The sequence below is a fragment of the Corylus avellana genome, chromosome 5 (assembly GCF_965113065.1).
Source record: "Corylus avellana chromosome 5, dhCorAvel1.hap1.2, whole genome shotgun sequence".
NCBI classification, from domain to species: Eukaryota; Viridiplantae; Streptophyta; class Magnoliopsida; order Fagales; family Betulaceae; genus Corylus; species Corylus avellana.
The window spans coordinates 3,564,411-3,635,746 of record NC_142494.1 but is presented as its reverse complement, the minus strand read 5'-3'; the positions used below and the strand labels follow the sequence as shown (position 1 = coordinate 3,635,746).

General features: G+C 35.7%; 6 protein-coding genes and 3 pseudogenes across 8 annotated transcripts; 2 read left to right on the top strand and 7 right to left on the bottom strand.

The window, feature by feature from the left end:
* Positions 1 to 15,090: 15,090 nt before the first annotated feature.
* On the top strand, positions 15,091 to 24,534 carry LOC148585221 (putative disease resistance protein RGA1; annotated as a pseudogene).
* A 3,278-nt stretch (positions 24,535 to 27,812) lies between these two features.
* On the bottom strand, positions 27,813 to 28,769 carry UCC1 (uclacyanin 1). The gene is made up of 2 exons (XM_059596238.2): positions 28,450 to 28,769; positions 27,813 to 28,358 (listed from the first exon to the last, which is right to left on the bottom strand). Exons 1-2 carry the CDS (start codon positions 28,619 to 28,621, stop codon positions 27,829 to 27,831), a joined length of 702 nt encoding a protein of 233 aa, XP_059452221.2. The 5' UTR covers positions 28,622 to 28,769; the 3' UTR covers positions 27,813 to 27,828.
* Positions 28,770 to 31,659: 2,890 nt separating this feature from the next.
* On the bottom strand, positions 31,660 to 32,393 carry LOC132181592 (antimicrobial ginkbilobin-2-like protein pseudogene; annotated as a pseudogene).
* A 500-nt stretch (positions 32,394 to 32,893) lies between these two features.
* On the bottom strand, positions 32,894 to 34,020 carry LOC148585220 (uncharacterized). Its single transcript, XM_088516665.1, has 2 exons — positions 33,981 to 34,020; positions 32,894 to 33,675 (listed from the first exon to the last, which is right to left on the bottom strand). The coding sequence occupies exons 1-2, from the start codon at positions 34,018 to 34,020 to the stop codon at positions 32,894 to 32,896; spliced, it is 822 nt and encodes a 273-aa protein (XP_088372791.1).
* Positions 34,021 to 42,070: 8,050 nt separating this feature from the next.
* On the bottom strand, positions 42,071 to 45,450 carry LOC132181591 (cysteine-rich receptor-like protein kinase 15). Its single transcript, XM_059594840.2, has 7 exons — positions 44,634 to 45,450; positions 44,367 to 44,483; positions 43,814 to 43,944; positions 43,518 to 43,728; positions 42,992 to 43,229; positions 42,505 to 42,646; positions 42,071 to 42,418 (listed from the first exon to the last, which is right to left on the bottom strand). Exons 1-7 carry the CDS (start codon positions 45,448 to 45,450, stop codon positions 42,071 to 42,073), a joined length of 2,004 nt encoding a protein of 667 aa, XP_059450823.2.
* Positions 45,451 to 48,960: 3,510 nt separating this feature from the next.
* Positions 48,961 to 53,087, bottom strand: LOC132181590 (cysteine-rich receptor-like protein kinase 8; annotated as a pseudogene).
* Positions 53,088 to 54,539: 1,452 nt separating this feature from the next.
* LOC132181327 (ERV-F (C)1 provirus ancestral Env polyprotein, putative (DUF604)) lies at positions 54,540 to 57,380 on the bottom strand. The gene is made up of 3 exons (XM_059594501.2): positions 55,988 to 57,380; positions 55,213 to 55,743; positions 54,540 to 54,956 (listed from the first exon to the last, which is right to left on the bottom strand). Exons 1-3 carry the CDS (start codon positions 56,753 to 56,755, stop codon positions 54,843 to 54,845), a joined length of 1,413 nt encoding a protein of 470 aa, XP_059450484.2. The 5' UTR covers positions 56,756 to 57,380; the 3' UTR covers positions 54,540 to 54,842.
* Positions 57,381 to 57,405: 25 nt separating this feature from the next.
* LOC132181326 (glycosyltransferase (DUF604)) lies at positions 57,406 to 64,946 on the bottom strand. Of its 3 annotated transcripts, none has more exons than XR_015912127.1 (4): positions 64,070 to 64,946; positions 59,477 to 60,010; positions 59,140 to 59,352; positions 57,406 to 58,122 (listed from the first exon to the last, which is right to left on the bottom strand). XR_015912127.1 is itself a non-coding variant. In XM_088516633.1 (3 exons), the coding sequence occupies exons 1-3, from the start codon at positions 64,919 to 64,921 to the stop codon at positions 59,242 to 59,244; spliced, it is 1,497 nt and encodes a 498-aa protein (XP_088372759.1). In that variant the 5' UTR covers positions 64,922 to 64,946; the 3' UTR covers positions 59,015 to 59,241. The 3 variants fall into 3 exon arrangements, 1 of the variants encoding a protein (XP_088372759.1); XR_015912128.1 differs by lacking the exon at positions 64,070 to 64,946 and adding an exon at positions 61,014 to 61,969; XM_088516633.1 differs by lacking the exon at positions 57,406 to 58,122 and having other exon boundaries at positions 59,015 to 59,352.
* Positions 64,947 to 70,663: 5,717 nt separating this feature from the next.
* Positions 70,664 to 71,095, top strand: BBX31 (B-box type zinc finger family protein). The gene is made up of 2 exons (XM_059594837.1): positions 70,664 to 70,969; positions 71,090 to 71,095. The coding sequence occupies exons 1-2, from the start codon at positions 70,664 to 70,666 to the stop codon at positions 71,093 to 71,095; spliced, it is 312 nt and encodes a 103-aa protein (XP_059450820.1).
* The last annotated feature ends 241 nt before the right edge of the window (positions 71,096 to 71,336 follow it).

The window sequence follows — 71,336 nt, the reverse complement described above, 5'->3', positions numbered from 1 at the left end:
GCTTTGTTGATCTTTCCAAAGGTATATCGATATTGTGGTTGGAAAATCAAATTTGATGCCTTGATGGAGCTAGATGAGGCTATAGCTCAGTTTAAGTAGTCTACCGGATTTTAGTTTGATAGAAATTAATTGCGTCTTCTTTGGCTGTTCTCTTAACTTGGACGTGAAGAAACAAAAAATATTTGAATACCTTTGGATGTTACCAAGGCCTCTGCTGCTATCCATGACCAAAACAGAGTTTACTCAAATCAAAAGGTGAAAAGGGTACCTGTTTTTGCTTAGAAACTGTGTCAAGCAAGCCCAAAAATCCAGGATCATGGTCAACCTCTTACTTTCTTTATAAAGAGTATTTAACTTAATTGATGTGAATAAATTATATAAATTAATTTTCAAAAAAATATATATACCTTTATTTCTACAAGTAATTAAACATAGTAAAACTAATTTTATTCTTTTCATAATTCCTCCTTCTCCTCTTTTCCTTCACAACTCCTACTCTTTATAATCTATTGATCTCTCATCTCACTCTTTGCTCTACTACCACTCTATTACGTTTTCTTTCTATACCTACTCTTAAAGTATTAATTAAATGATTATTAGTTTAAGTTTTTTATATCACAAAAAAATTAAATGCATCATCATATTATTTGTTAGAGATGATATATAAGCAAAAGTTGAATACGTAAATTTGTTTAATTAGTAAGGGTTTTGTCAAAATCTTATAAAAAATGCTTATTTCATATAAAAAAAAAAAAAAAAAAAAAAAAAAAAACACTAAATCTTGATTTAGAATAAGTTTGGTAGTTTATAATATTATGAAAATTTTACTGTCTTATTTCAACGAGGTGACCAAGTCCCATGAATTCAGTAGATATTTGAAAATTATTGGTTAGAGTTTTTTTTTTTGAGCAAAAAATGTCTGACACGGCCTCATCAAGATATGTGTGAGATTCATTGTGGTTTACACTAATTTGACATAAAAATTCTTATTGTGAAAGTCGAACACATATGCTCTAGCATGTACTAGCTAGGAATGGTACAAAAATGGTTAGATGATGATAAGATTTAAGAAGTAAAATATGAGAGAAACGCGCATGGCCATGTTGCATGGTGGGAAACTGACCGAAGTGGCTAGATCTAGTTTTTCTCAAAACTATATTTAAAAACCCAACCAGTTTTGAGGAGGCGAGCAGCGCTGCACAGTGGTGAGCGGACGGCGACGGAATGGAGGCTGATCAGAGAGGATGAAGGAGGCCTGAGCTCCTGGTCTGGTCGGACTGCACAACAGCAAAAACAACAGGAAAAAACAACAAAACTAAGAAATATAAACAGAGAAGAGGGAGGAGAATGGAGAAAAACTCCATATCTCCTCCCTGGAAAAACCTCACAAAGGAGGCGGCTGCTCTCTCAACAGGGAGATGGAGGAAGAAAAAACCTAGGTTATTAAAATGTATATACTTTTTTTTATTAAGTTTTCCTCCCTAATCATTAATTGATGACATTAGTTTTTATGTTTTCAGAATTTTATGTAGTGCAAATTTGTTGGAGCCAACTGAAAGAATTGAGTCCAAAATCATCCTTTTTTTTTTTTTTTTTTTTTTTTTTTTTTTAAGTTGTGCAGCTGTCTACTGTGAGTCCATTTTGTGGTAGGTGACCTAGACTTTACCCATGTGATCGATATGATATTGGTTCTCTGCTCTCCTTTGCCTGTTACCTTGTTACTGACTTGTTTGAAATATGAACAACAAGAAGAAGAAGATGGCACAAAGATGGGCCTCCCTTTTGGTATTCCAGAATGTACTGTGAAATGAGTGAAGCTATCATAAGTGTGGGTTATGCGGATCCTATGATATTAGTCTACTTAAGGTTGATTCCTGTTCCTACGTACTAAATAACCATTTCTTAAGAAAAGATAGCATGGATCCTATGACAGAAGAAACCCAAATATTCTCCTAAAGTTTCTTGATGATACAAGTAAAACTAATTCAATTCAGCAACAATTAAGTAAAATAGCATTACTTCATTTAGTATTTACTCGTAATTTAATATTGAACACTTTTGTCATGAACTTGTCTACCAAATGCATCAGGTAAAATAAAAACTTGGTCACAGAAATCACTCAACAGCATTCCTCACGAAGAATTTATCTAATGATTGTTATGCCTGAAGCATCATCATTACGAAGCTGAAACCCATTAGGATGCTGACAAGAGAACTGCCTTTGTGAGCTGATGAGGATGGCGGTTCAGTTGAAGATTCAGTCAAAGAGGTTCGAGTGGATTCGGTTGAAGGAATAATAGAGATGATGCAGGACCATCCAAAGGCGAGTCAGATGGTGACAGAGGGAGCATTGTATTTGAAGTTGTGGATTCTGGCGCTTATGTTTGGTGAGGAATCAGAAGCACTTTCTGGCGCTGCTGATGACGCAAGAGTGTCTATCTCGACCTTCATTCCTTGGCGCTTTTGTTCCACGGATGAAGGAGATGGCTGTGGTGCCGCCATTGTAGGACTGAATTGCGTTACTCGCCTTGGAAACCTCAAGCACTGTTAGAGGCAGCACACACAGCAGCCAACAGCAGCCGAACTCCCATGATTCAATCTACTTCCATGATTTGTCCCTCACTTCACTCCAGCATTCAAGGAACGGCTGCAGACCCACACAGCCGTATATATGTCCTCTCTTTTCCATTTTTTGCTTACTTGTATCTGTAAGAAATTCCATTTAAAGTATGTCCCTTATGTCATATATATTATTGTAATGATAAAATATATATAATTACGATGTTCAGTTATTTATTCCAATTAAAGCTTATTGTTTGAAATCAAATATTCAGAATTAAATTGTTAATTTAATTCTTGGGGAACAAGTATTTGATTCCAATCAAATATTCTGAATTAAATTGCTGATTTAATTCTTGGGGAACAAGTATTTGATTCCAATCAAATATTCTGAATTAAATTGCTGATTTAATTCTTGTGGAACAAGTATTTGATTTCATTACTGATTTTATTTGATGGAATCAATTAGCTGTATTTATTTAATTTTTATTCCTTGATGGTAGGAATAATTAAGGTAACCGCTCTAATTGAGGGTTCCTGACCTACCTATAAATAAGGCATGTATATTCCATCAATTGGCACTCACTGGTAAGCATAGGTCAGAAGAACCTCTCAATATTTTTTGTTTTCCAGATTTGTTTCTGTGAAGTTATTCTTCAATTGGCTTGAACAAAGCATGGTAAGAGGTATTTATATAATTATTCATTCCGCTGCTAATTTTATTGTCAATTAGCATTTAATTATATATTGAATTCTTACATGTGGTATCATAGCCAACTCTGTGCCATATTTGCTCAGCATTAAGTTGTGTTATTATGCTCGATTTGTGAATATCGTTTAGTTTTATTGTTGATAATCTGATTGGAACAAAACATGCAATTTTAACACTGTGAGTGTTTTATTTTTGAATTGGTATTGCACGTATTGTTCTATTTTGGATTAGAACTAACAATTTTTGGGTGTCTTTGGAGAGGCTTTGACCATATTGCCCTTCTTGTCCCTGTACGAGAACCCTTACCAAAATCTGGTTCTAGCCTCACCCACTGCCACTGCTTGGCCACCGTAACCCACTGCCCTGGCCTCCACAAGCGGCGTTTCGCCGCATAAAGGAAGCAGCCGCTGGTGTAGAAAAGTTGGAGGTCAACGATGGGGTTTCATGGGCCCAACCCTTGCTAGGCTGCAGCTTACTAGAGCAGCGGCCATCACGGCCTCCTGTGAGGACAGCAGCAGAGTTGGCCGTATAAGGTGAGATGCTGACGGTGGAAGCCCCATACGGGGCTGCCTGTGATGGATAGAAACGGCACCCACACGGGCTGCCGATTTCTGGCCAGAACGGCGGCCATTTCACCGGGGCTAACCAAAAAAAGAAAACAAAAAAAACAAAACGGCCGGCAGCCCCACACGGGGTGCCTGTCGTTTTGGCCGCTTGCGCATCAAGGAGGCGGCTCAGCCTGGCCGACGCATTAAGAAAGCGGCGCCGGTGGCCAGCGCATGAAGAAGGCGGCGGCAGCGGGGCATGAGGAAGAAGAAGAAAGGGGCGGCGGCTAGGTTTGGGGTATTTCCGGGTTGGGGAATTAAGGATCTGGGTAGGGTTTTTTAACCCATAAGGAAACCGGGTCAGTATGCGGGCCATTGGCCCAGTCCAAAAAAAAAAAAAAAAAAAAAAGGGCTTGGAAATTAAGTATGACCCGTAACCCAATAAAGTGACCCAACCCGATAAAGAAAGACCCAATATAATAGTCCATTCAGATTTTTTTAAAAAAAGGGGAAAACGGTTTGGGCCATATATAGTGGGTTTAGAACTTGGGTTCTTGAGGGATAAAGGTCCTAAGGTCACTTAAAGACCATTAGGTTATTCAATTTATGATGCTTTAATGTTACATTTTTATTTATGTTATGATTTAAATTGTTCAGTATTAAATTATTGTTTCTTTAATACATGAAGTCAAGGATATATTTATTATTTTAATTGTTTAAATATAAATTGTTTGATGCCTGGACTTGAGAATAATTAACTAAGCCTCATGTGTTGGTGAATGTTTATGGTACTATCCAAAATTGCAATCGAAAAGCTCTGGCAAGGCAAGTCTTGGGACTTAAGTGTGCCGTTGTGCGCCCCCTCACTTACCTGAGACATTATCCGGTTGTACATTGGAAAAATACTGTTTACCCACTGACATGTTGGTTTTGTCTTTTATTCTTGGAAACTTTAGTTTTGGCATCTATACAGTTATTAGATGTTAATGGAGTCGTGATTATGATAATAATTTTGGGAGAGTCACAGCATCCCGATTTTATAATGATAATTGCATCAAGATCATATATGTGAACTTCATAAAGAAAATTAACATCCTGTTGTAATTAATTCATAAATTTAATTACTAATCCCCACAGGGACGTTATTATTTTTATGACTTAATTAGAGTAAGATAATAAATTTAACTTTAAAAATAAAATTTCTCTTAAGCCCACAGGTACAGAGAATTTTATTCATTAATGTTAAATTTATTAGTCCTATTACAGAGTAAATTTCATGCGTGATGCAACCTTTTGCCCATAGGTAGGATGAAATTTACTATTAAATTAGCATTGGTTAATTTAAATAAATTTGATGTTAATGAAGTCGTAATTGTCATAATAATTTTTGGGAGAGCCACAGCATCCCGATTTTATAATGAAAATTGCATCAAGATTATATATATGAACTTCATAAAGAAAATTAACATCGTGTTGTAATTAATTCATAAATTTAATTTGCCAATCCCCACAGGGACGTTTTTATTTTTATGAGTTAATTAGAATAAGATAGTAAATTTAACATTGAAAATAAAATTTCTCTTAGGCCCACAGGTATGGAAAATTTTATTTATTAATGCTAAACTTATTAGTCTTATTAATAAAGAGTAAATTTCATGCGTGATGCACCTTTGCCCACAGGTAGGTTGAAATTTACTATTAAATTAACATTGGTTAATTTAAATAAGGTTATTTCATAGCATTAAAGTATATAATTTTTCTTGATTACTGGATGTATTCCTACTGCTTTAATTATTAGTATTTTATGTTCCAATAATTCCTAGTGGTAATTTTTCCTGACTGAAAAGAAAAATGTGCTTTTCACTTTGGGGTGTTTGGAGACTGAATTGGCGTTTCGTGTGGACGAATCACCTTCTCCCACGAAATCAAGTACGCCATATGAGATTATTAAACATGAACGATTGTAGTGATTTAAATCGCTTAACTTTCAACGTTCATGAAATCTCATATCAAGGAAAGCATTAGGGTTTTATTCCTTAATGTTTTAAGGCCAAAGAAAGGTCATTGAGGAACATTTAGTGAGTTCCAATAAGGCTTTGGCCTGCACCCTAATAGAAAAGCTTTAAAGTAAAACTTTTTACAGTTTCAAAATGTGCTTGAGCACATTATGCAAATGAATGACATAACAGCTCATTATAAAGTCCCTAAATGTTGAGTTTTTTGAGTCATTATGGTCAATTTTATTTTAAATTCTCTCATCTAAATATGATATTTTTTCAAATATCTTGTGGCACACATAAGGATAACTGATCAATTAAGGAACTTCTGATCATGTGTGTTCAAGAAGATGAGAGATTAAGACATGAGAATCCAGAAAGTTACTCATGTTAAGGGAAAGATCTTTATAGGCAATCATGTCCAATAGTTGATGAATGAGAACAAGGTGCCAACAAAGTGTTATGGAAATTAAGATACTTGTTTCTCTTACACTAAGGAAAATTATGGGCATATAAAGAATAATTGCATAAAGTATCGTAAATGACTTGAAATAAAGGTAATCTCATACATCTAGTGTGTCATGAATCTCTTTTATTGACTCTCCTAAGGATTATGTGGATTGAATTTGGTTTAGCGGTCCACGTTGTCAACATAATGCAGGGTTTTCTAAATAATACTTGTTTACAATTGGAGGTTGTTGGGATTTATAGATTAATTTTTTTTTTAAATTTAGTTACATTATTTTAACCTTAATAATGTTTTTATATATTCCACAATTCTTTTAGAAATTTAATTTCTATTTTAGTTTGTTAAAATCAAGTTTGAATATTGTTAAAATTTTTGGGTGGAATATTAAATTAATGGTCTATTTAAAATTGGTCTAGATCCCAATTTTTGGAAAATTAATCCCTGCATATAAATGTTGACATAAAGCAGAGTCTTATGAATGAGAAAATCTTCTATGGCATTGAAGATTGGAATATATCTCTATAAAGAATAAAAGGTCGATAAATGATAGAGTTTTTATGACTCTTGAAATTTACTATTTTTGGTATTTATGTGGACTGCATTAAGGAAAAGTAAACCAACTATACCACTAAAGGTGCCAACAAAAGGATTTTTGAAATTCTTGAGATCATGTACAAGTGTAACATTTTCCATACTTCTTGCCTAAATGGTTAGAGATATCATATCTCTTTCGGTAATAACCATATAAGGTTTATGTATCTCTATCTTCTAAATCATAAAGTTTGGGCATTAAATGCTTTCAATACCTATAAGGTAGAAGTAGAAAAACAAAACAAAACAAAGTCAAGATCATAAGATCTGATAGAGGCAGATAGTATTATGGTAGGTACATGAAAAGGGGACATTAAAAGTTATTACTAATATTCTATCTCCTAATGGAGTGAAGCCTTGAAAACCGCTGTGTATACATTTAACTCGATTCCATTCAGGGTTGTCCATAAGACACCTAAATTAAGGAATGAATCGAACCAAGTTCAAATTGTTTACACATATGGGGTTGTCTTGCTATAGTAAGGATTTATAATCCACACCTAAGGTAATTAGCTTCAAGGACAACTAGCTGAATTTTATAGGTTATACAGTAAACTCCAAGGGGTTTAGGCTTTACTGTTCTTCATTCCTAGAATTGTTGAGTCTAATATTCAAAATTTCTAGAGGACGCTGAACTTAGTGGGAGTGCTTATCCTCAAGGGATTGAATTAGAGGAAGCACAAGAGTTGACTGAAACCCCTTCACATGAAGGGTGTTTGATTGTGCTTAAGAAAAATCAAATTGATTATCTTCAAGCACAATCGGTTTCAGAACAGTCAACTCATAAGGAATAAGTTCAGAATGAACCTACTCAGACTTTGTCAAAAGTAAATGAAGTAGGATTAAGAAGATTCTCTAGAATAAGGCGACCAACAATTTCTAGTGATTATGTTGTATACTTCCAGGAATATGATTTTTATGTCGGACCTAAGGACGATCCAAAAATTGTTTTCACATCTTTTTGGGTGGAGATAACTTCACATTGTGTTTCAATGCCATGAAGGAGGAGATGAAATCTTTGGCTAAAATTCAAGTCTACAATCTTGTTGACTTACCAAAGGGAGTTGTAGCCATAGGCTGCAAATGGGTTTATAAAACCTAAAAGGATGCTTCCGGGTAATGTTGAACAATATAAAGTTAGACTTGTAGCCAACGATCTTAATCAAAAGGAAGACATTGATTATCATGGTATGAGTAGCTCATTTTGTTTTAGAGCTATATCAAAAGGATGTGAAAAACAATTTTCCTGAATAAAGATCTTAAGAAGGAGGTGTACATAAGACAACTTAAGGGGTTTTATTAATAACAGTCAGAAAGCTTGCAAATTAAGGATATTTATTAATGGACTAAGATATGCCTCTCACTAGTGGTATATAATACAAGGTTGTTACCTCACATAGGTTTATTGAGAACCTTGTTAATCATTGAATATACCTTAAGGTCAGTGGGAGTAAAGTTACATTTCTTTTAGTCCTGTATATAGATAATATTTTGCTTGCAAGCATTAATTTAGGTTTGCTACATAAAGTTCCTCTCACTAAAATTTTGGGAGAGATTCAGAATGAAGAACTATGAATCTTCAGTAGCACCTATTATTAAAGGGGATAATGTCCCAAAATGTATTGGAACAAAGGCAGAAGAAAAATATTCCATATGTATGCACAGGTCTACATTAGACCTGACATTGAAATAGCAGTTGGACTATTGGGTCAATATAGTATTATGGAATATGCAATGAACTAAGAACTACAGTTTAACCTAAAGATACACTTACCATTTTGTGGTGTTTATTCAGGTTTGATTTTTGCTAAATGTGTAGATAGTAAAGAATCAACTTCAGTATATATGTACTGAAGATGCAGTAAGCATAATACAGTTGCTACTTCTACCATGAAAGCAAAATTCATTACATGCTGTGAATTAATTATATAGGCATTATGGTTGAGACATTTTTGTTAAAGGTCTCAAGATTGTCGATTTTATAGTTAGACCCATAAAGATCTTTTAAGTTAATTCTACTACAGTTATTTTTTCTAAGAATAAACTGAGTAGAAGCAGAAGTATGTATATCGACATAAAATATCACTATGAAAGAGAACATTAAGTGACAATAAGTGTCTATTGAGCATATAAGTATTGAATTAATGATTGCGGATCCCACGACTAAAGGTTTACCGATAAAGAAAGTATAAAGTCATGTGGAATATATGAGATTCATTAATTCATTTGTGCTTAGTTTCTTTTTAATTGGTCTATAGACATAAAGGTAATGTTATAAAAAATTTTGTGCGCATATATATTATTCTTATCCGTAGGGATAAATTTAAAGTTGGACCCAAATGACTTATAGGAAGTTCATTCATAAAGTACACTATCCATAAAGTACTCATTTAGGGAGGTATTACACATCGTGATACATGGAAGGGACGGCTTATCATATCAAAGCTTTACAGCCATGATTCGTGTGTAGTATTCCTTGAGTGAGTGAGAGGATTCCATGAATGATTGGAATAAATAAAGTATTGGCCATATCATAGAACTGAACACCATAAGAAATTTATGTATCATAAGGGCCAAGTGAAAGAATGTAAGAAATTTCATTTAAAGTATGTCCCTTATGTCACGTATATTCTTGTAATTATAAAATATATATAATTAAGGTGTTCAGTAATTTATTCCAATTAAAGCTTATTGTGTGAAATTAAATATTCAGAATTAAATTGCTGATTTAATTCTTGGGGAACAAGTATTTGATTTCAATCAAATATTCTTAATTAAATTGCTGATTTAATTCTTGTGGAACAAGTATTTGATTTCATTACTGATTTTATTTCGTGGAATCAATTAGCTGTATTTATTTAATTTTTATTCCTTGATGGGAGGAATAATTAAGGTAACAACTCTAATTGAGGGTCCCTGGCCTACCTATAAATAAGGCATGTGTATTCCATCAATTGGCACTCACTGGTAGGCATAGGTCAGAAAAACCTCCCAATATTTTTTGTTTTCCAGATTTGTTTCTGTGAAGCTATTCTTCAATTGACTTGAGCAAAGCATGATTAGAGGTATTTATATAATTATTCATTCCGCTGCTAATTTTATTGTCAATTAGCATTTAATTATAGATTGAATTCTTACAGTGTCTTCCACTTATTAGCCTACTTAAAGAGCTCTAACCTTCTTTGGTTATAAATATAAGAACAACTTATTGTTGTGGTTAATGAAACCAAAACAGAGTTTCCAGTATGCACCAACTTATTATTGTTGGTGCATACTGGAAAACTGTGAATTTAATTCAAATCATAACAAGCAGAATCATGTTTATATAGAAATAAAGTGATTGTTGGCATATAAAAGTGAGTCTGGTGGTTGTACTTGTATCCCACCCACCGTTTGGGCCTCCAACTATATATTTGTAATTTGCCGCCATGGCTAATTTGATTAGCGTGGCTGAAGTAGCCAAGCTCATCATTGTTTTTAGCATTAATGTCAATTTGGGCTAAAAAGTAATAAAATTGAATACAAAAAGAAGAAGGTTAATCACAGAGAAATGATTTGATGGGTTTTCAGTTTGAGCTAATCACAGGAATCATGTATATATACAGGTAGAGTAGAGGGAAAAGGAGAGAACCCTTTGAGAATGAAGATAAGCTGTTTAGTTGTGTTTGGTCTTTGGAGTTGGTTCAAGTATCATGAAGATATGGCAATGACAGATCAACTAACCCTCACTCTCTCTCTCTCCTTTGTCTGCTACCATTTACCAGAAGGAACCCAACCTCAATACCCATCTCAGATTCAGAGTTTCCCAAGCTCAAATCTTTGGGAAAAAAAGAAAGAAGAAATGTGTTATGTGGGTAAAGCTACAAAGATCTTCTTCATCTTCATTGTCACGGTGTTGGTGGTTCTTGGCCTTGTTATAGGATTTGGGCTTCTCCGCCACAGCCTCCAAAAGGCCCACCAATGCTCAGGCGACTCTTGCCACTCTTCTTCATCTTCTCTTCCGGTGGCCGTCCCCAACCCCAGCTTTACCCCACCAAGCCCACCTAACCCATATCCATGCCCTGACCCAAACATCTCCAACCAGCCCAATCCACCTAACCCAAGCCCAAGCTCACCTCCTCCGCCGGCAGTGCCAATTAATCAGCCGAGTCCGGTGATGGTGACACCTGGACCTGTGCATGGTTAGCTACATTTTGCAAGGGGTGTAAATATTTGTTATGGCATTGTTTTGCAGTACATAATTTTGTTTAATTTTTATTCTTATTAATGTTATCCCTGCAATTTTCAACAATTTTTTGACCTTTTTATTGTTAGGGACTTCAGTTATCATTGCTTGCTGCATTTTATTTTCTTACTTGCCTTAATTATGGTCCCGTTTGGAATAAAAGAGCCCAATGACACAATTACTCTTAAAAATAAAAAATAAAAAATCAATGGTTAGTTGAAATTGCTACATTAATCTTATTAATCAGATGAAAGTTAGATAGAATTAGTCTCACATTTCTCATCAATTTAATAGACTAAATTGTAATAATTTCATTGAATTCAATTTAAAACAAAATTTTGTGATGTGGCCCTCCTCATTCAGTAGTTGGGACACTTAAAATTCCTCATATGAGATTACTGTGAAAAGGGGGAAACAACAAAACAATTATCTCATATAATAGTTTCCTTTACAAGTTTGTGATTGGTTTGTTGTGCATAGTTTGATCTAAGGTTAAGACGACATGATGCAACAACTAACAAGGAAGTGTATTTGGAGGTTTTCCCACTAATATTATTTCTTGCACCCGACTACATTTTGTGTAAAGTCTCATGTTAGGAATTATGGAGACAGTTAGTGGCGTGACTTACAATGGGATTCAGTGCAAAATTGTTTAAAAGTTTTTGGGTTGGTTGGTTGATCGATGAACTAAGCATTAGGTCCACGGCCCAATAGTAAGGTTGGACCATAATAGAAATATAATGCCATCAAATACTTCAATATAACATTGTAGTTGGTTGGTTAAAAGTCTCAGAGAGATTCCATGTAGCAAATGTTAAGAGACGTGCCTTCTCATCTAAGCGAACAATTAGTTATGATGTAAATGAAATTTTTTGATGAATCTTATTAACTATTTTGTTTTTGAGAAACTTCAGAAAGCCTCCCTGAATTTCCAGTCGTTTTGACGTATCCCCTGAATTTTCAAAACTATCACTTAAGCCCATTGAACTTTAGTTTTCTCTTACTTTGGACCATTTTAACGTTAAACTACGTCGTTTTGGACGTTTTATACCCGTTTTACCCTCAATCAAAACTACGTCGTTTTGGACTCCAAAACTACACTGTTTTGGGCTTCAAAATTACATCACCACCCAACCCAAAACGACGTCGTTTTGAGCATAATATTAATAAAAAAAAAAAAAAAAAAAAAAAAGCAAAATATTAATAAAAAAAAAAAAAAAAATGAAATCGAGAGCCACCCCCTGGCCGGTCTGGGGGTGGCCGGACCACCCCCTTGGCCATGGATTTGTTTAGGTAGTCCGGCCACTCCTAAAAGCCCCCCAAAAAAAAAGGGGGGGGGAGGGGGGGAGGGGGGATCGGGTGCATTTGGGGGTGGTCCGGCCACCCCCAAAAGCGCCCGATCCCCTTTTTTTTTTTTTTTGGCCAAAGGGGTGGCCGGAGCACCCCCTTGGCCATGGGGGACCACCCCATTTTTGGCCAAGGGGGTGGCTTCAGATTTCTTTTTTTTTTTTCTTTTTTTTTTTTTTATATATATATAGTTTGCTTTTCTTTTTAAAAAAAAAAAAAAAAAAAAATTAATGCCTAAAACGACGTCGTTTTGGGCTAGGTAGGTGTTGTAGTTTTAAGACACAAAATGACATAGTTTTAGGGGAGTGTAAAATGGGTATAAAAAGTCAAATTGTTTGGTTTTAACGTTAAAATGGTCCAAAGTGAGAGCAAACCAAAGTTCAGAGGCCTAAATGAGAGTTTTGAAAATTCAAGGAGTATGTCAAAACGGCTGGAAATTTAGGGGGGCTTTCTGAAGTTTCTCCAATTTTTTTTTATTTAAGGAGAAAATAATTAGGTGAATGGATATATCTAATCTATGGTAAAAACTAAAAAGGACTAGGTGGTAAAAAGCCTTACCAGCAATGCTACTTCCTACTAGAATTGGGCAAATGTAAACGACTGGATTGGGGATAAGAAGTGTGCTATACACATTCTCGTAAGTATTGAGTCTCTAACCCCAATGAAAATTACCATTAAATAAAATAACAAATTAAAGTACAAGGTCGGAAAGGTTGAGAATCCAAGACAGTTTATGCCTACTTTCAGACGATCAAAGTTATCCTGCGAGGGGATGTCATGTTGCTTTCTCCTTGTCAAATCATCTGTAATTTTCTTGTCTCTGGATAGTGAGAATCGGAGAAAAATAGAGAAAGTCCTTTGCCCAAGGAAAAGATAAATGGAGAAAGTTCTCCATTGTAGGGGATCTTGCTCGGTAAAGACTATAATAAAAGACCTTATCATATTTTATTTAGAAAAGAAAAGAAAAAGAAAAATTACTTATTCATCTTCAAGCCTTTAAGAGTGTAGTCGTAATAAACAAACAAATCCTTAGATATCTTCAAGATTTAAGGGATGAGCTATCTGTTTAAAATTATATTTATCATTAATTTAACAAGTCAGATACAAACCCGAATTGACTTCATATCCAATCGGCAATTGACATGTGGTATAACTAATGACTTAGGTTTGGTGCCCTTATGAAATTGTAGTTTTATCCCTCAAATAAAAAATAAAAAACTAAGATTTAAAAACTAAGAATAATAAAAACAAAAAAAAAGTCACCCCTCACTGATCTCTTGGATACGAAAAGTATCATGAAGATTTATGAGATGACTATTCATTCAAAATGGTCCTTGTTATCCAACCATTTGACGAAAACTGTTTAATGCAAACTTAAATTCATATAACAACCACTTTGGTTTTCTTAATGTGCCGGGTCAATCTATTGACTAATTTCCGTTGGTTACTCGGTTCTTTAGTTGTCGGACCCTTTTTTTGGTTGTATCGATATACTCTATCCTCCCAAAGTTTCACCCTATTTTTTATTTGACCTTTAATGTTTTAAAATTTACAATGTATCTCAACAAAGTTTCAAATTTTATCAATGTAGCCCATTTGTTAATCACCACCGTCTTCTCTGACGGAAATTTAACCACGTGCAGTGCACATGCTGTTTTTTCCGTGAAATTTCCCAAGATGACCTTGATGCAGAAGGCAGACAGTTTGTGAATAACAACCTCCAAAACCCCTCTCTCCCTCCTCTCTCTCTTGCGCCCATCTCTCTCTCGGATTTTCTGTTACTTTCTCGCTCAAGAAGACAACTTTAAACACCCACGATCACTTGTAATATTGATCCTGTACGTAAGGAGTAATAACGTGTGGGGTTGGTGGCATTTTGGGAAGTTTTGCAGTAAAAACAGCACGTGCATGGCACATGATTGAATTTTTGTCAGAGTAAACGGTGGTGACTAACGGACGGGCCACATTGACAAAATTTGAAATTTTGTTAGAGTACATTATAAATTTTTAAACATTGAATGTCAAATTGAAAATGTGATGAAACTTGGGGAGATCAGTAAAGTATAATTTTTCCCAAAAAAAAAAAAAAATTCTAGAATACTAGAAAACTACTGCAGCAAGAAAACGGATGCGCGAAAGCGGCTAGGCTAATGCACATCCGTTTTTGTCCTTGTCAGTTAAGTGATTTGGAAAGGGATGCCACAAGCATTAGATTCCTACACCACCGGAGGTAAGGATCATAAGAGGCATTGGATGCCACAGAGATTAGTAAGAACCAGAAGAGGTATTGGATGCCAGACACCACCAGAAAAAAAAAATGCAAGTGATCGAAAGCAAACCTTTTAATCTGTCGTTTGCTTAAAACGTTAAGATTTGAGAACAAGAATATGAGACAAACGCAAATGGGCGCATCAAATCTGATGGAAAAGCTATATATGCTGTGATCCCATACTTGAAGAACTATTGAAGGTTCTCAAATATAAGAGGAATGTAAATAAATGGCCACGTTAGATCTGATGGACTTGTTTCGAATTTAATTTCAAGCAACCATGCAAAAAGCGGCGCCCCTATAAATAAAAGGCCATTGGCCATGCATGTCCATACGCTTCACACCAAACACCTCTTCCTTGATTCTAAGCTCCAACACCTCTCGCTGAATCATCAACAGCTGCTTTGAGCATCACTCCACTAACCAACAAGAAATGGCCGCAGGAGTTCTCTTCAACACTGCTGAGGGTATCATTCAGAGTTTGGGCTCTCTTGCTCTCCAAGAGATTGGACTGCTTTGGGGTTTCAAAGATGAGGTTCAAAAGCTCATGAACACGGTTTCCACTATCCAAGCTGTGCTTTTGGATGCAGAGGAGCAGCAGGCCAACAACCGTGTGGTCGAAGATTGGCTTAAAAAGCTGAAAGATGCCATGTACGATGCCGATGACTTGCTGGATGACTATAACACTGAACTTCTGCGGCGACAAGTGATGACACAAGATAAGAAGGCAAAACAGGTAACAACCCAATTCCTAAATGTGCACCATAACATCTATCTGTTCATATATATAGCATACAAATATTTATATATCTACAACCATATTCACGTACAATCATTTTGACATAGATTATTATATAAATCCACCACGTATATTTATATACATTAATGTTGATGTATTATGAATCTATTACTGTAACACCCCGGGTCCCCGGGACCGAGAGGACCCAATTTTTTAACTCCAAAATCTCAGAGATGCAAATGTTACCTATTAGCTAGTAACCTAAAACATTTGTTAACCACTATAATGCATGTCCTAAGAAAATTAATAATTTGCAAAAGCATAAGGTATTAACCTAACATAACCTATGAAAAGTAAAATGATCGAGTAAATGCAACGATTTCCCATAAATGCCTAACCACCTACGTACGTACAACATCCGTCTCAAAACACGTGAAGGGGAAGAAAGTAACGGATGAGCGAAAGGCTCGATAAATAATATTTTTAGCAGAGTTAAAATAGTGGGGGCTAGAACCATATATTTGAAATGAAGTAAAATTAAAATAGAACCTGAGACGTAAGCATACAACATAAAGCAAGATACACACTCAACATAAAATAGAAGTTGAGAGTTAAGCGCCCTAGCCGGCTAACTTGTTAAATTCTAGGTGCACTTAATATGGCAAACTTAATGATAGTCACACCTTCATGTAATCTTAATTTTAGTACGATACACTCCTTATAAACTCAGTACTAATTTTTCCTTAATACTTTACTTGTAATTTAGGTTAACTATAGGGACCTATAAATTATTTTTTATATCCCCTCAAATTATCACTTAATTGACAATGTTCCTCCAAATTTTCAACAATGTGACCTGGTCTCAAACTACCAAAATATTGTCAATGTCCCTAAAGCTAGTAAAAAGATAAAAAAATAAATAAAAATAAAAAATAAAAAAAGCCCATATAGATTTCAATAAGACAAAAATACCGCTATAAATTCGAAAAAAAAAATTAAAAATTAAAAATTAATTTTAAAAAAAAATTATTTTTTATTTTTTTAAAAGAAAATTTTTCATTTTTTATAAAGAGGAAATTTTATTAAAAAAATTAGAAATAAATAAATAAAAAAAAAGATGAAATTTTCAAGTTTTATTAAAAAAAAATAGAAATTTTTTATTTTTTATTTTTTTATTTTTTTATTTGGCCATCCCTTGAATTTGTTTTGTTTTTGTTTTTTTTTTATTTTTTTATGTTTTTTCTAGCAATTTTAGTAATTTTTTTTTTTCTAAGAGTAGTTTCTTCATTGGGGGGATATGTACAATATTTTGGTAGTTTATGAGGGACATTATCACAATTGAAAGTTTGGAGAGGACATTGTCAATTGAGTGGTACTTTGAGGGGGTATGTGGACTTTATCTATATTTTTTACACCATAGTGAGTGATTTTTTAATTTAGCTCAACCTCAATGACTAATTTTGCATTTATCCCTATTATTTATTTCTGTCCATTTTTTAAAATGTTACTTTTTATTATTTTTTTTCTACTTTTTTCTCTCTCTCTCTCCCGCTCACCACCAATAGCATCACAAACTTTCTAGTGGTGATGCTCTTCTTGGTGAAGCGTTTGCAGCTCTTCTTGCTGCTAGGTTAGCTGTCTCTTCCGGTTGTAGTAATTTCTTACTTGAATTAAGGAGATGCGCTAGCTTCTGACCCTTTTAGCCATTAATAATCCGGATTTGTTTTCTTCTTGGATTTTTGCTAGTATTATTTCTGATATTAGTTTTGAACTCTCTTCCTTTCATAGCCGGTCTGCTATGAAAGTTTATCGATGTGCCAATTTCAAAGTACATTTTTTAGCAAAGTGGGTCACTTCTAATCTTGTTTTTGAAAGTTTTCTCATAAGATCTCCCATTCTTCCTTCCATCTAAATCCAGAGTGGAAAAGATCCTCCCTTGTAGCTCTTTTCATGCATTTAATTAAAAAACATAAAAATAAAAAATAAACAAGCTCCCCATCTCCTCTTGTATCTTCCCTGTAAAAAACTGATATCTTCATCCCAAATATTTAAATTTTTCTTCAACGCTCCAATATCGACAACCTTAAGGCCCAAAACAAAAAGACCCTTCCTTTGTTTTCTTTTTCTCTTTTTCTTCAAGGATCAACATTACAAAGAAGAAGAAGGAAGAAACTCATGAACCATACCTGATTGCATCTAATTGAAATTCTAGAACAATCAAAATTGGACGGATTGTAGAAAGAGCGTTTCGCTTTCGCTCATTTGAATTGAAAGACTGTTTTCTATAGGACTAAAACAGGAGCTGTTAGATTTGTATCTGAAAATATAAACAAGACTCCAAAATACACCTAGTGGGGTGAATAGGTGTTTAACAAAAATTAATGCGGGATCAAAAATAGGAAGCTAGCATGCAATAATCAATCACCAAAATATGGAAAGCAATAAATCACAAAGACATATTTTGGTAATGAAGAAGAAACCTTTTAGAAAATTCTTTAAAAATAAAATTTCTCTGGGACTACCAAACTCAATAAATCATTAAAAGAAAATTCAGATTACAAAACACAATGACACTTACAACCCTTTGCAACTCCTACCTAGGCTCTGCAAGATTAACAAGCTTCATACTTGTCTTCCTTACTCGACAATCTTTTTGAAGTGATTCTCCTTTATTGGATCCTCCGATAGATTTCTTATCGTTGATGAACAAATTGGCTTTTCAAATATAGCAACACTCTAAGGAGAAAATATCTCTGAAGCTATGAATACTGATAATCTGCTCTTAGCACAATATGAAATTTTGCCCATTAGTTGCTTGAAAAAATCATGCTCTATAGAGTCCTATATATAGGCAACTAAGAATTAGGTTTCTTTACTGAAGTAAAAAATCTTATTAAGGAAAATCCGCAGCAACGTTCGGGCAGTTGACGGCCACATTCGAACGGACCTAGGGTTTTTATAGAAGCCCAAGCTGAATTTGAAAAACCCTGATGCAACAACTGCATACTTCCGTTCGGACAAAATTGACCTTCGTTCGGATGGGCTTGCGAACATGCATCGAATAAAGCTCTCGAGTTTTACTATGTAACTCATCACGTTTGAGCGATCCAGCAAGTGGAGCTCTCGGGTTTCACTATGTAATGCAGTTGTTCAGACCCCAGCGAACACTCTTGTAAACGAAGCTTCAACCGAGAAGAAATTATATTTTGAACACCTAAGTTGCCAACCTAAAAACTAACAGTCTCCGTACTCCACGAATAGAGGAAGTCCGGTCCAAAAGCAAAAATGAACTTTTGTACTGGTTTTTTTTTTTAAAAAAAAAAAAACGAATATTTCGATACCTTTCCTAATTTTCAGAAACCTTCTTTCATAAATGAGCATTTGTACTTGGGTAAAAAATAAAATGAACATTTGTACTCACGTTTGAGTGACAACTTAGTTGTAACTTATAAAACATTTCGATACCTTGAGCTTTTAAATCACATGGTAACATTTAAAACATGAAGTATTGACATCATGTAATTAACGCAATACAAGTATATAACATTAAAACATTTTAAGGTGGAACATAATATCATAATCATTAAAAATTAAAAAAATTCATAAGAGATACATGTTACTTACTCATTCAATTATAAAACTAAACTTTGCAAGATAATTAAACTCTCATGATAGTTTCATCATAAAGTCCATATATATATACTATAAAAGCATTAATGACTTAAGTTGAAATGCAATGCATTTAGAAGTAGCAAAGAGTACAACCTACCTCGACGACAACTATTAGAACTTGAACAATAAGTTTCAACTAAATTAGCCCTATGCTAAGCACGTATATCTTGATTAGAAGTCGTTTCTAATTTACATGACCTTTCCGGCCTTTTCCTATTATTAGAGATGTTTTTGTCTTAGAAATAAGTAAGGGCTTAACTCAAAAGTTTCTTTTCTTTTAAAATTTTATTTTTTAATTTTTTAAAAAATGTTTCTTAATTTTTATTTATTTTTTGAACCTTGGTTCGAATATAAAGTTTTATTTTTCCTTAAAATGTATCATATTCTAGTCTAACTCATTCTATTAATATTTTCATAACTTTTGAATAAATAAATCAAAGTAGGGTTAATCTTGGAATTTCACATAAAATGTGGTTTAGTTTTCTTCCAAAAATCTCAAAATTGTTTTTATGGGGGCTTGGGTCAGAAATGGCCCATTTCAATCTCGTCCTAACTTGGTTAACCAAATAAGGCCCACAACTCACTATAAATGGACCTAAGGTCCTAAACTATAGCACTGCACTTGGCCCATTGGCCCAAAACACATCTAAGGTTTTTCACTTAATGAAATTTGGATCAAATACCCATCTAAACATGCCATGGACTGAAAGTTTCCAGATTTAACCCAAAGCTCTTCTCGATGCCATATATGAGCAATTACTTATTTTGTTGATATAATTTTAACACCACTTTAAGGGTTAATGTTTAGAAGTGTCTTACCACTCAAAGGAGCCATTTAAATTAGATTTTTGGCTATAAAAGTTTCTGATTTAGCCCAAAATCCATGCTCATGACTCATTTTAAAAGCCACTATTCACACCAATAATCACTATGGGGCTTAGGAATTAGATCGTATGTCTTTTTCATGAAGGAACATCATTATAAACGTCATTTATAAAGGACAATCTTTTGTTCCAACGAGATCAACACATCTTGTACACATAGACATAAATAAGTTTTTGGTTAAAAACTATCATCTTACAAAATTATGAATGAAACATTAAATTATGCCCATCATTAGGGATATCACCATGCCATGGATTAGACCATTAGGTTAAGAAAATTAATTATTTATTTATTTATTTATTTTACATGTCCGCACAAGAGGAGGGAGGAGGATTCGAACTAGTGACCTTCACATCATTAGGCGTGGTCCCAGTTGATTGAGCTACCTCTTAGGGATGATTAAGAAATTAATTAGGGTAATGTCCACATACCACCTGAAACTACCATTCAATTGACAATGTCCCCCACAAACTTTCAATTGTGACAATGTCTCCCCAAAATACCAAAAATTGTCAATGTCCCCCAAGGCTACCAAAAAGATAAAAATGCCCCTATATATTACTTAATAAAACAAAAATACCCTATAAATTCAATAAATAAATAAATAAATAATTTTTTTAACGAAAAATTCAATTTAAAAAGAACGATTTTTTTTTTTAAAACGAAATTTTTTAGTTTTATTTTAAAAAATGAATATATTTTTTTAAAACGGAAATTTTTTAATTTAGTTTTAAAAAAATGAATATATATTTTTTAAAACGGAAATTTTTATTTGAAAAAAAAAATTAAAAAAAAAAATTTTGTTTTAGAAAACGAAAAAATTTTATTTCTTAAACGAAAATTGTTAATTTTTTTAAAACAGAAATTTTTATTTAAAAAAGTTATAAAACAAAAACAAACAAAAAGTTTCAATTTTTAAAACAAAAAAAAAAAAAAAAAAAAAAAAAAAAAAAGATTTTTTTTTTTAATTTTTTTCTTAGAAAATGGATTTTTTTTTTTTTTTTTCAATTTCAAATTTGACACCCTTTGGCTTAAATTTATCGTTTTAGGTTTTTTCGTCATTGGGGAGAACATTGACAATTTTTGGTAGTTTGAAGGAGACATTGTCAATTGGATCGTAGTTTGAGAGAGGTAAGAGTACTAACCATATGCTGCTACAAAAAAAAAAAAAAAAAAAAAAAACATACGCTAAAATGTACATTTAATTAAGTTGCGACATCTTTCCCAGGAGCAAATTGGTTTTGAAAAAGTCACATAAATTACCCGCCCCCATTACAATGTTAAACCCAACTATTCAACGGTAGAAGAATTCTTAAACTATCACAATGAACAGATTCGAATGGGTAGTTGTAAAAAAAAAAAAAAAAAAAAAAAAAAAAAAAAAAACCTTAACTTAACTTAAAGTAACAACAATTACAAACATGACGTTCATATTTTCCTTAATACACAGTCCAAAAAATGTTTTAACTTTCGGAATGGACCATACTAAATATTTGGGGGTATTACAGGTACGAATCTTCTTTTCCAATTCGAACCAGCTTATATATGGCCTTAAAATGGGTTATAGGATCAAGGCACTTAGGGTGAGATTGGATGGCATTGCATCTGATAGGATTAAATTTAGCTTCACTAACCGCCAACTTGAGCATAAGAGGAGAGAAGATACACACTCTTTCATACCTGACAAAGAAGTTATTGGGAGAGAGGGTGACAAAAAGGCTATTAAAGATCAATTGTTATTGGATTTTGATGTGGAAAGGAATGTTTCCATCATTCCCATAGTTGGGATTGGCGGACTAGGCAAGACCACGCTTGCTCAACATGTGTTCAATGACGACGAGGTCAAAAGACATTTTGATCTTAAGTTGTGGGTGTGTCTCTGATCCTTTTGATATTAAAACTATTGTTCAAAAGATCATAGAATGTGCAACTGGAAAGAGACCCAAAAGCCTTGAGATGAATTTGTTGCAATGCCAGCTTCGAGAAAAAATTGATGGGAAGCGATATTTACTTGTTTTAGACGATGTATGGAATGAAGATCGTGATACATGGTTGAGATTGGAAACACTGTTAATGGGTGGTTTGAGAGGAAGCAAAGTTTTGATTACTACACGTAGCAAAAAAGTTGCAGATATTACATGCACAGTTTTACCGTATCTTTTGACAGGTCTATCTGAAAGTGATTCTTGGAATTTATTTAAGAGAATGGCATTTAAAGATGAGGAAGTGCTAAAGAATCCAAAGCTAGTAGAGATCGGAAAGGAGATCGTACAAAAGTGTGCACAAGTTCCTCTTGCTATAAGGAGCATAGCAAGTCTATTATACTTCAACAACTCAGAAGCTTATTGGTTGTCTTTTAAAAACAAAGAACTTTACAAAATAACTCAACAAGAGAAAGGTATTTTCTCAATACTTCAGTTAAGTTATGATCATCTCCCGCCACAGTTGAAGCAATGTTTTGCCTTTTGTTCATTATTTCCAAAAGATTCTAGGATTGAAGTGGATGTGCTGATTCAGCTATGGATAGCTCAAGGCTTTATTCATTGGTCAGATAAAACCAGATGTCTTGAAGATGTTGGTCACGAGTATTTTATGGATTTGCTTTGGAGGTCATTTTTCCAAGAGATAGAAAGAGATCAATGTGGTGATATAGTAGTATGCAAAATGCATGACCTTATTCATGACCTTGCACAATCGGTTGTGGGGGAAGAGTGCATAAATTCAAATACAGATGCAGAAAAAGTAGTTGAAAAAACTCGCCATGTGACATTTGGTTCTTTAAATTCATTAAGGGATATTCTAGCTCCCTTGCTAAAGGCAAAAAGAATTAGATCGCTTTTGCTGCGACTTCCAACAAATTATGCATCTTTTGGATCAGTACTTTTGGGGAATAAACAAGTCTTTAATACACTTATTTCAAGTTTTAAATACTTGCGCGCCTTGAATTTAAGTAGCTCGAATATTCAAAAAGTGCCGAATTTCATTGGAAAGTTAGAGCATCTAAGATTTCTTGATCTTTCCCAGAATGAGCATATAGAACTACTCCCCACTTCTATGACTAAATTACAGAATTTGCAAACACTAAGACTTGAGTTTTGTGAAGGGCTTAAAGAATTACCCGAAGACACTAGAAACTTGATCAATCTTAGGATTCTTACACTTCATGGGTGTCACAGCTTGACCCATATGCCGCATGGACTGGGAAAGTTGACTGCTCTCCATACATTGACGTTGTACAGTTTAGGGAAGAAGGAAATTTCTGTTCCAAAGCAAAAGGGTGGGCTACACGAGCTAGGTGGTTTAGATGAGTTGCGAAGTGGGTTATGTATAAATGGTTTAGAGCACTTGAGATCTTCTCCATTAGAAGCCGAGGCTGCAAACTTGGAGAGGAAGAAACACCTTCGACAATTGTTATTAGTGTGGAACCCAGAAGCTGGTGATGACGATGATAAGGCAATTGCAAACGATGAACAGCTGTTGGAAAACCTTCGGCCACACCAAAATTTGAAAGACTTAGAAATAAATGGGTATGCAGGTGTGAGGTTATGTAGCTGGGTGTCCTCCCTCTCGAATTTGGTTTCTATTACCATAAGCAATTGTAAATGGTGTCAACACATCCCACCATTGGACCGATTCCCTTCTCTCGTGATACTTGAGCTTGAGAACTTGATTGCGATGGAGTACATAATCAATGATAGTAGTGACGTGTCCTCTTTTCCCCTCACATATCTCAGTCTTAAGAATTTGCCAAAGTTGAAGGGATGGTGGAGGATGAGGGAAACAGTTACAGCAGAGCATGAACGACATCATCGTCTTCCATTAGTCCCATCATTTCCTTGCCTTTCTCGTTTATTTATCGAGAAATGCCCTATGATGTCTCTAATACCAGTCGTAACACCAGGGAGCCAAACAACACCCTCCACTTCCTCTCTCTTTCCCGATCTGTCCAAATTGAAGTTTCTTCGGCTTGAGGATTTAGAGGAACTTGAATATCTTCCAGAGGAGTGGCTGCAAAACCTCACTTCTCTTCAGACAAGGCATATTTGGAGCTGTGGTAAACAGCGAGTAAAACTGTCTCCACTCTTTCAACATCTCACTGCGCTTGAAGAACTGTGGATTGAAGACTGCATGGAACTTATCAGCAATGAGGATGACGAGGGTGCACATTGCCTTGAACCCACAGCACTTCGTGAACTATGTATACCAAATGTTAGAAGCTTGGTGTCTCTCCCATCGGAGCTTAGACATGTTACCACTTTGCAATCTCTTACCATTAGGGACTGCCCTAGTTTGGTGTCTTTACCGGAGTGGATAGGTGATCTCAATTCACTTCAGAGCCTTTGGATCACCAAATGTCCCAATTTAATATCACTGCCTGAGGGTATGCGCCGCCTCACCTCTTTACGTCAATTGAGAATTGTGGAGTGTCCTCACTTGGAGAAAAGATGTGAACAAGGAACAGGAGAGGATTGGCCAAAGATTGTTCACGTCCCACACCTTTCGGTTCACTACCCAGACTTTTGAGTCACCATTTAGACGGTAATTTTCTTCTTCTTGTTGTTCATCTTCGTTTTACTCTGTTAGTGTTTTGATATATATTATTTGATTTCATATGTGGAACCAACTGTAGCATGGAACCCAAAAAAAAAAAGGATTTAAGAATAGACACATTTTCAGACCTTGCCGACAATCAGATTTGCGCAAAGCTCTCAAATTTTCAGTATTGTTTCCCATCTTTCACTTCAATGGCATTCCTACTTGCCTAATATCTTGTTTCTTTTTTTTGTTTTTAAAATGTTTCTTGCATTTCCATTTGAAATTTATATTCTACAAATGGTAGCATCACATATTGGGTAAAACACTCATGATAGACAAGGAAAGTCTTTCCCGTCCCAAATTTTCATATAAACTCCATAAAATTTTTGCATAACTCTGGGTTTTCTCATAATCAAATGCAGATTTAGACAGATGCTTTTTATTATTATTGTTACTGGAGTCTAACTGCAACTCTCTCTGTTCATGGATTGATTTTACCTTTTTACTGTTTTCATTGGAAATTTTTGAATTTTTGTTGAGTTTATTATTTGGTTTTTTGATGGTCAGCAGAGACAAGCATTAAAAAAGCATCAATTCATGAAATGGGTGTGAGATTATATGGGGGGATTTATGCAATTTGCTCAGATATGTCAGCCAACTTGTAGACAATATACATAGGACTTCCATGCCGAGGAAGATCGGGTGAATAATTTTGCAAGAATGAGAATGAGACGAGCCTGTGGAAAGGGGACATTCAATTAACCATATTTTGCATTTTTAATTAGTATTCTACCTACATTTTGTTGAACACTTTTTATCAGCATTCAGAACTTGAAAGACATGATCAAGAGTCCTAGCTGTCCTTAAAAGCCATCTAACAAGTATTTTGCATTTGCAGGTTCTTCCACTTGCTTGCTCGTCTTTAAGTGAAATTGGTTGTTGTGCTCCAAGGGTACTGACTGGAATTGAAGATTATGTTTGCCAACCGCTCTGTTTATGTGTCTTTTGTTAGTGCAGTGCTTTTTTTAGTGCTGCCTTTGCATATATTCTTTGCAATTTATATTCATGGTTCTGTTATATCTAAATAGACTTTTATAAAATTTAGTGTGTTGAGGATTCAAATTGTTATTATTAATTTTTTATGTGTAACAAATTAAAAATATTAGACAGTGATGCCTATGAAAGTCTGGATCATAATGATCTCGCTTTCAAGGCTGGATGGAATGATATACTTGAATGTTGCAGCAACAACTGGTGAAATTTCAAATTATGAAGATTTACTTGAATGTTCTCCATTATTTTATGGTTCAGTGAAACAAGTATTTGGGGGTAAGCATTAAGAAAGAAATTGCAAACTCTGCTGATTGCTGTGGCAAGTTATTTACATGCAGATTCTGCCATGATAAAGTCAGTGACTTTTAATGGATATGTAAGTTTGCTCTTATATTGTTTGCTTGATTGTCAGTGGACTTCCATAGATAATGTTCTTAGTATTAATATTTATTTGCAGGAAAGCTACGGCTGAAATATTGTATATGCAGTGCTTGAAAATTCATCCTGTTGGACCAGTTTGCTCAATTCCTTCCTGTGGTGGACTATCGATAGCAGAGCACTATTGCAGTATTTGCAGATTTTAAATGATAAAAGGTACATACTTTTTTTTAATTATTAATTTTTGCCTCCCTAATCATTTATTGATGACATTAGTTTTTACGTTTTCAGAGTTTAATCGAGTGCAAATTATCATATCTATAATTCGTTGGAGCCAACTGAAAGATTTGAGTCCAAAATCATCTTTTATTTTTTTAATTTTTTTTTTACTGTGAGTCCATTTTGTGGTAGGTGACCTGGACTTTACCCATGTGATCGATATGATATTGGTTCTCTGCTCTCCTTTGCCCGTTGCCTTGTTACTGACTTGTTTGAAATAGGAACAACACAAGAAGAAGAAGAAGATGGCAGAAAGATGGGCCTCCCTTTTGGTATTCCAGAATGTACTGTGAAATGAGTGAAGCTGTCATAAGTGTGGGTTATGCGGATCCTATGATATCAGTCTACTTAAGGTTGATTCCTGTTCCTACATAGTAAATAACTATTTCTTAAAAAAAAAAATAGCATGGATCCTATGATAGAAGAAACCCAAATATTCTTCTAAAGTTTCTTGATGATACATGTAAACTAATTCAATTGAGCAACAAGTAACTAAAATAGCATTACTTCATTTAGAAACTGCTGCTTCATCTGCATTTCATCTCATAATCCCTGGCCGAAGAACCACCATATTTGTATTGGTAACTGGATGTGAAGGTGTAATATTAGTTTTCCCTTTTCTTTTGCAGGCTGAGAAGAATGAGCTTGGTGATGAGAAGCTGAGGCTCAAGGGGGACAAAGAGAAGTTGGAGCCCAGTTGCTTAAAATTGAACACACCCAGGGTTTCGTTCATGTTACTTGTAAGGCAAGGGTGTTTCTTTTATTATGTTTTTTATGTGATTGTTTTCAATTGCTTCTGTGTTTGTATCTTAGGGTCCGAGAGGTAAATAGGTGCAACATCTATGTATAGACAGTATAGCGACTAGAAATAAGCAAATGCTTTGAAATTTAGGTTGTTGAACGGAAGTGGGTTCATGTCTATAACAAATGCCTTTGTTCATCATCTGTGAATTAGCAACAAACTTTGCTGTGGTTGATCTTTTTGAGCGTCAGGTGATTAGTCAATCGGTGGTTGTGTAGTAGTTTTTTAGCGTTTCGGTTGGGGTTTGGTGTAGGGCTGGTATCCAAATGTAGGAGGTAGAGCAAGAGATAGAGGCAAATCTTCTCTCCATTGTGGTTAGAATTATGATGGCTGCTATAGTATATGCTTTATGACTTCAAGAACTGCTACATTGTTTCAAGAAATAGGAATTCCAGATACATTGATTCAGAAATCATACTTTGGGTTAGATATAAAGTCCTCCTTTAGCTTTTAGGCCGTTTTGTTTTTGAGCAGTTGCTTATGAATATTTGCAGAGGACCTCACGGAAAGTAGATTTGTTGGATTTTTTTTTTTTTTTTTTCCCTTTTCTTTCTGATAAACAAAAAGGAAAGTACAACTTTAAAATGGGTAGACTGGGCTTATGCTTTTTTGGAGGTCGTTCGTTCTATTTTGAATTTGAAATTTACTCTGTAATTTAATATTGAACACTTTTGTCATGAACTTGTCTCCCACATGCATCAGGTGAAATAAAAACTTGGTCACAGAAATCACTGGACAGCATTCCTCACGAAGAATTTATCTGATGATTGTTATGCCTTAAGCATCATCACTATGAAGCTGAAACCCATTAGGATGCTGACAAGAGAACTGCCTTTGTGAGCTGATGAAGATGGTGGTTCAGTTGAAGATCCAGTCGAAGAGGTTCGAGTGGATTCAGTTGAAGGAATAATAGAGGATGATGCAGGACTGTCCAAAGGCGAGTCAGATGGCGAAGGAGGGAGCATTGTAGGATTGGATTCTGGCGCCTGTGTTGGTGACGAAGCAGAAGTACTTTCTGGAGCTGGAGTAGGAACCAGAGGTGTCACCAAAGAAGCTGGTGGTTCGGCTGAAGGAGATGATGCCGGCGGAGCTGCTGATGATGCAAGAGTGTCTATCTCAACCTTCATTCCTTGGCTGCAGTGCCCCATTTTTCCACAGATGAAGTATCTATTGCCTGGAGAAGAGAGTGGGATGGTTGTGGTGCCACCATTGTAGGACTGTATTGCGTTACTCGCCTGGCAGGAGTCATAGTCTGCCTTGGAAACCTCAAGCACATCATGGTTTGGTGCATACTGGAAAACTGTGAATTCAATTCAAATCATAACAAGCAGAATTATGCATAAATAGAAATAAAGTGATTGTTGTTCAAAAGATGCATATATGTTGCTTACTCAGGTTATCTCCAACTGAAAATGATTGAGATGATGCCCATGTCTGCAGGCTGGTGGTTGTATCCCACCCACCGTTTGGGCCTCCAACTATGTAACTTGCCGCCATGGCTAAGTTGATGAGCGTGGCTGAAATAGCCAAGCTCATCAATGTTCTTAGCATTAACATTGTCATTTTGGGCTAAAAAGTAGTCAAATGGAAAGGAAAGATTGAATGCAAGACCAAGAAAGTTAATCACAGAGAAATGATCTTTGATGGGTTTTCAGTTTGAGCTAGGAATCATGTATATATACAGGTAGAGGGGAAAGGAGAGAACCCTTTCAGATTGAAGATAATGTTGTTTTAATTGTTTGGTCTATGGAGTTGATTTTAGTATCATGAAGACATGGCAATGACAGGTTGTTAATTTTCTCAGGGATTTCAATAATATTGCGCCCATTTGTATCATTTGGCTTGGAATTATTATAATTTGACCACGAAGTTGAGTTAAAATCTAATTAATAATACTAACACTTACTCCTATGACTAGGCTTGAACTCAAGATTTTTACTCTAATATCATATTAATTCACTATTTATTCTAAAAACTTAACATGATAGAAAATGATTAATTTAATTATTTAATTAATATTTCTAATGAAGTTGAACTTGGTAAACGGATAAAAAATTATTGCAATCTTCTCAACACATGTCAGGTACGTATGTATACAACGAAAAAGGGGGGGAAAGCTGTTCATGGCCTCCATGTGAAGGACATGAAGAGTTTTTCTATAGGGGTGTACCTAATCCATGTGTTCATCCAACCCACGATTGCAGGAAATGTATAAAGAAGAAATTTATGAAGCTATTATGAAAATGTAGGCACCATTGGCACTAGCTCCATCAAGCATCAACTATACATATATAGTTGGTTGGTTGAAGCTATTATGACCAACTTCATGAGCAGCACATGAAGCAAAATCGAATCTTCAATTTTGGCCAACAATTTGGGACAACTATAGGATTTGGAATATGGAAACTTTGGGTTAAGATAATTCCAAAGGCTAGGCTTCGCAAGTGGTTGCGGGTTTTCACGAGACCGAATGAAAGTAACCTCTCCTATCTTGACATTCTTCTCTAAATAAAATTTTGGTGAAATTTCACTTTACTCTCCGAATTGTCATCACTTTTGCAATGTTCTCCCTAAAGTTCAATTTCTCTCAATTTAGTGTATCTATCGTTCAATTGTTTGCCATCTAATCCCTTCGTTAACTTTTTCCAAAATACCCTCACTTGTTTTAGGGGAAAAAAAAAGGAGAAATTTGCAAAGATTAAAGCGTTGGTCTGAATTTAACGGTATTTGCAAAAATACACATGCCTCAATCTATGCAAAAAATAAATAAATAAATATTTTTTCTAAGGAAAAAGGGGGGGTATTTTGGGAATTTTTTTGGAATTTAACAGAAAATCGTAACAGATAAAGGATATTGAAAAAAAAATTAAAAGTTTGATACACTACATTAATAAGTTTTGAACTTTATTGGGACTTTGCAAAATGGGTGACAATCTGGAGGGGTAAGTGAAGTTTCTTTTAAAATTTTTCTTCAAACTGAGTTTCAAAAATTTTCTTCAACTCAGTCTATTGGTCTAATATGTATTCAAAATACATGTGATTTTTACATACATTTTTAGTAGAGTATGTGACATGAGAATTATATACATTTTGAACACATTAGCTTAATAAACTGTATTCAACAAAACTCTATCAACCTAATTTAAAGGAATGTTTTGTTCACCTTCCCTTACCATCTCCGATTGTCTGATTCTAAGATGTCAAACCTAATGAATCTTTTTTGTTTGTCTTAACTAATTGGTTTACAAATAGGTAACACCATATGGACTTGTGGCATGGAACCCCACTAATGGCTTGAACATACTAAAAATTTTCTACAACAATCAAATTAATAAGAAAAAGGAATATTTATTCAACGAGACCTATATATATATATATGAAAATGTTAGGTGTTCTCATGGTTTTCTTCTTGTGTCCTCTTGATCCTAAGTAAATATTATTTTTTAAAAACTAAGTGAAAGAAAAAAATGCCACTTTCTTGTTTGCTTTTTTAGAAAATAATATATACTTAGAACCAGAAATATACTAGAATAACAGTATAAAAGCTCCTAATATTCCCCATATATATAGAAGGATGAGTCGCAATGCAACACTTAATCTATAATTACTTTGTTAACTTTTTTACTATTTGTTGACATATGTCAATATATGATTGGAGCCACATTAACCTTTAAGAACTAAAATTTAATATACTTTAATCACATGTTGACACGCGTGATCAACAAGTTGTACACGAATAATATGTGTAACATTTTTCATATATGGATATTGAAAACATGGAAGACACATCCTTTTCTTTGTTAATTTAGGAGGTGCCTAGCCTATATAAAGGCATCTAGTCTTTGTTGTTTTTTGAATTCAATTTATACTATCAATTAAATTTAAGTCTTTCAGAGTTATTTTTTTGTTTGCTTATTTGGGGCACTTAAGAACTTTCTCTTCCCTATTGTTATTCTCTCTCTTCCTAAATTTCCTTTTCAATCTTCGATTCTTAGTTTATACTGCTATTATGCGCTGTCAGAACAATCTTAGTTCTACCCGGCGTCATCAAACCTAATAGAATATATAGGGGTGGCTACACAACCACCCATTTCACAATAGATAGGGTGGCCGTGCGGCAAGCCACCCGTCCCTCACTTTTTTGTTTCTACATGAAATTTAGTGATTTTATAGGCATTTTGAATGATGCAGCATTTTATGACGTGGCAATTGTGGTATGCATAAGACTTGGTGAAGTTGATTGTGCAATGTATACATGTCGTTGATTTATTGGATATGACGTGAGAAAAGTTAGCGAAACCGGTAGACCAAGTAAATTGATAACAAATTAAATAATGAATTTTCTTTTTTGTTTGTTTTGGCTTATTCCAATGTAGCACCAAATATATTGACGTGGGGCGTTCCACTATTGGCTTAAACACCATAAATATTCCTGCAAAAATTATATTACAAAAAAAAAAAAAAAAGACTTTTACTCAACAACAACACCCATATAAGGAAAAAAATAAATAAATAAATAATAATAATAATAATAATAATAAATAAATAAATAAAAAGGCACCCATATAAGGATAGGTTCTCAAAACATATATCCCCCCACATTAAGCATTGAAAAACTGGGAAACATCATATCTGATGTTGCAACTCCCACTCACAACCCATCCTCCTTGTTTCCCATCACAGCAATCTGGCTGTCGCCTCACTTCATCATCAAGACACTGCTTACAGTCACTTCCAGAAAGGTCTCTGCTGCACTGAGCCAATCCATAGATTGTCCTCCCTTCTCCGATCCTCAGCCTCCCACTCTTGTACATCTTCGGGCTCTCAGAAGCTTGCTTCGCCAATTCTCTAAGCAACTTTCTTGCCTTGGCATTAAACGACGACAGGTCACTCGCATTTTGATTCGACCAAGCATAAAACATATTCTGATTGTCATTCTTCCCAAAGAAAATCGTGTTTGAGTACTTCACAAGACAATAATCGTACCATATAATTCCAGCTTTATTATCAGAGCAGTAGTCTCGAACCCTCCGACTTGCCTCAATGACACACGTGGCACAATCGACTTCTGACACGTCACCACGGCAGAGGGCAAGCCCATGTGCTTGATATTGGCTCTCACCCATTGAAGTATAATTGAAACATGTGGGAGGGGTTTTGTAGGAAAGATAACTCGTGAGCTTCGTCAAATTTGTATCGTAGGGATCGTTTTTTGTGAAGTTATCAGAGGTTGAACAAAATGGAAGATGGAATCGGCTCCATAAACTGTTTGGAGGAGGAGGAGGAGGAGGAGGGGGAGTAGATTGAGAGACAATGTGAAATTTGATGAAGGCATTGTTGAATGTGTATGAGCTAGCGGATTAGCTTAAGTTTTAAATGTTGCAGCATCTATTTATAGTGTAGGGAGAGTTCGAATCAAATATTCTATATATAGAGTGTAGGGAGAGTTTTTTTTGATGAATAAGGAATTTCATTCAAAAACAACCAATCCAAACTACAAAGATATTCCAATTACAAGCCTTCTCAAAAGGCCAAAAACTTAGCCACGTAGGGCTTCACACTTACTCCAAGCAAGCCAAATGCATGCAATATACAATTTGGCAAAACCAGCACTACCAAAAGAAAACCAAATCAGGGCTGCTCTACAAAGAAACAACAAACAGAAACCAAACTTGCAGAAAAATAACCACACAGGGTCTAAAACCAAAAAACAAAACAACTGCAGAGACACTACTCAACACCATTAGCAACACTAAAAAAAACCTCTCCAAAAAAGAGACCAGCCTTCAATAAGAAGAGCAAGGCAGAAAATACAACATCAAGCCTGCACAGAAACTATAACAGCAAGTCAGCAGGCAAATTCCACAAAGAAGCTAAACCCAGGTTCTCTCTAGTCCTTGGAAACTTTCCTTTCCCATCAATTCTTGACCTCACCTCCCAAATTATCTTCTTCAAAAGCTGCTCCTCAATGCTAGGTTGACCAGAATGTATTAGCTCATTCCTAGTCCACCATAAATTGTAGATAACAGAACCTAGAACCAATCTGCAAAGAAAACCTTTAAGAGACTTATTCATCCAATCTCGAATTCCTATCTGCAGAAACTCATCCCAAATAACTAGAGTATTGTCCACTCCACATCGAGCCATACAGAATTTCCAAATTCTATAGCTAAAACTATATTCAAAGAACAAATGCCCCCTACTTTCAACTTGATTATGACAAAACAGACACTTAATATCACCTTGAAACCCCCATTTAAGCAACCTCTCACCTGTTACAAGTCTATCTTGTATAGCAAGCCACAAAATGAAAGCATGCTTGGGAATGGCATATGAGAACCAAACCAATTTCCACCAGGCAATCTTCTCTTTCTTCTCTCTCAGCAGCTCCCAAGTTTCTAAACTAACATATATTCCCTTCCTAGATGCAGTCCACAAAGGCTTATCATAAGGAGCAAACCTAATCTCAGGAAGCCTAGCTTGGATTTCAACCAGAGCATCAGATCTGGTTGGTCTCCAATGCCATTCTCCATTAAGAATTACAGAAGAGAGTTTGGCCTCCACATTGCTTCTGGCATCATAAACAGCCCTATGCCCATAAACCTCATACAGAATACCTGAAGGATGCCATGAATCCAACCAAAGGTGAATATTCTCCCCATTTCTAACTTCAAACTTCAAAATCCTTTTAGCTATACTCCTCAACTTCAAAATCTTTCTCCAACTCCAAGAACAGGTTTAAGGAAAGCCAACACTCCAAAAACTCCTCCCTTTCAACAAATTTTCTCTCACCCAGGCTACCCAAATAGAACCTGATCTAGCAAAAAGACTCCATACATGTTTGAGCATAGCAGATTGGTTCCAAATCTCCAACTGTTTCAAGCCCAAACCTCCTTCCTTCTTAGGGTAACACAGCTCTTACCAAGAAACCTTAGCCTTTGCAGCCCCTTCACTCTTCCCATTCCACAAAAACCTATTAAATTTCTATTCAATAGCCTCGATGACCTTCTTAGGCAAAATAAAGATAGTAGTCCAATAAACTTGCAAACTGTAAAGCACAGAAGATAATAATTGGAGCCTCCCTGCATAGGATAAGTGCTTAGAAAGCCATGAGTCAATGCGCCTAGCAATCCTATCCAACAAAGCCCCACAATCAGCTGCAAAAAGTCTAGTAGAAATGAGAGGTACCCCAAGGTACCTAACAGGAAGATGGCCCTCATTCATTCCCAACTCTCCTAACAACACATGCTTCACTCTATCTAAAATCCCAGAGCAAAAGAAAGAACTTTTAGAGGGATTTGCTTTCAAACCAGAGAGTTCTTCAAATTCAAGTAAAGCAGCTTTAACAATAGTAATAGCATTCAAATTTGCTGCAGAAAAAATAAGAAGATCATCTGCAAAACTTAAGTGAGGAAGTTTCAACTTCACACACTTGGGATGAAACTGAAAACCTGATCCAACACCAGTGTGCTCAGCCATAATCCTTGAAAACACCTCCATGGCTAAAACAAACAAGTAAGGAGACAAAGGATCCCCCTGCCTAAGCCCCTTCTTGCCTTTAAAATAGCCAACCAATGTGCCATTCAAACAAATGGAAAACCTAGGAGAGGTGATACACTCCTTAATCCAACTTAAAAACTTCAAAGGAAACCCAAAGCAATGAAGACAATGTAACATGAAGTTCCAATTGACAGAATCATATGCCTTCATAAGATCAATTTTCAAAGTACAACGAGGATCCCATTTACCCTTGTGATAATTTTTCACAATCTTTTGAGCCAATAAGACATTTTCTGAAATGCTTCTTGAAGGAATGAAAGCTGATTGATTCAGGCTAACCAAATCACTCAACAAAGGGAGCATCCTATTAGAAATGATTTTAGTGATGCACTTATAAATCACATTACAACAAGCTATAGGTCTGAAATCCCCCATAGTAGATGGATTCACCTTCTTAGGTACCAAAGTTAAAATGGTAGCATTTACCTCCTTAAGCAACCTACCACAAGCAAAAAACCCCTTAATAGCTGCCACCACCCCTTCTCCAACAATAGACCAAGAAGCCTTAAAGAATTCTGCAGAGAACCCATCCTGACCAGGGGCCTTGTTGGCTGGCCTGTGAAATAAAGTTTTCCTTATCTCTTCTGCAGTAACCTCCTTCTCCAAAATAGCAGCCGTATCACTAGGAATGGCAGTAGGAATAAGCTGTCTAATCCTAGCTGCTTTCTCATCAGTGAATTGCAACTGATTTGACCCTAACAACTTCTCATAAAACTGGATAGCCACCTGCTTAATCTGCTCCACATCCTCCACTCTATTACCTTGCTCATCCCACAAATGAGTGACAGTGTTCTTAGCATTCTGAACCCTAAGGGACCGATGAAAGAAACTGTTATTCTGATCTCCTAGCTTCAGCCACTTATTTCTAGCTTTTTGCTTTAACAAAGACTCCTCAGCTTTTGTGAGAGAAACATAAGCATGAAGACATTCTCTCTCTTTAAGCAAGCAACCAGCTTTCCCAAAATTAGCAATGACAGCCTTTTGAGCTATATCTAAGTTCTCACGAGCCTCCATAACTTTCTGTTTCAGATTCCCAAAGCAAGACAAATTCTGAACTTTTAGCACAGCTTTCACAGATTTGAGCTTAGTATACAGTTTATACATAGAAACCCATCCACCTAAAAATTCCAACCCTCCATAACTGATGTGGTATTTTTGTAACCAAAAATATCAATAATAAAATTACCACTCGCAATAGAACGAATCCCGTAGGATAGGGCTATATTGAGGGTGTCGAACCTCAAGGACTGCAGGGGTTTAATTATTAAAATTAAAAGATCAAAATTAACTTAATTAAAAGAGAGTGAATTGGTTGTGAGAATTTAAAGTGCATAAGATAAACGGAAATAAAATGAGTAAATTTATGAGAGAAAGAGTAGGGTATTGACTTCACCACGATCCGCACATCAATGGTTAACCATAATTAACTCTAGTAATTCATTCTATGCATGTTATAATTTTAACAATAAAATAATCTCATACAATCAATGGAATAGCATAATCCATCTTCGGTTGGCACGAACCGTCTACCTAAATTACACTAAACTAAGGTGTAGTACGATCCGTCTTCCCTAGGTATGGTCTATCTAACCCTATTGATTGCATGCCAATTAAATACCATGGTATAACCATTATTCTTATGATCATAGAAAATAATAATGATTTGAGTTCAATAATAGTAAAATAATTTCTAAGACAAGATAAGAATTTTACTAATATTGATTTGGAATTTAAAGAACAACTGCATTTAATATGAAGAACAGAAATCAACTGTAGCAATCCTCAGGGTTATACAATCAACATGCATAAATTGAAAGACTAAAAATTAAATACAATCAAACCATTGTGCTTGGAAAGGGCTACATCAATACCCCACAATTTGGGTTTAGCTGCTCATGATTTCCTAAGCTCCATAGACTATTTTACTGAATTTTGCTCTAGAAGCGGTGTGTCTGTTTACAATGTTTAGAGCCCTATTTATAGGGATTAGGAGAACCCTAAAAACCCTAAAATCCCTGAGAAAACCGGAGAGCAGTCTCCCAGTCCAATTGGGAGACAGAAATCCAAGTCCACGCTAGAGAGGAGTTCTTGCCGTGCATTGTACGCTCGAGTGCGCTCGATCCAAGACTTGGTGCGCTCGAGCGCAGTGCGCTCGATCCCATGAATGCTGCGCTCGATCCTAGTTCCAGAATGTTCAACTTTTGGATCTTTTAACCCCAATTTCCAATGGTTTGTCAAATAAGACCTGAAACATAAAAACAAAACAAAATCAAACAAATAACAATGCTAAGGAATTAACATATGTAAATTAAGGGGCTTGAATGTGCAACACTCGGCGCTTATCACACCCCCCAACTTACATATTGCTAGTCCGTTAGCAATATAAAACAGAAAATAAACTGAAAAACAAAAAGATAAATCCAGCTTTCGTGGGATATACGGTTGCATTTAGCATATGCAACAAGCCTTTTAAACCCCTAGGAATTCCCTAGAGGACGAGTGAAGTCTCGTGAAGGTTTTCCAGGAATGATACCCAAATCCTCCCCAAAAAATGCTGATCATAGTTATACACATAATCCCAATCAGGAACAATGCATGATCGAACTTTATCAGCTTTATGAAACTTAACCCTAGTTTCAATCAAACACATAAGGCTAATCTTATGAACCTTAATCAATCTCCTCACCTCTAGCTGTTTAGAGGGATGATTTAAACCCCTCACATTCCATACAAGGAAATTCATGCAGTAGGGGAAAAACCCCTCATTAACACCTCCCCCTCCTCCCCCATTTTGCCTTTCCCCTTGTCAACCAAGAGATTGGCACTCTCCTCATTTAAGGCATATTCAATCACTTTTTGCAAAGTATTTGAAACAGCTCCTGCACCTTTCACCTCATCAGCATCACCTCTGCCATCAGCTCTTGCCAGCAAGTGAAAAGAATTAGTCCAATGAAGATTATCCCTAGCAGCAGGCTTAGAGATAGGAGTTCTTTTAGCAGATCTAACTTCAGTCCATTGGTCTTTTGCAGCAACCTTAGGAGCTAACACAATCTGCACCCCAATGGTTTTACCAGACCCAACACCAACCTGCTTTTGCAATTCTTGCTGGACAGGTTCAGTCCTTTTAGGAATCCAAACTTGTTTCTCCACTTTGGTACAAGCATGTGCTAAATGACCAAAAGATTTACACTTCTTACATTTAACAGGCAACCATGGGTACTCAATTCCTACTGCAACCCTCCCCCCATCAGCACCTACAACTTCAACCTCTCTTGGAAAATCAGAATCAATATCCACTTCAACCAATACCCTAGCAAATCCAAGCCTAAGCTGATCTTCAGTAACAAAATCAGCACAAAGAGGCTTACCAGCTCCACTAGCTACATAACTCAAGCATGTAGAGTTCCAAAATTCAATTGGGAGATTATGCAGCTTAATGCAAACAGGTACAGTGGATAAAGATATTTTAAGTAACTGCATACCTGGAGTCCATTTACGTAGGATCAAAGGTTTGTTTGCTATATGCCATAGCTTAGCTTCCATGACCTCATCCCTGGTCCTTTCATCAGCAAATCGAAACAAATAGAGACCATTCTCCAGCAAGAAAACCTCCACTTTCTCATATTGAGCCCACATAGTATCCACAGTACGCTTAACAATATAGAAAGGAAGAGGTTTATCTAAAAACTGACCTACCAGTGATGGAGACCACTTCAGAATACCTGCATCAATCGCTTCCTTAGGAGGTTTGACAACAACTTTTCCCTCCTCTCTAGTAGGTGCAAAAAACTGCAAAGCACCTAGAGACTTCTCCATTCTGAACAATTGTCTCCAATCATGAGTTACATTCTTATTGTTCTTAGCCTCAAAACCTCCAGCTTCACTCAGATCCACCTCCTTATCCTTAACAGGAACAACCTCTACACCATTTCCAACCAATTCAACAACAGAGTCTCCTTCGACAACAGAAGTACTCTCAACTGGTAACCTCAAATCATCCAATTCTGGAATCACATCTGCACACTCCAAAATCTTACAATTATCCTCGTCCTCCTCACTCAACTCAACATCTCACTCTTCAGATCGCGAAGCATCTTCCATAGCCACCTTCTCTTCCTGCAAATTCACTTTGGAATTCTTTTTCCCGCCACGACCTCTATTGGCTCTTCTAGCCATCATTCACCAATTGATCTCCACCACCTCTGAATTGCAATCACCAATGTATTTCCGGCACACCTCCACCAGAAACATGGTCGTCGGAATAGTCACGCGCCCTCACTAGTGTAGGGAGAGTTCAAAGAAGCATATATATATATATATATATATATATATATGCTTCTTTGGATTCTGACGTACATCTCGCCTACATTTTCGCTGAGCTGGCATGTTTCGTGGATTGGTGTCAATATTTTGCCAATATTTCTCTCACGTCATCTTACAAATCAACTATTAGATTTGTGAACTTATATGGACCTCACATAAGTCAATGTTGGATCCCACAAACCTAATGATTGATCTATTGAATTTGTATGAGAATATGAAAAAAAATATGAGCAAATTATTGACACTAATCATTTCTCAATACATACATAAGAGAATTGTTAAATCACCACTTTCCACTGAGCTGGCATGTTTCGTTGGAGCATGCCAATTCAATAGATATACACGAGATGGATGTCAAAATGCAAAGAAGCATATATCTATATCTATATATATATATATATGAGAATTGTTAAATCACAATTTTTTCTTAAAAGCTTAAACTAATAGGAAGAGGTAAATTTAATCATTTAATGAATACTTTAACACTCCCCTCATATGTGAACTCAAATTTCCTTTTATTAGGTCCAACACGTGAAATATTTAATTGAAACAAAGTGAATTGATAGAATCAGAGTTCTGATCCCATGTTAAATCACCACTTTTCCTAAAAGCTTAAGTTGATATGAAAAGATAAATTTAATCATTTGATGAATACTTTAAAGAATTGAGTATATTTTCATCAGATTCTTACTCGCTAATCGCTATATCATAGAAAAGCTTTAAGCCAAAAGCAGTATTTTGATTTTTTGAAAACTAATTAAGCATCTTCGTAAAACTGAAGAAGAAGGCTTTTGAACAAAAAATTCTTTTTGGCTGTCTCAGCAATATGCCACGTAGCATTTCCCAAACCGTTCGATATAAAGAACCGCATAAATTCTGTAATTTTCTGACCATACACGTGTGCGCGTGTGTGTGGCTCTTGAAGGTGACTTTGGATATATAGATATATATAATTTCACAAAGGTTAATTATGCCTCATCGCTATTTGTAAGGTTACAAAATTATATTAGGAAATAAAGAAATACTTTTTATGTCAAGTTCAACAGGTAGATTTGATCCTTGGATGCATGAGAGAGAAGCTTGAGAGATTCCAGCCGACAACCCTTGAAGCAGGTGTTCTGTTTTCTTACTCTGTATTCTTACCTGTCACCTGTGTGGTGAAGATAACTTCATTTCATTTGCTAGCCGATTGGGAGGGACTACCAAACAAGATAAAAAAGAGCTAGCTTCGTGAAGTCGGTTTTTTACTGTAATTTAAAACTAAATTTATCTAATAACAAGCCTGAAACGTCGGTTTTTTACTATAATTTAGTTTTAAAATTTCTTTTGCGAAAAAGTCTTAGAAAAGAATAAGAAAGAATATAAATAATAGCATGAAAAAGAAAAAGAAAAAAGAAAATAAAGATTATAGAGGAATTTATTATATTCGTTGATTTCTATCTTATGGTGATGATTGGGTAGATCGATTTTTTTTTTTTTTTTAACATAAATTTGACAATTTTATTGATTAAAGATCATGAGTATAAAGCTCTTACATAGTAGAGTAAAATGCTCTTACAGCATAAAGCTCTACAAAATCATAGCCACATACTATGAGGTTACAAAGTCATAAATACAAACAAAAATTCTTACAATCAAGTGTTATCTTTGACTTCAATCTTTCGCTAACCTATGTATTTGAATCTTCCGCTAACCTATGTACAAATACAGTTAAAGATCAGATTTACTCTGAGCATACTAGATCTAAGACATGGATAGCTAAATTTTCTAACAAAATTTATTTAAACCAGCCGTGAGAGATAACCCTTGACACCGAACTATCCAGGCTGTGAGAAATAATACCCCACACCTAATTATTCTTCCTCGTTCATGAGGGTAGATCTGAAGAGTAGAAACCTCTTATTCAAAATAAAAAAACACAAACAAACAACTAGCAAGCAGTAGCAGCCGCCACAGAGGAGATGAACAGTACAACACGGTGGAAGGTAGACGAACGCATAGTAGAAAGGCGAATTAAACTAACATTAAACAACAAAAAATAGTCATAAATGTTAGCATACAAAACAAATATTATGCTAAAATACGCAGCGAAAAAAGATTCAAAATTACCTTCAGCAATATTTGTTCAAGAGAATTTAAGAACCTCAGCAATAAAAATTCTAAATAATATTTTAGTAGGGAGGTATCTTCTAAGTTCCAACCTATATGGTTAATTGTGTCTTCATGCCCATATTGATGAATAACATGAATCATGATCTTATTTATAGCTTAGGTCAGAGACCCTTTATCATAATTTTATTTTCTTTATTCCTTTTATCAAGGAATAAGAGATCAAAAATAAAATAAATTATGTTTTTATTCTATAAATAAATTCCTTATTTGGAATCAATTTTTATTTTTTATAATTAATTAAGCGAGCAGGCCACCGTTGGGGGTGGGCAGCGGTGGGGTGCCTTCTTGGAGAATCTTTTTTCCTATTCCTTTCTTTTGAAAGTTTTTTAATTTATTTACAATTTTAAAATTTTATTTAATATTAATAAGCCATACGAGAGAGGTGTTGTGTTTTAAAGGGCTTTGACTGCGATCATCGTTAAAATTATAAATGAAACATGCAGGAAAGGACCATCCCTATTTTTAGGGTGAAGATAAGTATCATTTACGATATTTTTTAAGATCTAGGTAGTAATTTGATAATGAGCCTTACCACATATATCAAAAAAGTACTTAACCTATATTCTAAAAAAGTTTAGGATTCAAGTCATCATGTGAGATATTTGTGATAATTTGGAATCTTATATTGATTATCCAAGAAAACTAAAGCATCAGTAAATTGTAGTGCAACACTCATTTTTTATAGAGTTGGAGAAAGACTAGGCCAGCTCCAACAATTTCAATCATATATAGCAACAGTACAAAAGTCTCTAACAGTGGTTCCTTACATTTCAATCGTTAACAATTAGGGCGGAACTACTCTTGGCCTTGGGGATAGTAGTCCCCCCAGAATTTTTAAAATTGTATGTTCTTTTATGAATTCGTCCCCTTAAAATTAACTTTTTACCCTAAAAGATCTTTTTTTTTTTTTTTTTTTTTTTTTGTCCCCCCTCAACTCAAATCCTGGTTTCGACCCTACTAGCGAGGATCCAAATCAGTAATTGTAACCCCATTCAGAGACTGTTGTAATGAATCTGGTTTAGATTCAGCATATTGAGATGATGCTCCAGGATTTTCTGTCATCAATCCTGCTTCAGGATTTTCCATAGTCACAAAAAATGCTGGTGGTGATGGTGCTGGGGAAGTTGCAGTATAACTACTAAGCATCACGACAATCTCTGACATTGTAGGTCTCTCAGCAGCAGATTCTTGAACACATAGTAACCCAATGTGGATGCATTTCAAAACTTCATTTCTTGGCCACTGATCTCCCAAGATTGGATCCATCAGCTTCAAAGCTTTTCCATTAGCCCAGTTTTGCCATGCCTGTGACAAGTTGAATCATACAATTCAATCTTGAGTAGCTTATTATAAATTTGATGCAGAAGAGAATTCTATGACAACATACTTACATAACTTTGTAGATTCATTGGATTGCGAAAACTAGAGCTTTTTCGACCTGCCACAATTTCTAAAACCAAGACACCAAAGCTATAGACGTCAGATTTATCTGAATAGTGCCCATTCCTCACATACTCAGGTGCCATGTATCCCCTTCATTGCCATCAACAAACAATAAATGATTTGTAAGTCTTCTACAAAGGCAAGAACCTACTAAAATTACATAACACAAACATCACACATACACTAGCATTCATACAAGAACTCATCAAGATGAGAATCTCCTTTTAAAATTCAGGCAGCGTAACATAGAAAGCTGTGGAGGATATCTATCCGGGACAGCCTAGGACTCGGGACCTATCTGCTTAGGGTAAATGAGCCCCATAACCCCTTCTCTTAGGCTACTTGAATTTAACAGGGATCAAAATCCAATGTACCTAGGACTAATTCAGACTTACTATGAATGAGAACTGTCCAGATTGAAATTTTTAGACTTACTGAGTACCAGCGATCCTATTTGTATTGCCTTGAGTTTGGCGTCCACAGAATAGTCTAGCCAAACCAAAATCAGAAATTTTGGGATTCATGTACTCATCCAACAGTATGTTACTGGCTTTCAAATCCCTATGAATAATCATCAACTGAGAATCTTCATGTAGGTAAAAAAGTCCTCGAGCAATTCCAATAATTATTTTGTGCCGTCTTTCCCATTCCAACCAGAACCGTCTATTATGATCTGCATCATCCAAGCTTCATATCAGTAGATTATTATTTTCAATGCTAAAAATAAAGTACCAAGGTTAAAGAAATCAAGGACCTTAAGACATGAACTATTAATTGCAAAAAGAAAACCAATTGATAAGGAGAACTTCCTTGGGCTAGAAATTTCCTCTGCAAAATATTAAGCAATGCTTATGACAGCCCAGTTCCTTCTGTACTAATTTTGTGAGGCCATTATATATATATTTTTAAGTTTGTCATAGAATAGAGCAAGATAACAAGAAATATATGAGATGACTCATACCAAACAAAATTTTGTCCAAGCTCCCGTTAGGTAGGTATTCATAGACAAGAAGTTTCTCTTCATCTTCTAAGCAGAAGCCCAAAAGCCTTATCAGGTTCCGATGCAACAACTTTGCAACCAACCCTACTTCTGTTTTAAGTTCTTCTAAACCTTGCCCTGAGCTCCTTGATAGCCTTTTAACAGCTATTTCTCGTCCATCAAAGAATTTACCCTGAGGTTTATAGAGATAGTGCAGTCAAGATACAACACAGGAATGGGAAAAAAAATAGCATGCATCATAGATAACTAAGGAGTACCTTGTAAACTGAACCAAAACCACCTTGTCCAAGTTTACATGCCTCAGAGAAATTTCTTGTTGCATCCCTAAGCATACTTAGACTCATCGAAAGCGATTCCCTTCTCTTATCTCCATCTTCATGAACACCCTCTATTTGACAGTATAATAAAAATATGAAATTCAGCTAGCAGAAAGTTTTTTTATGAACACATAGCACTCACGAAAGTTTTCCAACACAAATCAGAGTCAATCACTGGCTTTTCACCAGGGGGTGTGGCCCCAAGGGGGAGTTTGCACCCAGAGGGTTTCAAACCTAAGACCATGAGGAGCTCTCAGAGTCCCAGTCTCTACTCCTTTAAACCACTGAGCCAAACCCTTGAGATTTAGCATAAAGTTATTTGAGGCTTGAGAAAGCTTAATTTAGAAACTAGTCTCTCTAAGGCATACAAGAAATGTATGGTCATTGGGCAGGAATTTTTATTACATCCCTCTAGGTTGTTGATAAGATGAGAACAGAGAAATCCAAATACAACAACTTGATTGAATGCTATAAGAGATATAATATGATTTACCAACTCTTTTACTTCTGGTGCTTCTCCATATGAAGCAACCGCAGATTATAGTTATGACAACCAACAAAATAGCTACTGGTATGACCACTAAAACAACAATTTCTGAGTTCTTCTCTCCTGCACACATAAGCATGAAATAGTTAGTTATTCATCATTTGTCCAACGAAAAACTTAAATCAATATAATTATTAACACAATTATTAACTTATGGTTTTCTCTCAATCATGAAGATAATCGAATAGGAAATCTCCAGGAGATATTAATTACCAGCATGATTAGATGTCTTAGCAGTTCCATCTGTAGTTTCATTCTGCTCTGGCAATGATGGAGATGGTGGAGGAGGTGGTAATGGAGGGAGAAAGAATAAATATGTCTCATAACGGAGATTGCAACTCAGAGAGAGTATACGACCTCCTACTTTTTTATCACAGCACGTAGGAATATAACTGATAAGCCCTTGCAGGCAAGTCAAGCAACTGTTTTCTGCTAATTCCCTAGAGCACTGCACCCTAGCATATATATCGACAAAATCTGTGTAGCCAGTGATCCCAACAGCAAATTTCGAAGGACTGGCTGCAGCATCAGATGAGATATTTTTCACCAAGTTTCCCAACTGACGATTGAAAAGGACCGTGTCAGCTGCATCATCCGTATTATTAAAACTAAATCTTACAGCACCATTGACAGTCGTGAAGAAACTCCAGTCTGAGTACTGTAAGGAGCAATTATTAGTAAGTATGGAAGCTTCCTTCTGGGTAAAACAGCGGCGCCTGATCTCTGTTGCTGCAGTATTTGCACAAGTTTGGCAATCCTTGTTAGAGAGCTCTGGTATGCACTGTATGAGGCCATAAACCACATCAGGATTCTGGCCCACGCTGGTGATATAGAAGCCACTTAGAGAAGAATTGGCAACAAGAGATGTAAGAGTATTATTAAGATTCTGGTCATAGACACTCCCAGAAGTATAATTGCTGGCAGCATTACAGTTGACGTCTACGTAAACCTGAGCTGCACTGCTGGAGAATAAATAAAGAAAACATGAAGATAAAAGCAAATGAACAGCATCTACTGCAAAATACTGCATTGTTTAAATTTGGAAGAACAGAGGTAACAGAGGAAGAAGAATGAGTGATATTGATGATTGTTAACAGTTTGACATGAATAAAACGGTGCCTCCCTATCAGATTTTGAAGCCAAAAAGATTATTGAACTTCTCTTAAAAGTTTATGATCCATCATGAATAAAGTTAGAACGATATTTCTCAAAAATACAAAGATGAGGCTAGGACTTATAGTATCTACTTCTCTGGCAAGTTCCAACCCAAATGACCCGTCATTCAACCGTAGACAATACTCTTACAACAAATTATAATATAATGTTACTAGAAATATTTAAGTTCATTCGGGTAAAACAAGCAACCAGTTTAATATTTAAAGCAAAGACTAGGAATCAGTCCCCTCTGCTAGAGACAGCCTTAAAATCACTGTTGGGTCGGCCTTGTTTGTTATAAATATGTAAAGCTTAATGGCTATTCTAAAAGAAAACACCATGGTCAAAATACCAGAATCTGCCTTCCAAGAAGTGCTATAGTTTGAATGTAAATCAATATCAAAATTGTATGAGAATAAGACTCTGACTTTACAGAGTTATTGACCAAAATTGAAATGCCTTTCTGGAAACATATTATGTACAGCAATACGGCATATAGATCTTGTTTGAGATGCCTTTCTGCCCAGAGCATTTACCAGCTCTACAAAAGCTTCAAGGGCAATATAATTTCATCAGTTTCAAGGAAATAGAAATTTTTGCTTTCCACCTTTCTGGCATTTAATCGAGCAGGTTACGTACGTTTATGGTCAACTAACCTACAAGAAAGCTTGATGAGTAAACGAACCCACATGATCAACAAGCTAATAAGGTTCCTAAAACTCATTCTTATTGGATCATACAAGGGTAAGAATGAGTGGCTAATTCTCACATCGAATAATAATTACAATAATCATTGATTAATATAACACCCTTGAACGCAAAATTAAATAATTCACATCATCACAACAATTGAAATTAGTGGCTCATATTAAAATACCAGATGGCAAAGTAGTTATACTCATCATTGTTGTGTACAGTAACAACAATACCATAACTTATAACTAATACATGGTCAAAAGCCTGGGACTCATTAATGAATCAACTATATGCTTATGATCATATGAGTATTACAAATAAAAAGTACAATTGAAAATAATAATTCATATAGATCGTTGTCATTGAATACAATTCTTAATATTAAGAATCGATGACTCTTTTATTTTTTTATTTTTTTTTTCTTAAGGAGAACTCTCAATGCAAAAGTGATGTAGTGTTCATTTGATTTGTGGTTTCAAAACGTGCAATTTAAAAAATAGTGATTTTGAAACACGTGATTTGAAAACACAGTTAAGCGTTTAATAAAATCATAATTTGACCTTTAAAATCATTCATTTTTTAAAAACGCATTCCTTATGTGTAATTTGAAAACACAAATTTTTCTACACTTTCAAACTGCAATTTTTAAAAGTACACTTTCAAACCATATACTTTTCAAATTTTATTTAAAATTGAACTTTTAATCTAGAAAATCACATACCAAAAAGACTCCAAGTCTTTTATTTTGCCGTAGGATAAAAACGTCAAGTCATGGATCGATACTGATTCAACGGTCATTGATATATTAATTAATTAATTTCCACCATTTTGGGTAAGTTGAAAGGTCAATATATATATATATATATATATATATATATAAGAAAGGTATAAGCGTATAAGGGTACGTAAGCATGTGAGGCCAAACACAACTTTGGACAAGTTTGAGAGTTTGTTTGGAATTGCGATTTTGCAAGAATAATTTGTATTTTTAAAATATATCGCAAAACGTAAGGCATTTGGTATTGCGATTTAAAAAACACTTAATTTAAAAATAGAAAGAAAAAAATATATATATGCGATTTTTATAAGCAGACTAAGGGTGCTTATTTGAAAGTGTGTGAATTTAAACCAAAATCACGATTTCGCATAACAAATATTTGATAAAAAAATACTTTTTAATTACCAAACGCATTTACAATTTTAAAAAGTAGCGATTTCAAAAATACAATTTTTAAAATTGCACTTACTGAAACCGCAATCCAAAACGGACCCTCAAACATGCACGAGAGCCACACGCGAGGTGAAGGGGATGGAGAGAGTAATTCTAGAAGCCTCTCTTGTGTCCTTTCAAAAATGAGATCGTTTTTAAAATTATTATTTGATCAAAATCCAATAGTGATCAATTACAAGTCCAATGGTAATTTTAATAACCATATCATTCTTGAATTGACACAAGAATGACTTCTAGCATTACTCGAATGGAGGATGCTTATCTAAGTTAACATGCCAATATAATTAGTTAAGATAATATGTATACAACAATTATATATTATGCAACAAAATAATTTGTCTGTGAATGTAAATATAGCTTTAGTATAAAAGCATATATACATTATGGTCTAAAGGTCGAGCAAAAGCATTGTTCCAAACGTTTTGAATGATAATATTATTATACACTAAAAGAATAATTTCTATAATGACTTGACACAAACCAAGTCTTTTGTATCCTACAATTAGGACTGGACACATCAGCATATCACACCAAATCAAATAAACACACAAACACATGATTGAATCTTCTCCTCAAGGTATCACAAAACCCAACAGGTTCAATCATAGCAATATATAGTGAAAAACGCTTAACCGACTCCAAAAACTTGTTTATCACAATTTATGCGGAATTAATATTATGATGCAATAAACAATTCAATCACCCAAAATATATAAAGCAATAAATAGGCAGACACAGATATTTTGGTTACGAAGAGGAAACCTTTTAGAAACCGATCTAAAAGTAAAACCTCTCCGGGGCAGCCAAACCCAGGAAATCACTATCAAAAGATTATCTAGAGATTACAGACACTAAGAACACTTACAACCCTTTGCAAGACTTTGGCTCTATAAGATCGACAAGCTTACAACTCGTTTCCTTGCTCACAATCTTCTTCAACGTGATTCTCCTTTACCGGACCCTTTCGATAGACTTCTCAACCGTAGATTTATCAAAGGAATAACTAAAACTCTAAGAGATTCAATTTAACGCTCACCACATATGATCTCTCTTAGCACAGCCTCCGACGAACTCTCTGGGGGTGAAAATTCGTACTTCTCTCTTCTATAATAATGTATATATACCCCCAACAAAACCCTAGACCTAACCCACTTAAAATCACGTTTTTTTACCTAAAACTTAAAGGGTGTCCGGACATGTTACTGGGCGGTCCGGACACGGCTTTGCGGAGCAAGATTTTAGTTTCTGGAAATTAGGTCCGGACCCCGGGAATTGCGGTCCGGACCCGGCCTATCCAGTCTTAATCAACAACTCAGAACGATGGGCGTTTGTGGTCCGATTGAGCTGAAATTTTGCATGGACGTTCATAACACATGAATCTACATTATAAACGGTGGAGATTGGATTCTGAACATTCTATATTAGTGTTTGAGTCCGTAAACAGTAGCATCTGCATTTTGGAACTGAATTAAGCCAACACAAGAACTAACATATAGTACACCAGTCTTAAACAATAGTTCCTCACATTTGACAACCAATGAGGATCCAAATCAGAGATTTTGGTAATGATCCGAAACTCCTATCATCAATCCTGATTCAGTATTTTCTGCAGTGACAAAAAATGCCGGTCGTGATGGTGCTCGGGAGGGTATGGTTTGACAATTTAGCATCATTACAACCTCTGACATTGTAGGTCTATCGGCAGTGGTTTTTTGGACACATAGTAAACCAATGTGGATGCACCTCAAAACTTCACTTCTTGGCCACTAATCACCTAAGTATGGATCGATCAGCTCCAAAGTTGTTCCATTGGCCCATTGTTGCCATGACTGCGATAAGTTGAATCATAAAATTTGAATCAATATTGAGCTTCTAATCATATAAATTATACAAAGAAGAGAATACTCTGAAAACATGCTTACATAGCTTTGCAGATTCATTATATTGCAGAAACTAAAGTTTTTTCGACCTGCCACAATTTCTAAAAGTAAGATACCAAAACTATAGACATCAGATTTTGCCGAGAACTGCCCATGGGAAGCGTACTCTGGTGCCATATATCCGCTTCGTGACATCAACAAACAAGAAAACATTTGTAAGTCTTCAACAAAAGCACGAACCTATAACAATCACATAACTAGGGGTGACAATTCGTGCTAGTGTGTCGGTTAATTTGAGTCATGTCAAGACATGAGTATAAGACTATATAGGTTAACCTTAACCTAACCTATTTAATTAAACATGCCAGATCCTTCAACTCTAACTCGCTATTTTATGTTGGGTTCGTGTCAAGTTCATGGGTCATGTCAAAATTTGTCAATCCTAAATGTTGCATGTCGAATACGGATCATGTCAAGACATATGTATAAGACTACATAGGTCAAACCTAATTCGATCTATTTAATTAAACCGGTCAGACTCTTCAATCCTAACCCACTAATTTCTTGTTGGATTTGTGGCAGATTCACATATCGTGTAAGAAATTGTCAGCACCAACACATACACGAGCATTCGCACTAGACTAATCCTTTATCTTATATTACCAGATGTTTCCTTATATTAAGAATGAAAACTGTTGACTTTGAAAGTTCTAGACTTACTGAGTACCAGCAATTCGATTTGTGTTGGCATGAGTGTGGCTTCCCCCGATTAGTCTAGCCAAACCAAAATTAGAAATTTTGGGATTCATGCACTCATCTAACAAGATGTTACTGGCTTTCAAATCCCTATGAATAATCTTGAGTTGAGAGTCTTCATGCAAATAAAGTAGTCCTCGAGCGATTCCAACAATTATTTTGGACCTCCTTTCCCATTCCAAATAAAATCTTTGGCTCTGATCTGCATCATCCATGCTTGATATCAATAGACTATTATGAATGTAAAAATGGAAATTAAGTTCACCAAAAGACAAACAAACCAATTAAGGCCGGAAGACACGAACTACTAAGCATGAGGAGAATTTCCTTCGAATAAAAGTTTCCTCCACAAAATAGTAACCAATACTTATGACAGCCCAGTTCTGTCAGACTAATATTGTGTAACTAAATCATTTTATTGTTGTGGAAACAATTTGATGATCAGATATCCGCAGAGTATTAAGTTAGTCAAAATAACAAGAAATATACATATATGAAATCATTCATACCAAACAAAAATTTGTCCAAGCTCCCGTTAGGTAGGTATTCATAGACAAGTAGCTTCTCTTCTTCTTCTAAGCAGAAGCCCAAAAGCCTTATCGGGTTACGATGCAACAATTTTGCAACCAACAGTACTTCTGTTCTAAGTTCTTCTAGACCTTGCGCTGAGCTCCTTGATAGCCTTTTGACAGCTATTTCTCGTCCATCAAGTAGTTTACCCTAGAGGTTTACACAGACAGTGAATCGAAGGGGGAGAATAACATACATCAGAGATAATAATCTAGTGAGTACCTTGTAAACTGGACCAAAACCACCTTCTCCAAGTTTATGTGCATCAGAGAAATTGTCTGTTGCAACCTTAAGTATACTTAGATCCATTGAAAGAGATTCGATGCCCTAATCTCCATCTACATGAAGACCTTCTATTTGAAAATACAACAAGCATATAGCAGGCAATTTTATTACATCTATATGGGTGTTGATAAGATGAGAACAAAAACATTTGAAATTTTACTGGTTAGCAACTTGATTGAACACAATAAGACAAAATCGGATTTACCAACTCTTTTTCTTCTGATGCTTCCCCATAAGAAGCAACTGAAGATTATTAGTATCACAACCAACACAACAGCTACAGTGATGACTGCGAAAACAACTACTTCCAAGTTTTTCTTCTTTTCTGCACACATAAGCATGAAATATTTATTCATTATTCATGCATTCTGCACAGGCAATGAATACAGTTAAATTGATATATTGTTCTCTCTAGCTCGATCCAGGAGATTGCTACCCAAGATATTACTACTACATTTAATAATTGAATGTTGGATGGTCTTGAGCCTCTTTCAACCCAAAAAACTAGCTCAAGAGTTGAGGCTCTTCCTCACACTTATAAACTGCCCACCTGCTTTTTCAACAACCGATATAGGATAACCCAACAATCTCCCATCACACATCGAGCTCTAGATCAGTGCAGAGACAACCCGTTTCTCCCGTAAACTGTTAGGCCGAGACTTATTGGTTGAACCTGGGCTCTGATATCAATATTGGGTTGGTCTTTGGCATTTTTCAACCCCAAAAGCTAGCTTAAGATGTGAGATTTTCTCTCACACATAACCCCAGCATTGAAATCAAAGACGGAGGGAGGGGGGAACCGGGGTAGGCCATGGTTCCCCCAAAAAAATTAAAAAAAAAAATTATAAGTAAAAAAAAAAAAAAAAAAAAAAGTACAGTAAAGTTTTGAATTTAGTCATTTGGGCCCTCAAAAAAAAAATGGCCCTATTTTTATATTTTTTGGCCATATCCAATAAAAACTTTTGACTCTATTCTTAATTTTTTTGGGCCATACCCATTAAATTTTTTTATTTTGGTCCTTATTTTCAAATATCCATTTTTTGGCCCATACTTCCAAATGCTCACTTTTTTTTGCGCTTACAGTAATCTTTATTTCATAAAAAAACAACGAAAATAATTTTTTTTTTTAATAAAAAAATTCTAAAGAACCCAAAAAAAAAAAAAAAAAAAAAATGGCTTGCCCCTCCCAAAAAATTTCTTGGCTCCGTCCTTGATTGAAATGATGCTTTAGTTAGCTTAAAAAGAGCACCAAACATTACCTGAGGAGGTAAGTGCCTGACTAGTTCCAGTGGTGGTCGCATGCTGCTCAAGCAATGAAGGAGATGGAGAAGACGATACTTCAGGTTGACGAGGTGGTAATTGTGAGAAAAACGGATATATTTCATAGCGGAGGTTGCAACTTAAAGAGAATAGATGACCTCCTTCTTTTCTATCACAACACTTATTAATGAAAGAGAAAAGCCCTTGCAGGCAATTCAAGCAGCCGTCTTCTACCAAGTCCCTGGTGCACTGCACCGTAGCATATATGTTCAAAAACCCTGTGTAGTCAGTGAACCCAACAGCAAATTTTGAAGGACTGGCTGCAGCTTGAGATGAAATATTTTCAACCAAGTCTTGCAACTGACGATTAAAAAGTGGCACATCAGTTGCATCCTTGGGATTAGGAATACAAACTCTTACAAAACCATCGCCAGTAGAGGAAAATTTCCAGTTCGAGTACCGAAACCAACACTCATCAATAAGGAAGGAAGCTTCCTTCTGGTTAACACAATGGTGCCTGATAGATGTTGCAGCAGTATTTGCACAAGTTTGGCAATCAATGCTTGAGAGATCACCTTTGCACTGTATGAGGCCATAAACCACATCAGGATTCTGGCCCACGCTGGTGATATAGAAGCCACTCAGAGAAGAATTGGCAACAAGAGATGTAAGAGTACTATTAAGATTTTGCTCATAGACACTCCCAGAAGTATAATTACTGGCAGCATTACAGTTGACGTGATCTATGTAAACCTGAGCTGCAGTGCTGGAGAATAAATAAAGAAAACATGAAGATAAAAGCAAATGAACAGCACCTACTGCAAAATACTGCATTGTTTAAATTTGGAAGAACAGAGGTAACAGAGGAAGAAGAATGAGTGATATTGATGATTGTTAACAGTTCGACATGAATAAAACTGTGCCTCCCTTTCAGATTTTGAAGCTAAAAAGATTATTGAAATTTTCTTAAAATTTTATTATCCATCATGAATAAACTTTGAACGATATTTCTCAAACAAGACAAAGATGAGGCTGGGACTTATAGACGTCAACTGTAATGCTGAATCATTATCAAATCAAAGAATTTTCTCTCAAATATTCTGCGGAGTTTTATCTTTCTGTTAGCTTGCGGACTTGTTTTTATCTTTTGGGTAGAAGACGAAGACGCTTCTCCCTACATAATCAAAGACGCTGTTATTTGGTTAGTTACCTTAGTCTTTCACTACGTCACCATCTCCATTATACCAACCCTTGAACTAATTTATATTCATTTTTCCCTTTGAAAGTTCATCCAAATCCACTTCAAGATCCAAATGAGTCAAATCAATTTAATTCTCTAACTATTAAATTGATTGCTTGTTTACCCGAAAGAACTTAAATCTTGCTTGTAACATTATTATTATAATTTTGTAGTAAGAGTAAGTCAACAAGGTGGATGGCCTTACAATAACTGCTAGGCCAGCCTAATAAAATAGACAATTAATATATACTATTAAATTGATTGCTTGTTTACCCGAAAGAACTTAAATCTTGCTTGTAACATTATTATTATAATTTTGTAGTAAGAGTAAGTCAACAAGGTGGATGGCCTTACAATAACTGCTAGGCCAGCCTAATAAAATAGACAATTAATATATACTATCAATCAGGTACTGGTTATATAGTTCATGACAATTCTAAATGAGAAGAGCAGAGATGGTCAAATTACCAGAGTCTGCCAGGCTAGAAGTGTTGTACTTTGAATGATATAAACCTCCCTCCAAAGGCTTACAGAATCATTGACTAAAATGTATGCATAATAACAGCATATACATGATGCATATGTCCAAAACATCAGATCATTTCCTTTTCAACATTTTAGTGCAACATAATATCATCAGATCACTGCCTTTTAACAATATGCTGCGGCCATACCTCCATTAATTACAACATTTGCATTTGCTTACATTTGCATTTGCATTTGTTTATCATTTACATTCACAACATTTGCGTTTTTTTTTTTTAAGATAAAATTGAACGCATTGGGAGTGATTTGAACCAACTCTAAACTATAGTCTATAGGGGCTAATTTTATAATTTTTCGTAGACAAAATAAACTTTAGCATATGAAGTGAATAGGGGACATTGTAAACATGATGCACATCATCACAAAAGCCTCGGACTGATAGAATGTGCTAAATATAGAGGTGGGGGGGACTAAAAAGAATATTTTTTGGAGGGTAAACATGAGAAAATCTTCAAATTTTAAGGGGAAAAAAAATGTTAGTCGATATTTGGATGATTATTTCCAAAAATTGGAATATAGAAGTAGAATTTCCTTTGATGAGTTTCTTTACAATACTTGAAATGTTAACAAAACCAAGTATTCTTCTCAGAGTAACCAAAGTTGGGATATTTCCAATGCAATTCTCAAATTTATCCTTTGATCTCTCATAATCAGAAATATTTGGGTTTTGCTCTGCTGGGGGATCCTCTGATAATCTTAAATCCCAGTAAGGCAACAACAATGAAGAATTCTCAATGACAGAAGTGCTCTAAAGCCTAAACCGATTGTGCAACTACCAAGCTCTCTATAAAAACCAGACACTGTCATGCATGGATGTGAATTAATTCCTCTTCTTTGCATTCTCTAATTGCAATTTCCATCACTTCACCAACAGCAGAAGGCAAAACATCACAGCAGTGCCTTCTTGGAGCCTGCAACTGAATGAATACAAAGAGAATATGGATCAGAAATTGGTAATAACAATAATTTCATGCCATTCATTCTAAGTGCTCGTAAGATTCCTAGCAATCCGGACAACAAATGTGAGAGAGCGTTTATAGGGCCACCTGCCCAACAAGTTTCGGACAGTCCACCCACTTATTAGGTTAGATGGACCCCATCTCACATTTTCTGCTCGGATTGTTAGCAATTCAAATAAAGAATTGCTGCCAAGTAATTGAAGATTGGCAATACCTGCTTAATATCAAGGTCTAACTTATGTGAGAGTACTCTGATCTCCTGCAGTTTCCTTGGTGAAGCCTTGTCATGTGAGCAATTTGCAAAAGACTGCTTGTAATTGCTCCTGATTCCATCCCAATTGGAATATATACTATCTAGAAAGAAAATGGTAGGCCTTCGACAAGGGTCAGGGTGGAGTTCTCTTGTGTTAAGCATATAGACTCCTGACAAAGCATTTCCCTTTTTCCACTGCCTGAATGTCTCTTGCACATTGAGAGCATCTGGAAAATATATATGGTTTGGGAATATTTGAACAGCATAACCCCATGACACAGAAATGGTCCATGAAAACCATCTGTCATAGCAGATTGTTTGTTGTAGAATCCTCTGGGAATCAACATTTGCAGCTTCAAATAGATGTTCTATAGCTTTAGTAGTTGTCATGTTTGGGAAGATTGGGCTTATGTGATCCAAGTGATGCAGGGATACCAAGGGTCTCACTGGATGTGCAGCTAACAGACCAAACACATCACCCCGAATATCCACCTTCAATTTTCAAACCAGAATGAAAACATAATTAGAAAGGAAAAATGCGGAAAGAGTATTGAATGTTAAATTATAATAATGGTTGAGCGCCACAAGCCTGTGGCACTAAAACTTTTACTACAACTCCTTTATAAACTTAAGTGACAGTCTACGTGAGTATCAAGTGTCCACGTCAGTTTGTAAAAAACTTCTAATAAAAATTGTAGTATCCCTCAAAAATAACAACACTCGAACAAATTCATACCTGATGGAAACCGGGCTCATGTGTCAAACCTACTCCAAGCTCCGCCAAGCAAGAGTAGACCCTTGAATCACTTCCATAGAGATGTGGATACCGTTCTATACAAGAGTCAAAAACCTTTGCTAAAACTTTTGCCAGAGGGTAACTTATAGCAAAACCTGCACCACCAAAAGCCATTCCAAAACCAAAAACCCTGTTGTGCTCTAAAATCTCCGACTGGGTCCCAATGTAGTACCAAAGCCCATGATCATACTTTGAAAGTGTCTTCACCAAATTCTCCGGAAAGAAAACCGTGTCATCGTCCCCGAAGACATACCAACGCACACCAGAATGGTTGAGCGCCACAAGCTCAGAAACAACATGCGCCACACGAATTGCCGACCTTGGACCGTTCCGGTAAGTGTAACGAAATCTTGAAGTGTCCTCAGAGATGCACACCGGAGGAAGCAAGCCGTCGTCTTTCGCTTGTTCATTGGGCGGAAGCTGGCTTTCGAGGAACACGCAGCCTCTCATTTGAAGAGGTTTCCACCAAAGCCGAACATGCTCTTTCCTCCTAGGCCAAGAGTTCTTGCTAGAAGCAATTCCAAACACAATATGCTCAAGAGAGGTTGGTGCATAAACACCTTCAGATGAAGGATATGTATGCAAGAGCTTTGAAGATGAGAAGAATAGTGACACAAGTAGATAAACTATACATACAGCAGACAAGACAATAACGAGGTTTATCAGCCGAGAGGGTTGGTTTTTGGAGGGTGATCGAACAAGCAACATGTTTAGGAGAAGAGGTGAAGGAAATGATTATGGATGGTCTTTCAAACTGTGTTTAAAATACAAACGACCGCTACTCACGGCGAAAGCAAGACATAAATGTTGACGTCCTAAATAAGTTAGTTATCTCTCCATGTGTGGAAAGAGAACATTTATATGGGGTAGGTGTTGACAAGCAAGAGATCAGCCCATCCTTTCGCCAATCAGAGCCGTCCAAATGGTGGGCTGATCAGAATCAAGACAAGTCAACCACTTTGACGAAGTTGGTAGCAAAGAAAAAGATAGAGAGAACCAGAGAGGGAGGCTACTTGTGTTTACGCGTTAGATAGATGCTAAGAGTATTGGTCAATGGATTATAGTGGAGTAATAACGAAACCATTTGCTTAATATTGCTGAATGCAAAGGGCAGCAAAGTTCATAGGTTGCAAACCCCGAGGCCATCCACCCATGTGCAAGACTACAAGGTCCGAGCCCCTTAGATTTTGAAGATGAGTAAAAAATAACCAAACCCACATGGACATGGGCCCAAGGAACCCCGGCTTAGAAGGGTTGAGATCCCTCTTATTACCCCAATCCCAGGTTATTGAGCAAGAGTTCCTTCTCATAGCCCCTACAATTCTTCTTGCCCCTCCTCATGGGGTAGGACTGTAGGAGACTATAGGGGATTCAACTGACATAACCAGCCAACAATGCAGCTTAGATGGATTGGAATCCCGTACAATTGAAGATCCCTCTTATTACCTCGATCCCAGGTCATTGTGCACGAGCTCCTTCTCATAGCCCCTACAATTTTCCCTGCCCTCCTCTTTAGGCAGGAGATTAAAGGGGAACCGAGTAACATAACCTCCCAACGAAACGTCTAGGTGAAGTTCCCAAGCCTTTCCTAGCAATCCACAGAATTCAAGGCACAAGAAAGCAATAAATTGAAGAGCAAAAATCTTTCCAATGCTTGTCTTAACTTATTAAAGTCTCATCAATGAGTCATTACTCTTCTATAGAAGAAAACTAATAAATAATTTCACAAGCTCTGTCAACATCAGTTGTTTCTAAAAGTAAATAATTCCAAATACATGACCATAATCCATCCATAATCCATAACAAATCTTGCACATTTCGTGTTACTAGTGTCATCTCTCTTCTTTGGCGTGTAATCAGCATTTTTCCTTTATGCCTCTTTTTATCAAGATTTCTCAGAAATGGTACAATCTGTGAACTACTCAGGAAATAGCCAATTCTTTCTGGGTCAAACACCTTATCTGGCACAAGACTTTCTGCTGAAAGATCACCCGTCATCTTCAAGCATCTTTTTTTTTTTAGATTTCTCAGAAGTGTACAAGAGCCAAGACAAACCATGCATTAACATTAAGCATCTGCCACAATAATAAAGCATCACATTCCATCTACTTTTATTAGGTTAGCATTGAATTTCCAATAATCATAAGTCATTTCAATATAGAGAAAAGCAAACACATGATATAAGGTAGTGTGACTGACAAGGTTCCGCCTTTTAGAATATGAAACACAGCTTTTGAGGAAAAACTACATCTAAAAGGTGTATTATAAGGTTAATTGCAAATTCTTGATTAAATTTCTCTTTGTTATCATCAAACAATTCTGTATTTAAATGATTTCAACAGGAAAGTACCAACACCCACTCTTCTAGTGCAGTTGGAGGAAGACATCTTAGAGGTTACAAATGAAAGCTATTCATGTTAATTTAAAAATCAAAATAGTTTTAATTTTAGTCCTTTATATTAGGGGTGTTAAAGCGGTTGTTATTAGTTAAAACTCCTAACCGCAACCGCCTAAAGCGGTTATTGGATTTTAATAACCACAATCGCTCAACTTAGGCGGTTAGTGGTTATTCAAACAATAACTGGCAATTTTATAACCACTTTTTTTATATGGGCCTTTAAGCTTTTTGAGGTGTTTTAAGCCTTCATTATGCCTATTTTTTGAGCTTATTTTAAATAGTTTTGGGTCAAACTGTTCCCAAAAACAATGAATATGATGAAACCGTATCCCTAGCTCTTATTTAAAACGACACTGTTAACATCAAAACAACGTTGTTTTAATGTTATATTTTTAATATAAAATATATAATATATATTTTTATTATTATATATAAGGATGCAGTTAGCGGTTATTAACTGCTTTTCCTAACCCCGAAACTGCTAACCGCCTCACCCTAGGCGGTTAGCAGTTTTTTATAACCACCTACCAACGGTTAACAGTTATAGGTTATAAGCGGTTGGCGGTTAGCGGTTGTGGGATGGTTATAATTGCCCCGTTTGTACACTCCTACTTTATATGATGTTAGTCAAAATTTCCGGTGCAAATCATTCTTTACGGAGAAGTTTCGAAACACAAAAGTACTGAGAAAATACCTCCTAGCAGTTGCAAGCCAAAAGTTCAATCAAAGAGACCAAAACTGCATCAAAACTTTCTAAGCTTTGTTTGTACTTAAAAGTTTCCTCTTCCCAAAAATGCTAGAAATGCACGGAAATTAGTTCATCAACTCCACATTGTCTAATGTTAATGACCATTGAATCATTAAAGGACGGCAAAATGTTGCAGCACTGACGACGCGGAGCCTTCATCTGGATTAAAGAGGATTACATTTGTTAGACCGCACCAACTCCAAATGACTAATATGTGAAGAAAGCATCATATGATGAACTTATGAATTGCAAATCAAGCATATTTAAACCAGTTCGGCAATACCTGTTCAATATCGAGCTCAAGCCTCTGAGAGATAACTTTGATGCGTTTCAAATTCTTTATTGCAACAGGTCTGACACACTCTCTCACCACATGCCTGGTGTAGTAGCTCCAGACATCACCTATATCAGGTCTAACACTTTCCAAAAAGAAGATTACAGGTCTTTTACATGGATCTTTAGGATAATCTCTCAAGTTAAACATATAATGACTAGCACCAATAGTGACACTCCTCTTCCATGGCATAAAGGTTTTCTGCAGCGAAAGGAGATCCGGGAGAGATTCATTACCATTGAATATCTGGATAGCATAACCCCATGCAACTGAAATAGTCAATGAATTCGAAGGGTCATAGCAGACAGTTCGCTGCAAAATCCTGGCAGGATCAGCATTCACAGCTTCAAAAAGATGTCCCATTGCTTGAGTCCTGCTCATGTTAGGGAAGATTGGCTCCACAGCATCCAAATGATGAAGAGACAGTAAAGGAGATAATGGATGTGAAGACAGCATCCCAAACAAATTCCCCCTCATATCAACCTGGTATGAATATAAACGAATCATGAATTGGCTTTACAACTCGGTCAATTGACATGTAATAGTCCTGTACTTGCTGAGCAGATAAGCTCAACTGGATATCCAAAAATATAAATAGTAAACTGAAATAAAATAATAAGATGATCTCGGAATCTAGCAAGGTTATTCAGCCAACCCATGTCAGTCAGCTAAACAACCTCTCCCAAAAAAAATTCTATTATTGGTGCATGCTCACATTAACTAGTAACAATGTTCATGTTATAAACTGATAACTAGTAGATTGGTCTAACAGTGACATTCCATCATCATCAAATACAGAAAAAGGAAGAAGCACGGGAAACATACACTGAAACGGATTCAATGGAGGTCCAAAAACTCAAAAGTGACAACACTCCACTCCTACTCTGCCTTGATACAGAGACCATATACATTTTATTTCATCACTATAACCGTCTCATCATTCATTGCTTACTAACAAAGACTTCTTCCAACCCAGTTAATTACAGATGAACCAACCAATCAAGTCCTATCTATAAAACATTAGTTCCATGTGCATAATCACAACCCAGGTTTCTCAGCTATGTCATTCACTAAAATTTATTCCTATACCACATATTTACCCCTCCTATGAGTCCCATACCTCAACTTAAAAGGTGTTGGTCAATTGGCTCTTCAACTTGGGTCATGGAAGAATTACCCAAGAAGCATTGCCTAAGTAGAAGGTTGTGGCCAACCACCGAGATTCATCCCAGAACTTACGTAATACCATAGACAGCAAACTACACACGTCTCCTAAAACTTCCTTTTGTTTGTCTTTTTTAATTTTCAGCATCAACATTGTATTATTTCTCATAAATTAAACTTAGTTTGAGCTTTAAAAACAATCATGATGTAATTATATCATATATTACAACAAATGTAATTATATCCGACACATAATGTTACCAAATTAAGCTTAAGACTAACTCAAAATTAATTGATTAGAAAATGCTTAATCAATCTTTACCTGATGAAACCCAGGTTCATGAGTTAAACCAACACCGAGCTCCGCCAAGCACGAGAAAACCCTAGCGTCACTTCCGTACAAATGTGCGTACCTCAACAAGCATGAATCCAAAACCCTCGCCAAAACCTTAGCGAGCGAGTAGCTTATCGCGAAGCCTCCACCGCCAAACGCCATGTCGAACGAGAACATCACGTTCTGCTCGTAGCTCTCCGAGTTGCCCCCAACATAGAACCATCGTGCGTGGTCGTACTTCGCTAGGGTTTTCACCAGGTTGTCCACAAAGAAAACGGTGTCGTCGTCACCGAACACGTACCACCGCACGTCCTTCTCATCGCGATCCACTATCTCTTTCACCGTGCGTGCCACGCGGATCGCCGACCGGAGACCTCCACGAAACGTGTACGGGAACTTGGAGGTGTCAGCGGAGACAACGACCGGAGGGACAGTACTGTCATTGCCGGCGTCAGAGGCCGCGACGTTGTCAAGGAAAACGAACGCGCGGATGGAATTGGGGGAGTACCAGATGCGGATGTAGGGCTTCCTTTTGGGCCAAGACTGGGACGATGAGGCAATGGCGAAGAGAAGGTGTCGGTGCGAAAGAGGATAATAAAATGCGCGTGAGATTATGGTTGGCAGCGCATGGCAATCACGACAGTAGAAGAGGAGGTAGAAGATGAAGAGGAAGGAGACGATCAAGAGGACAGTTTTGAGGCGCGAGAGACTCAGTATTTTGGGCAGCGCTAGGCGCATTTTCGAGCGAGTGAAAGCGCAAGAAAGACAAAAGAAAGCGGATTGTGTGTTTTATCAAATTCTCAAGAAAAGGAAAAAGAAAACTTGGAAAAACTTGAAATCATTCTCATTGAAGAATCAAGTGATCTGCCATTACAATATATATACTCTGTTTTGTACATACAAGAAAAACAAAGTATCAGAAAATACATTCATCAACTAACTAGCTAACCCTTATAAAAAAATAAAAAAAAACTAACTAGCTAACCAACTTAACCGAGCTAACCATCTTAACCAACTTAACTGAATAAAAATATAAACTAACAAAATACACACGTGGTGATAATCAAGTAGCTAGTTTATTTCATTGCTGTTATGTTTAAAGAAGGAAAGTCTGCGTTTCATTGGCTTTTTCATGGACGCTAATGCAACAGAGACCTGAGGAGGATTTTGGTCCAACTTTTCCACTTCGGTTACTTTCTTGTTTGTTTTTGTTTTGGCATAACAACTAACGGATTAGGAAAGACCAAGGCCGTAATTTCTCAAATCTCGACTGTTCATAGTAATTGCACAATCAGTTTTATATTATATTATATTTTATTTTATATTAACAGAATTGTAATGTTTTGAATTGTCTAGAATATACTTCCATTGCACCAATGGTGGATTAAATTATTAATACTGTTCACACAGTTTCCGGCTCAGTTTACAGTCACATTCAGGCTAAAAGAATGGTAAAATACTAATTACAGAACGACCATCTCAATCCAAGTCTCACTGAATTTCCTCCATCTTTTATTGATTCTTTCTTAAGTTTTTTTTATACATTGAGCTCTCTCTCCCTCTCTTGGCCGAATTAACCTTGTTTTATATGTCTACCCGAAATGGACAAAGGGCAGCCAAAGTCAGGTTCTCCTTCGGTTCATCATTCATCCTCCTCAATATCAAGGCCGTCGTTCGTAGTTAGGGGTGAAAAGGCAATTACGGTTAGTGATTAGTGGCTAAAACCTCTAACCGTAACCGCCTAGGCGGTTAGTAAAATTTACTAACCGCCACTGCTAACCGCCGGTTAGCGGTTATTAAATAAATAACCGCTTCCACTAATCGCTTTTTAAGAGTTGGGCCAATTTTGAGAGTTGGGCTTTTTTTGGGCTCACTTTAATCGTTTTTTCCCCTTTTTGTTTTTGCCTTTTCAAGACCGTTTTAGCATCAAAATATGCTATATATATACCTCAACTTGGGCCGAACTAGTATAAAATGAGCCCATATTAAATTGTCATTGAATTAGTATTTGAATTGTCATTAAATCATATGATTAAGTATTAATCTTATACATTCAATATGCATAAATGTATAATTATAATTTATAACATATATGAACTTATAAGTTTATAACATACATTGGAACTAAGTCTCCATGTACTTAATTATTGTATTAGTATGAATTTGTATACTTATGACTTATATATATATATATATATATATATATATATATAATTTGTTATTATATAATCATATGATTTAATTATTAGTAGAGCATGTGACATAATTATATAAATTATAATAATAATACATTAATACTTCAACTGTGATTATAAGTAACACATTGTTTAATCCAATGTCAATTAATAATTAATTTGATATTATAAGAAATGTGATTATCATTGTACATGAATAATATGAATTATATGATTAACTCGTAGACTTATGACTTATGAGTTATGTCATATTATATATGTATTATTTATTATTATATAATCATATGATTTAATGATCAATTCATCATGTGATATAATCATATAAATTATAGTGATAATATATTAATACTTAAATTGTGATTTAATTATCTCAAAAAATTGTAATTTAATCATAAATTGATCATGTTTAAGTATTATGATTATTATTATTATTATTATCAAAATATAATTATATATTATATACCACATACTTACTCATCCTATGAGTCCCATACCTCGACTTAAAAGGGGTTGGCCGATTGGCTCTTCAACTTGGGTCATAGAAGAATTACCCAAGAAGCATTGCCCAAGTAGAAGGTTGTGGCCAACCCCCGAGAATTCATCCCAGAAATTACCTAATACCAAAGACAGCAAACTACACACGTCTCCTAAAACTTCCTTTTGTTTGTCTGCATCAACATTGTATCATTTATCATAAATTAAACTTAGTTTGAGCTTTAAAAACAATCATAATGTAATTACATCATATCATTACAACAAATGTAATTATATCCGACGCATAATGTTACCAAATTAAGCTTAAGACTAACTCAAAATTAATTGATTAGAAAATGCTTAATCAATCTTTACCTGATGAAACCCAGGTTCATGAGTTAAACCAACACCAAGCTCCGCCAAGCACGAGAAAACCCTAGCGTCGCTTCCGTACAAATGTGCGTACCTCACCAAGCACGAATCCAAAACCCTTGCCAAAACCTTAGCGAGCGAGTAGCTTATCGCGAAGCCTCCACCGCCAAACGCCATGTCGAACGAGTACTTCACGTTCTGCTCGTAGCTCTCCGAGTTGCTCCCAACGTAGAACCACCGTGCGTGGTCGTACTTCGCTAGTGTTTTCACCAGGTTGTCCACGAAGAAAACGGTGTCGTCGTCGCCGAACACGTACCACCGCACGTCCTTCTCGTTGCGATCCACTATCTCTTTAACCACGCGCGCCACGCGGATCGCCGACCGGAGACCTCCACGAAACGTGTACGGGAACTTGGAGGTGTCAGCGGAGACGACGACCGGAGGGACGGTACTGTCATTTCCGGCGTCGGAGGCCGCGACGCGGTCCAGGAAAGCGAACGCGCGGGTGGAATTGGGGGAGTACCAGATGCGTAGGTAGGGCTTCCTTCGGGGCCAAGACTGGGACGAGGAGGCAATGGCGAAGAGGAGGTGTCGGCGCGTGAGAGTATAATCAAATACGCGTGAGATTATGGTTGGCGGCGCGTGCCAATCGCGACGGTAGAAGAGGAGGTAGAGGATGAAGAGAAAGGAGACGATCAAGAGGAGGGTTTTGAGGCGCGAGAGACTCAGATTTTGGGGCAGCGTTAGGCGCATTTTGGAGCGAGTGAGAGCGTGGGAGTGAAAGCACAAGAAAGACAAAAGAAAGCGGATTGTGCGTTTTAAGAAGGAAAGTCTGCGTTTCGTTGGCTTTTTCATGGACTGGACGCTAATGCAACAGAGATCGACCTGAGGAGGATTTTGTCATTTTGATCCAACTTTTTCACTTCGGTTATTTTCTTGTCTGTCTTTGTTTTGGCGTTACAACAAACGGATTATGAAATGGATCCGGATCCCCTCCCTGAAAAATTGGAGATTCTCCGACCGTAAATTTTGGCCTTTCAATCTCATCCAACGAGTATCATGATGCTACGTGTTTCAGTAAATAAAAATTAATAAAATATTATTTAATATTTAAAAACAAAATAATAAAAAAGTATAATTGATTTTTTTTTATTTTATTTGACCTTGGGGTAGCCGAACTACTGCCTAGGGCCACCGCTTGGGCATGGGGGTGGCTTTGGCCCCCCAAACAGTGGCCCTTGGGGTCTAGTTTGGCCACCGGCCAAATAAAATAAAAAAATCAATTATATTTTTTTATTATTTTATTTTTTATTTCTTAAAAAAGGTTAAGTAATATTTTACATGTGGTATCATGATAGTCGTTGGATGAGATTGATGGGCCAAGATTTACAATTGGAAAGTCTCTAATTTTCCCACTAATAAGAGTGGATCCGGATAATTAGGAAATACCAAGGGCCCATAATTCCTCAAATCTCAGCCATTCGTAGTAATTGCACAATCAGTTTTATATTATGTTTTATCAACTCAATTGTAATGTTTTGAATTGTATAGAAATATAGAATATACTTCAATTGCACGCATCGAGGTTAAATTACTAATACGATATATGTCATGTGTACCACTTAACCTTCTTTACTTTGGATCGAGATCCCTAGCACTTCTTCAAGAATTGTCCATAGGTTTTTTTTGAAATTCTGGCCACTCATTTTTATCCAACAGCCACCAATTTGACACGTGTCCCATCCAATATAAAATAATAAAATATTATTTAAATTTTAAAAATAAATATAAAATATGAAAAATATATTATAAGTTCTTAAGTCAACGCGCCAAAATTTAAAACTCCCTAGGTTTTTTTTTTCGACAATTTACCTCTTGGGTCAATTGAAATGACAATAAAATATTTGCCGTCAAAATTTTGTAACAGCCGTTAGGGCCACTCAAAACGCACCGTTTTATCTGATTAAAATATTAATTTAATTTTTAAAAAAAATTAAAATTAAAAAAATTGAAGCGGCCACCACCCATGGGGTGGCTCGCGGCCAACCCATGGAGGGGTTTGGGGTGACCCGCAAGCCACCTCATGGGTGGTTTGGGGTGGAAACTTGGAGTGGGCAAACCACCCCATAGGGGTTGGGGTTGGCCAGGGGTGGTTTTTTAATTTTTAGATTTAATTTTTAAAATTAAATTAATAAAAAATTAATATTTTAATCAGGTAAAACGGTTCGTTTTGAGTGGCCCTAACGGCTGTTAAAAAATTTTGACTGTAATGATTTTATTATCATTTCAATTGACCCAAGGAGTAAATTGTCGGAAAAAAAAAAAAAAAAAAAAAAAAAAAAAAAAAAATCTAGGAAGTTATTTATTTTGGCGCGTTAACTTAGAGACTTATAATATATTTTCCCTATAAAATAAAATAATTTATTAAAAATAAAATGGGGGTGGCCGGCCACCCCAACTCAGCCTGGGGGTGGCGTCAGCCACTAACACCACCCCCAACCAGCCTATGGGGTTGGCCAACGCCATCCCCATGGCCCAAGGGGGGGTGGTTGAACCACCCCCAAGAGCCAAACCCATAAGTCAAAATTTATGAGTTTGGCCACAGGGGGTGGCCGAACCACCCCCTAGGGGGAGAATGGGACGGCTCGGCCACCCCATTTTATTTTTTTAATTATTTTAATTTTTAATAAATTATTTTATTATTTTATTTTATATTTATTTTATTATTTTATATTGGGTGAGACACGTGGCTATTTGATGAAAATGAGTGGTTAGGATTTCAAAGGCAATTCTAGGAAAAGTGCCGGGGATCTCAATCCCTTTACTTCGTGTTTAAAATACTTAAAAAATTGAGTAAAGTTAAAAATTATATTGTTATTTTATCTTTTTGGCATGGCAGTATTAAATAGTTTTTTTTTTTAAATAAGAATAAATTCAAAAGATTAATTGACATTACATCATCAATAACATAAAAAATGAGAACAATGATTGGTGTCAATAATTTGCTCATATTTCTTTTTATATTCTCCTATAAATTTAATAGATCAACAATTATATTTGTAGGGTCCACCATTGACTTATGTTTAGTCTAGGAACAGATCCAGCTTTCAATTTAGGGAGGGACCAAGAGCAAAAAAAATTTACGAAGTCACCAATTTGCAAAAAATACTTTAATTTTTTTTCTTGTAATTTGGGCAGACTAAGGCCACTTTCAATCCCCCCATAGATCCGTCTCTAGTAGAGTCCACATAAATCTACAAATTTAATAATTAATTTGTAAGATGATATGGATAAAATATTAACACCAATTATTTCTCTAAAAAAATTTATGTCATATTTTAGACATGGATGAATATGAAAGTGGTCTCTTCTATTTGCATGTTCTTGACTAATAATTTTATATTTTCCAGAAAAAAAAAATAATGCTATTTTTAATTAATACAATAATACAATAATACAAACATAATTGTGACTCTAGGTGACACGTTTCTTTTGCATTTGTTTGGGCCCGGGATGGAACAGTCGAGGAAGGATATCTGTGTTGGTATTTTCATTCAGGCGGCCCATGTAGTGAAAGGCACATATACTCATTGAGTTAATAAATTTTTTATATTATTTAATTGTTGATTTTTAAGATGGGATCGTCAAAAGACAGAAATTTGTATTTCCGTTTTTTTTTCTTCCTATTTTACTTGTATTTCCATTTTATCCCTTTATTTCCCTATATGTTTTTCTTTCTTGTTTTTTTGCTTGTAATAAGGCACTGTCCTTTTTTTGATCTACTCGTTACTGCTTTGGTCCGGACCCTTGGGTTGTGGATGTGAACAATATCCTGGCTATTGGGTTGAGGAGGAAGAGTTTCGGCTTGAAGGTTCTTTGCTCTCGAGGCCGAGGAATAAGCTACCTATGCATTGGAAAGTGTCTGTTTGGTGCAGATCTATTTTTAAACTTGATGAATAGTCATGGATTAGCAGATGTTTTGTAATGGTTGATTGGTATGTTGTTGACGTATGTAACTTTAGCTTCAGCTATGATTTGCTTTCAGAGTTTTTGCTCTGTTTGTAAGAGCTTTGCTTGCGACCTTTTATCAATGAATGAATATGAAATTCTCCCCTTCAAAAAAAAAAAAATCTCCAAATCAGTATGGAGGAAATATCGTCAAACTCATGTGCCAAGTGTCTATAAACATTTAAAATGCACATTAAATTCTTAACCTCATTAATAATAGTTTACTAATTTAGACTAAATTTAATATGCATTTTAAATCTTTATAGACACTTGGCACTATTTTACATGAGTTGGAGGATATTTCCTTCATATCGGCTTAGAGAAAATCTCTATCATTGGTCAAAAAAAAAAAAAAAAAAAAAAAGGACAAAGTTTTCCTCTAAACTAAGTCGAAGGAATTTCCTTCAATCTAGTCTATAAAAGTGACATGTATCCTTTTTTTTCATAACATGTGAGATGTACATGAGTTTTTAATAAAATTTATTCCAATTTTTTTCCTGCTATTAAAAAAACATATGCATCTCATATGTTCAAATGACACATGTCACTTTTATAAACTAAGTTGAAAAAAATTTCTCTCATCCAGTTTGAAGAAAAACTTTCTAAAAAAAAAAAAAAAAAAACTGACCCCAGCACTTATCCTTCTAATATATGGCCTTCCAATGAATGTGAAGGATAGTCTTGGGACAATGAGCTGTTTAGAAAGTGAAGGGATGAATTTAATTACTCGATCTATGTCAAATGGGAGAAGAATCTTCTCCCTTTCAAATAAAATAATTGTATTTATTTTATAACTATGATATTTTATGATATGATATTATTTAATTTTTTTAAAATATGTATTAAAATTAATCTTGACTATGAAAAAAATGCTATTCCTATCACATGATACTCAACAAGTAAATTACTTTTCTTGAAGAATTTCTTTCTTTTCTTTTTTTTTTTCTAAAATTATTTTTTTTCTTTTTTTTTTTATAAAATTATTATTATTATTTTCTGTGGGTAACAAATACTTTTCTTGAAGAATTTTAATTTTAATTTATTTATTTATTTTATGTGTCAATGTTCACATCTCAATCTTTCAAAGTCATACTTGTAGGTGTTTAATTTAGCTTGGGAACCTACGAGTGAGTCGGTACAATCAAACAAAAACAGTTTAAACAACAATTATTAAAAAAATAAATAAAAATTTATTTGTGAAAAAAACATAGACAAAGTCTTCCTTCAAACGTTGAAGAAATTTTATTTAATTTAGTTTATAAAAATAATTTATATCTCTTAACATGTGAGTTGCATATATTTTTTTTAATAATAAAAATAAAATTAAAATAAATTTTTATCTCACATATTATTAAAAAAGTAAACACATATTATTTTTATAGATTAAATTAAAAAAAATTCTTCCGACCCCATGTCAGACAAAAACTTTTTTTCTACTCTCCAACCAACAACGTCTCTCACAATTACTTGGATATCTATCCATCCAGCACCCATCCAAGCCTATTTTTCTCCACTACTTTTTTTTAATATATCAAATCAAAATATTGTTAGTCACAATCTCATTTTGGATGGAATATAAAAGCCAGAAGCTTTCAAGTTTCAACCACACATGTGGACTCATCTACCAACGCTAAAACAATTTGTGGACAAGGACACTCCCTCCACTCCTGTCCTGCCACGTGCACCCCTATGAAAAAAATATGGGGTCCAAAAAGGAATGGGCATCAAAGGCTTTCCATGAAAAATCAGTCAAATCAGTTTCTCACCCCCCCAAGTTGTCCTACATGCTAAGAACTCTATTGTGAGTTGGTGGGGTCCCCAAAATAGAAGCCCTTTAATTCTTGGCCATACAACAAAGTTTTCTCCTTTAGAAAAACAACCCAAATTGACTTGGTAACCACTCAACAACAGAAAATCATGGCTCATACTCAACCCCTCAAACACCTCACCAATCCTAAAGGCCCTTAATCATGTCTTAGCTTTTTGCTATTTTGTCAAATTTAGTGGAGTCACACATTCTCCACTCTCCTCAATTACCAAAATGCCCCTTTTCTGCAATCAATTGCATCCAAAAGATTCCCCAAGTGTATCTTCAACTCAATAATAATAATATATTCCAAGTATTTATCTCCGCCATAAGTTTTAGATTTAAATGCACGCTTTAAACAAGATTGTAGAAAGTGATTTGTTTTAGAGTGTATTTTTAAAAAAAGAAAAAAGAAAAGATGGGCATTTAGAATCACATAAATAATATTTTTGTTTTTTACAAATTTCACCAATTGTTTAATTTTGTTCTTTTTTTTTTTTTTTTAAAAAAAAGGGCACGTTTTAAAAGTATTAAATGATAAGAAAAAAGGCTAGAAAACTAAGAAAAGACAAAAACAATGGCTTTATTTTGTCATGCAATGGCATTGATGCAATTATGTTGAAATTCCAGGGCAGAATTTACATTCATAACCTCAATGTGAAATATCTGGCCAAAAATGAAAGAAGCTTCATGGAAATAATGTCAGCATTTCATGCTTACGTTCCTATAAAAAGGCTACCTTCCTGCAACTACTTGGCCACGCCATATTTGGATTTCTAAGCATGTGCAAAGGTCTAGGAGAGGGGAAGCTAGGCGGCGTCTGCGGGCTGCCGGGACACCAAGACGACGATTCGCCCCATGCCGCCGCCGCCACCACTGGGTCGGTGCCGTGCGAGCTCTGCGGGTCAAGGGCTTCACTATATTGCCAAGCTGATGACGCTTTTTTGTGCAGAAAATGTGACAAATGGGTTCATGGGGCTAATTTCTTAGCCCGCAGGCACATTCGGTGCTTTCTCTGCAACTCGTGTCAGAACCTTACACAGCGATATCTCATCGGAGCTTCGTTAGAGGTGGTGCTTCCGACAATGGTGAGCTCGACAGAGAGAAGCCGAAGTAATCCCAGCTTTGAAAAACAGTCCCCAACAAAGATCAAAAGGCCTTTTCTCTTTCTTTGATTTTCAACGTTGTAATGTTTTTTGTTTTTTTAGTTATGAGCTTGTGTCTTTGTTTTTGTTTTGACATAGAATTTGTGGCTGTGAGATACTGAAAATAGAGTAGTGAATTTAATAGGTTTTCTGGAATTCAGGATATGGGAAATTGTGGGAGAATAAAAATCACTAGTCTTTTTATCATTTGCAATTGCAATATGTACAACCCAGGTTCGGATCTTGACAATTTGTTGTTCTGATTACTAGCAGTTCAAATAATAAATATAAAAAAGTCTTACAAAACCCA

Excerpts from the sequence above, each read along its gene's own strand:
- LOC148585220 (XM_088516665.1), bottom strand. The coding sequence starts at position 34,020 with ATGGGAAGAGTGAAGGGGCTGCAAAGGCTAAGGTTTCTTG. Across the intron at positions 33,676-33,980 it reads GCAAAGGCTAAGGTTTCTTG|GTATTCTGTATGAGGTTTAT; the intron begins GTAAGAGCTGTG and ends GGCATCCTTCAG.
- LOC132181327 (XM_059594501.2), bottom strand. The coding sequence starts at position 56,755 with ATGTTGCTTGTTCGATCACCCTCCAAAAACCAACCCTCTCGGCTGATA. Across the intron at positions 55,744-55,987 it reads ATGAGCCCGGTTTCCATCAG|GTGGATATTCGGGGTGATGT; the intron begins GTATGAATTTGT and ends TGAAAATTGAAG. Across the intron at positions 54,957-55,212 it reads TAGACCTTGATATTAAGCAG|TTGCAGGCTCCAAGAAGGCA; the intron begins GTATTGCCAATC and ends GTATTCATTCAG.
- LOC132181326 (XM_088516633.1), bottom strand. The coding sequence starts at position 64,921 with ATGAAAAAGCCAACGAAACGCAGACTTTCCTTCTTAAAACGCACAATC. Across the intron at positions 60,011-64,069 it reads ATGAACCTGGGTTTCATCAG|GTTGATATGAGGGGGAATTT; the intron begins GTAAAGATTGAT and ends TATTCATACCAG. Across the intron at positions 59,353-59,476 it reads TTGAGCTCGATATTGAACAG|ATGAAGGCTCCGCGTCGTCA; the intron begins GTATTGCCGAAC and ends TCTTTAATCCAG.
- UCC1 (XM_059596238.2), bottom strand. The coding sequence starts at position 28,621 with ATGACAATGTTAATGCTAAGAACATTGATGAGCTTGGCTATTTCAGCC. Across the intron at positions 28,359-28,449 it reads TTCAGTTGGAGATAACCTGA|TTTTCCAGTATGCACCAAAC; the intron begins GTAAGCAACATA and ends TTGAATTCACAG.
- LOC132181591 (XM_059594840.2), bottom strand. The coding sequence starts at position 45,450 with ATGCAGTATTTTGCAGTAGATGCTGTTCATTTGCTTTTATCTTCATGT. Across the intron at positions 43,729-43,813 it reads GTTTTGGTTCAGTTTACAAG|GGTAAATTCTTTGATGGACG; the intron begins GTACTCCTTAGT and ends TATAAACCTCAG. Across the intron at positions 42,419-42,504 it reads CAATGAATCTACAAAGTTAT|GCATGGCAAAACTGGGCTAA; the intron begins GTAAGTATGTTG and ends AACTTGTCACAG.
- BBX31 (XM_059594837.1), top strand. The coding sequence starts at position 70,664 with ATGTGCAAAGGTCTAGGAGAGGGGAAGCTAGGCGGCGTCTGCGGGCTG.